The 72,089-nt window shown below is 35.9% G+C and overlaps 3 protein-coding genes and 1 long non-coding RNA gene across 8 annotated transcripts; all 4 read right to left on the bottom strand.

Moving 5' to 3' along the window:
• Positions 1 to 5,963: 5,963 nt before the first annotated feature.
• Positions 5,964 to 9,494, bottom strand: LOC130462746 (uncharacterized). The gene is made up of 2 exons (XR_008923489.1): positions 8,167 to 9,494; positions 5,964 to 8,024 (listed from the first exon to the last, which is right to left on the bottom strand). It is a non-coding gene; the product is annotated as an uncharacterized lncRNA (long non-coding RNA).
• A 3,814-nt stretch (positions 9,495 to 13,308) lies between these two features.
• Positions 13,309 to 53,502, bottom strand: LOC110799299 (calcium-transporting ATPase 8, plasma membrane-type). Of its 5 annotated transcripts, XM_022004531.2 has the most exons (33): positions 52,947 to 53,494; positions 51,750 to 51,848; positions 51,601 to 51,640; positions 51,418 to 51,527; positions 50,856 to 50,987; positions 50,652 to 50,741; positions 49,056 to 49,125; positions 42,201 to 42,280; positions 41,727 to 41,810; positions 41,010 to 41,087; positions 40,843 to 40,914; positions 34,713 to 34,796; positions 34,551 to 34,633; positions 34,345 to 34,453; positions 34,199 to 34,254; positions 32,958 to 33,000; positions 32,793 to 32,876; positions 32,522 to 32,659; positions 31,730 to 31,795; positions 31,561 to 31,659; positions 28,995 to 29,105; positions 28,332 to 28,502; positions 27,517 to 27,576; positions 24,525 to 24,689; positions 24,248 to 24,364; positions 24,038 to 24,136; positions 23,608 to 23,745; positions 23,387 to 23,487; positions 14,375 to 14,420; positions 14,119 to 14,253; positions 13,866 to 13,973; positions 13,679 to 13,770; positions 13,309 to 13,606 (listed from the first exon to the last, which is right to left on the bottom strand). In XM_022004531.2, the coding sequence occupies exons 1-33, from the start codon at positions 53,034 to 53,036 to the stop codon at positions 13,480 to 13,482; spliced, it is 3,177 nt and encodes a 1,058-aa protein (XP_021860223.1). In that variant the 5' UTR covers positions 53,037 to 53,494; the 3' UTR covers positions 13,309 to 13,479. The 5 variants fall into 5 exon arrangements, with proteins under 5 accessions (XP_021860223.1, XP_021860222.1, XP_021860224.1 ...); XM_022004530.2 differs by having other exon boundaries at positions 34,199 to 34,453; positions 52,947 to 53,500; XM_022004532.2 differs by lacking the exon at positions 51,750 to 51,848 and having other exon boundaries at positions 34,199 to 34,453; positions 52,947 to 53,502.
• Positions 53,503 to 61,140: 7,638 nt separating this feature from the next.
• LOC110799304 (ankyrin repeat-containing protein NPR4) lies at positions 61,141 to 63,179 on the bottom strand. The gene is made up of 2 exons (XM_022004540.2): positions 62,491 to 63,179; positions 61,141 to 61,938 (listed from the first exon to the last, which is right to left on the bottom strand). The coding sequence occupies exons 1-2, from the start codon at positions 63,034 to 63,036 to the stop codon at positions 61,417 to 61,419; spliced, it is 1,068 nt and encodes a 355-aa protein (XP_021860232.1). The 5' UTR covers positions 63,037 to 63,179; the 3' UTR covers positions 61,141 to 61,416.
• A 5,729-nt stretch (positions 63,180 to 68,908) lies between these two features.
• On the bottom strand, positions 68,909 to 69,715 carry LOC130463142 (secreted RxLR effector protein 161-like). Its single transcript, XM_056832189.1, has 3 exons — positions 69,439 to 69,715; positions 69,130 to 69,324; positions 68,909 to 68,991 (listed from the first exon to the last, which is right to left on the bottom strand). Exons 1-3 carry the CDS (start codon positions 69,713 to 69,715, stop codon positions 68,909 to 68,911), a joined length of 555 nt encoding a protein of 184 aa, XP_056688167.1.
• Between the last annotated feature and the right edge of the window lie 2,374 nt (positions 69,716 to 72,089).

The following is a 72,089-nucleotide window of genomic DNA, read 5'->3' as shown; positions in this document are numbered from 1 at the left end:
ATCGTAGAAGAAGAACCAACCCCGGAAGTATCTCCGCCGGGTGGCCACCTAAGCCCCAACGTCCGAGATGCCGTGCTGGACGAGAATTTGGACTTGCCAGTCTCAGTGGGATCGCTGCGAGAGATTCTAGCAGGATTTCAACAGCAAATGAATCAAACCTTTCGACAACAGATGAGTACCACATTGCAGGACGAAATTCGAAAGAACATGTTGATCTACGGCACTGAAAGGACGGCCCCGCAGAGGCCCCTCAGCCTAGGCGTCAATCGGATAAGCAGAATGCCTCTTACATCCAATGTGTGGAGGGCCGGAGAAAGCTCCCGTCCGCAAGACAGCCGTGGAATCAGTCCAGTGGCCGAGCGCTCAGAGATCGACCGCGGCTTCCAAAACTTTTTGCCTCGAAGGGATCAACTCGCGCGACCGCCGTCTAGGGGAAACCCAACGGCCGTCTTGCGACCCTCCTCGAGACGTCAAGAGCACTATGAAGCTGAATCTGAACTGTCAGACACTAGGTCCACCCTAGTGATGGAAGACCCTCCATTTTACCCCTCTGCTCGAGGACAGACCCAGATGACGCCTAACAGAGTAAGCCTGCGCCCCCGCATGTTTTTCAGCCGCCGTGAACCTACTTACCACATCCAAAAAGGGCTTAATAGTCTGACGCTGAGGCCCTTGAGTACTCCTTTTTCCGAGGACATAATGAACGCCCCGAAAGAACCCAAGGTCAAGACTCCTACCATTGAAGCATATGACGGTACTACTGACCCAGATATGCACGTAGTTGCTTACCATCACCACATGTATGTTCAAGGAACAAATGAAGCCACTTGGTGCAAATACTTCCCTGCCACCCTTAAAGGGGTGGCGTCCAAATGGTTTGAGCGACTACCCCCAGGATCAATTGCCTCCTTCAATGAACTGCAAACCCTGTTCTCCACTAGGTTCATGGCACACAAGGAAGAAAGGAAAACGAGCATGCATTTAGGACGCATTCAACAAGGGAAAGATGAATCATTAAGAAGTTATGTGAAACGATTCAACCTAGAGGCCGGGCAGATCCCAGACCTACCCAACGTCGTCTCTTTTGATAACTTTATCAGAGGACTGAAGAAAGGGTATTTCAAGTTTGATTTAGTTAAGAAGAGTGTGCGGACTATGGCCGAAGTCCTAGACGAGGCTGAAGCATTTATTCACGCAACGGAAATATGCAGCGCGTCCAAGGATGGAAAGACAGGTGAAGCAACAGACTCCTCGGGAAAGAAGGATAAGATAGACCAAAAGGCTCCACGGGTAAATGGCACTTGGGCCCTGTCAAAAGAGCATGATAACTCTCCTGGGCACAAGAGAGAGCGTCCGCAAGAAAGAGAATATTTCGAGTATAACACAGATCTCCTCACAATCCTAAAAGACGTGGGGACACAGTTTGATCTTGAACGACCTTTTCCTATGAAGTCACCTGCTGAGAGTCGAGACCCTAAGCTGTATTGCCAGTTCCACGAGGATGTAGGGCATGACACCAGGAACTGTAGAAGCTTAAAGAGAGCCCTAGACGGCCTCGCCTCTAAAGGACACCTCAAAAATTACTTACAGAGAAATGCTCACAGCTCGGGAAAGAGCCAATACAAGAAGAACAAGTCCCCTGTCTCACCTACAGAGGGAAACCACAGCGAAGGGGGATTTGTAGCCGTCATTTCTGGGGGGCCAGCTTCTGGGGGGCCCACTATGAGGGGACAGAAAGACTACGCCCGCCGCCTAGGACAAGTGATGCTGTCAGGAAAGTCACCTGTAGACCCGTTCCCCCGGATTGAGATATACGAGTTGGATGGCGGACGAGTAGCCACCCCACATGATGATCCTCTGGTGGTCGAAATCAAAATCTCCAATATGAGAGTCAAGCATATCCTGATAGATACCAGGAGTTCGTCCGACATAATGAGCATGGAGTGCCTTAGCCGTCTAGCTCACGATCCAAAGACCATTGAAAGCATACACTACCCCCATCATCGGTTTTGGAGGAAGCATAATACATCCCGTGGGCGTCATCAACTTGCCGGTTCGGATTGGGGATCGAAAAGATGGGCGAAAGATGGGAGTAAACTTTTTAATTGTCAAGGACTTGACAGCATACAATGTCATCTTGGGACGTCTCACCCTGAATAAGATTAAAGCAGTAGTTGTCACCCACCTCATGCTCCTGAAGTTTGTATGTGATGATGGGGAAATAGGAACTATACATGGAGACCAACAGCAAGCAAGAGACTGCTACATACCTCACAACCCTCAACCCGTCATCATGGAAGAAAGATTTGGCCAAAGTGAGGACCAAGAGAAAACTTGAGGAGGAACTACCTGCTGCCAATGAGAATATACCAGCCAAGATAGAAAAAAGTGGCTAAAAATAGAATGTCATTAGAGTAGTATAAATTATGTAACTCGAGCCTACTAAACGGCCTAACAATCGTACCAGAGCCTACAAAACGGCCTGTAATGCCTGCCTACAAAACGGCCAATTTAGTTTTGCTACTTAGTGAAATGATAATCTCTATGAAAATGTTACCTTACCTGATGAACTAATGACTCAATAAAGTCACTCAAAAACTAAGGGGTGAAAACCCTAAAATCTAGGTAATTACTATTTGCTTACTTGAACAAGTTAGGATTTCATTTTTCCCCCCACATTGAACAAACCCTAAAGGGGTGACGTCACTAGTGGCCAAAATAAATGACGGCCTGAAAAGTGACCTGTATTAACAAAGACGTAAAAAGCGCCAAACAAAGCTCAAACAAGAGCAAAAGACACCTTCTCCTTTGAAGGCGTCTCAAAAAGACTAATCGGTTGACGGCCTGAGAAGTGGCCTAGATTAGAGCCCCAAATTAGGCTGATCACCTAAAACACTGGGGTAACCGTCCACACATGGACCAAAAAGCATGTTCCTGAAATATCAGTAATAAACTGAACTGGAATAAAAAGCAAAGTGCACAAGAGGCACTAAATATTCTTACATGCACACAAGGCGCAACAAAACCAAATAAATAATGCCCAAAAGGCATCAATGTTATTACAAGCACTCACGGTGCCACTCAACACCAACTAAAAAATCCCCTATGCGTGAGGAGCTGTGGAGCTCCCGTCCTGGACATCCTGACCTTCCGGGGAATTCACCTCCTCTTCCTCCGCGTCTTCATCCTCCCCCTCGCTAAAGAACTCGGGAGGATCTAGGCCAAGGCGTCTAGCATTCGAGACGGCCATCTGATACGAGATGCGACGTTTAAACCAGGAGAAGTCTTTCCCATCCATTGATTGGTCCCATGCCCGACGAGCATTCTCCAAGATGGACTCTTCCCCAAGCTTGAAAGAGCTAGCGGCTTCCCCCTGCACGGTCTCAATCTCTTCCTAGGTAGCCTTAAGTTTTTTCTCTAAGGCGTCCACTTTGGAGGAGAAGTTGGTTACTCGCTCCAAGACTGAGGAATACCCCTTCCTCAACGCAGCCAACCTCTCCTCATGCTCCATCAACTTTCTCTCATACTCCTGGGCGTCTTCCTCAGCTTTCTTCAGAGCGTCCGTCTCCGACTTGATCTTAATATCCGCATCTTCATTGATCTGTCTAACCTTCTTTCCAGCATACCTCTCATGATTCTCAATCTGGTCCTTGTGCTTCAACATCTCCTTATGCATATCAAAGCGATAATGCCGACTCTCGGCACAACGGATGAAGAGCTGCCATAGCCAAAAATGAACTTAGTCCCACACAAAAAAAAAAAAAAAAAGTAAAGTATATCTTACATCAAGAACGACGGACTGCATGGCCCCAAAATACCCCAAATCAATCCCAGGAAGCGAGCTCACATACTCCTCAGGAATTGCAGCCTAGACGTCCGAAAGGATTTTGTCCTTTTCTTCTGAACTATATCCGCCTGATGAAGGAATGTTCGCCACTTCAGCGCGCCGCATCCGCTTGAACATGTCAACTAAACAAACATCAAAATGTCAAATGTAGTACTAAAACTACCAATCATGACACCTGAAGTACTAGACCACTAACCAATCGAGGGAGCTGGTGGAGGAATGGGGGCGTCCCCGGCAGAAGGACCTTGAGACCCCTTTCCCTCCTCCTCTCTAGATGAGGGCGAAGAAGCCCCTCCAACCTTCGCAGCAGCGCCAGAGGCGGCAACCTGGTCAGCGACCCCTTCGTCCACGACCACTTTGAACGCGGAGTCTTCCTCAGCGGCCACATGGGGAGATGCTTCTTTGTGCTCAGGAGGAGGGCTGGATGCCTGAGGAAGAGAGACTCATTTTTCAGACAGTGGGGCAGACGACTTCACCAGTGACGGTTTCGCTGCAACATCAACAGTGCCCAGTTTCTTGAATAAGGGCGCTTGGGCTTAGGAGTCGCCGTCGAAGACGCAGGACGTTTCCTCGTAGCCGACGAAGTGGGCTCCTATAAAATGCAACAGGTGAACAACCGAACATAGGCCTTAGAGAAATGCAGAAGAATATCAAAGAACAAACAGAACATACCTTGGCAGCGTCACTAGAGGCACCCTCGTCGGACTTCTTCGAAGAGTCCTTCTTCTTAGCCTCCACGTCCTTGAGAATATCATTTGTAAACACTTGGGACAACCAGGTAGGCACGTCCACCAAACCCTTGTCTTCAGGGGACGACAGACGATCCATGGAGGAATCTACACAGAACTAAGAAGGTTAGTGAAAGAAAAGAAAACAAGGTTTTGGTAAAAAGTCTATAAAACTACCTCTACTCAGATAGGACAGAGACCGACGGCCGCGAGAAAAACCATGTTGGTAAATTGACCCACATGGGGAAGCCAAGTATTGGGAACCCACGCGTGACTCTTTGAAGATAGCCGATACATTTCGGCCTGAAATAAAGGTTTTATGAGCCTCCAATCCCTCGACAAAAGACGAGGGTAGGCGTCAACTCTAGACAAATAACGGGGACGACAATTCCACCGGGAAAGACGCCCTGAAAGGGAGTGGTCCTCTATTCGGATAACAGACCACTTCTTCCTCCACCAAACCCAGCTAGAGGTCTTACCCACCACTGTTTTATATCCCCGCCGGCTATGTAGGGTGAACCACCCCTGGGGAGAACGAGAGGAGGGGGAAATATCTACAAGCCTAATGAAAGCAGGAAAAGAAGGAGTGACGCCGCTCAATGCACACTTGGCAATGAACTTAAAGATGTTTGCCCAAGAGTTAGGGGTCAGCTGAGCAAGACCAATGTCATACCCCTCCAAGACGTCCATCACAAAGGGATGCAGAGGAAACCTAAGACCCAATCTAAAAGCAGTTGTGTAGACAGCGACCTCACCCAGAGAGAGTTGGTCTACAGAATGATGGGGACGTGGGCAGCTAAAACTAAATCCTTGAGGCAGGAGTAAGAAGCGCTCGAAGTCACGTCCCTGCTCTCTCAGACATTGATAAGGGGAAAAACTAGGTCGTTTACTAGTCTCTCCTAATCAAACAAATTACCTAAACTAACCACTAAACACAAGTAAAACGGTAAGCAAGGGTCGGAATCCACAAGGACTAAGGTGCGCTAATTTATGCTAATCGAACAACAAGCTAGGTCGAAACGAGTTGGAAAGTCAACTAACCAACTAAAACTAAATCAACTAAACTAAGAAATCAAAAGTAAACGAGATTAGGGAATGGGTCAAACAACAACAAATCATGGATTGAACCTAAGAGAATTGAAAACGGGGAAGATTCACAAGCACTACATTAGGTCGTTTACTCAATGTTGAGTTTTCACCAAACCCTAATCAATAAACTACTCCATAATCATAAAAATATGAAATTTATGGAAATTAACAACTAAAAACATGATTCTAAACAATAATAACAACTAATCTAAACATGAATCATTAAACTAAACAAAAACAATTAAACTAATTAAAATGATAAATAAAGCAATAAATAAGCAATAAATAAGGAGAGAGAGTAGAAAATTCTCATTGATTGATGAATGAATGCTTCAAATCTTCTTGTATTATCCATAATCCTCCATTTTCAATGATTTTTCATCACTTTCTCACTCTTAGAAAATAGAAACTAAACTCAAGAAAAACCCTAAACCCTAAGAGAAAGAAGAACTAAACTAATTATTTACATGGTTTCTTTGACCCAAAAATTGGGTATTTATATCATTCAAGCTAATTAAGAAAAATAGAAAAAGAAAATCAAAAGAAAAAGGATAAAAATCAAAAGAAGTGAAATTAAAAGAAAGAAAGAAAAGAAAAAATAAGAATTAAACAAAAGAAAAAAAAGAAAAAGAGAAAGAGAAATAATTATAAAAAGGAAGAAAGGTAAAAGGAGCCCAATGAATCCATCAGACCCGTGATTTTCTTCGTCTTCACTTTCGCTGCTACTCCAGCCCACAATCATCAGACCCCTCCTCTTTGTCTCTTTCGTGGCTTCGCTGCGCTCCCCTACTTTCATCATCCTCGTCCACCATCATCCCACATCAATCATCAACCGTTCACCATCAGCAGTTGTTATTCATCATCAACGGTCATCACCATCAACGATCATTATCATCTCGACCATCATCAAAATCGCTGCTCAAATCAATCAAAATCGCATCATCCATCGTCCATTACTCGATCAAATCGCAGCCGCTCAATTTCATTAATTCCGTACAACAATTGAGCGCCCAAAAGTTCGGTCGAACTTTAATGGAGGTTCGGGCGAACCCGTTTCTAGTTTGGGCGAACTCAAGGAATGTTCGTCCGGACCCGACCTTGTCAGGAACTCAAAAATTTTGGGTTCCGCCGAACTAATATACGGGTCCGACCGAACCAATAGGCTCTGCTTTTTCTCTGTTTTGCCCTGTTTTATCGATGCAATTAGTTGCAGTTTTGGGCGAATTTTGGCTGTGATTTTGATTGGTTGTGTGTTGTTTAGCTGTTGTAGTTGATGTTGGGTGGCGATGATGGTCGATTCTTGGTTGTGCGAAGTTGGCGCGGATATCGTAGCTATGGTGGCTGCGTGGATGGCGGCAGGTGGTTGACGGTGGTTGAAGGCGAGGGAAGGCAGGTTGGGCTGCGTTGTTTGGTGTTTGAATGGAGGTGAGAAGTTGGACGGAAGGAGATGCGTGGCTGATTGGCGCTGAGTAGGGTGGTGTAGGTGGTGGTGTAGGATAGGAGAGGAGGTGGTGTAGGATAGGAGAGGAATGTTGCACAATTCTTGGCAGCAGTTTGGCCCAAGTTTTGAGGCCCACAAACTACATTGTCCATAATTCAATTCTCTAGTTCTTTGACAAGTTGACCCAATTAACTCGATTGTTGAACTCGTGTCCGACCTCAAAGTACTCGGCCACCTACACACATAAAAACAAACACGAGGGAAAATCACGAAATAAAAATAAACTGAAAATAAATAAATATAAAAAAGTAAATAATAATAACTAAATAGAAATAGATTAGAAAAATAATAACGAAACTATAATTAAACTATAAAATGATAAAACAAATAAAATAACTAAATTGCGAAATTAGACCTAAAAACAAAGAAAAATCACTAATTACGCTAATTAAGCTACACAATATAAAATAAAATAAGTAAAAGCTAAAAATGATAAAATTAGACAAATAAATTATAAAATAACCTAAAAAATACTTAAAAACTACCCCCTAGGAGTGACATAAATGTCACTCATCAGATACCTCAGCCATTTCATGCTGGGAAAGATGTCAGAAGGAAGCAAATCTACATCTTCTTTTCCCTGAACCATAGGAGGAAGGTATTTTGCAAACTCCTCGTCAGAAGAACTAGAGGAGTCATCCTCAAAATCCTCACGAGGAACACGAGGACGGCGAGCCACGCTCTTCCTTCTCCTTGAAGAACGTGCCGCCCTTACAGCCCCGTCTCCCGAATGATGGGAGGAGCTGACTCCACCCCTATTTCCCTGGGACGGGCTCGAAAAAGGAACTATGTTGTCCCTCTCTCGCGACGCTGCCCATGCACCCACGTTGGTTGTTTGCCTAATTCGAGCCATGCCGTCCTGCATAAGGAACATGATGTCTGACTTTAGCAAAAAGAAAGAAAAAGAGTGCCGCAACTAACAGGACGCCTCCCCAAGAAATCGTAAACATAAAGGAAAATCCATAAACATGCAGAAACAAGAAGTCGATAAGAATGCTTACCAAAGAGTGATCAAACTGACAGAAAGGCTGAACAAAATCGTCCACGCTCCAAGAACACTGAATGAAGAATCCAAGAACACCAAATGAAAGCACAACAAACCGCGAATCGTCTCATAAACTCACACACACCTCCAGGTCCAAGGCCCATCAGTAGGTCATGAGACCCATCTGCTCAGGAAGATCCTGATCCGCTATACCCAAAAAGCCCAAATGCTCAAGAGGCCCACCGGGCCTAAACAAAGTCTCCAATATAGCGGACACGTGTCCCAATCTTACAAAGCACCCAATCATGCATCTATGAGGGACCAATTCCTAAGAAACCCTAGCACTATAAATAGTGCAGATCCCTAGGTAGAAGGGCAATCAATTCATTCCCACCTACCTTAAAACTACCTTTGCTCTGCCTTCTCTCTAAAATTACTTCTCTCTCTAGCATATACTTACTTAAGCATCGGAGGGAATATTCCTACGGGAATATTCTTATTTTGCAGGTTGCCAGAAGTTCGTGCCAGCTCATAGTTGATACCTTCGAGGAACGCGTGACACGTCATCACCGTAAAAGATCTCACAACAGTATTGCTCCTACTGTTTATACCACCCTTGAAAGTGGTATGTTAGGTCCTAGGATGAAGGAAGGAGTTTGTAGAAGTGTCTATGGAAGGAGTGTTTGGTGTTTGCGAGATGTGGTTGCTCTTTTTAGGTCTGCAAAGAGGTATATTCTCTTTGGATTCAAAATTTCTTATCCGAAGACTGCTCCCCAAATGTTTTTGGGGGTTCATAGCATGTTCACTCAGTTTGTTATTGAGCTTCTGCTCATAAGGTCGTGTCAACCATTTCGTCATCTTGCCGTCCTTTCGTGTCTTTCTTTGTCCTTTGAATGCTACGGGTTTAAAGGGGTTCTCCATAGTGTTCATTGCCCAAGTTTTGGCCTAAGTGAAAGAAGAATTAGAAGTGTGGACGATGACTTCAACAATCGAGAGCCACATTACAAGACGATTACTATCTCTGTAACTTTAATATTTTTGCGTTGTAAGTGGTTTGTAAGAGCTAGTAGAGCTCATCTTAGCAGCTTTGGATGTGTAAGGGTCTTGATTGTAGACAATGACTTGAATCAAATGTAGCTGAACTTTATTTGGCTGAACTGAACTGAATTGAATTGAACTTAACTGAACTGAATGGAGCTGAACTGAACTGAACTGAACTGAAATTATCTGAACTGAACTGAACTGAATGGAGCTAAACTAAACTGAACTAAACTGAACTGAATAGAGTTGAACTGAACTAAACTGAATGGAACTGAATTAATAGTAAATAGTAAATAATATATAATAAACAGTAAATAATAAATAATAAATAATAAATTTAATAAATAATAAATAATAAATAATAAATAATAAATAATAAATAATAAATAATAAATAATAAATAATAAATAATAAATAATAAATAATAAATAATAAATAATAAATAATAAATAATAATAATAAATAATAAATAATAAATAATAAATAATAAATAATAAATAATAAATAATAAATAATAAATAATAAATAATAAATAATAAATAATAAATAATAAATAATAAATAATAAATAATAAATAATAAATAATAAATAATAAATAATAAATAATAAATAATAAATAATAAATAATAAATAATAAATAATAAATAATAAATAATAAATAATAAATAAATAATAAATAATAAATAATAAATAACAAATAACAAATAACAAATAACAAATAACAAATAACAAATAACAAATAACAAATAACAAATAACAAATAACAAATAACAAATAACAAATAACAAATAACAAATAATAAATAATAAATAATTAATAATAAGTAATTAATAATAAGTAATAAATAATCATAATAAATATAAATAATCATTAATAAATAATAAATATTAAATATTAAAAATTAAAAATTTAATAATAAATAATAACAATAAATAATAAACAATAAATAATTATTAAATAATTAATAATAAAAAATAAAAAATAAAAAATAAAAAATAAACAATAAGTAATAAATAATAACTAATAAGTAATTTTTAAATAATTAATAATTAATTATAAATAATTAATAATTAATTATAAATAATTAATAATTAAGAATTAAGAATTAATGAATAGTAATTAGTAATTAGTAATTAATAATTAATAATAAATAATAAGTAATAAATGATAAATAATAAATAATAAATAATAAATGATAAATAATAAATAATAAATAATAAATAATAAATAATAAGTAAATAGTAAATAATAAATAATAAATAATACTCCGTAAATAATAAATAGTAAATAATAAATAATAAATAATAAATAATAATCAATAAATAATAAATAATACGGAGTAAATAATACTACGTAAATAATAACTAATAAATAATAGATAATTAGTAATTAATAATTAATACTACGTAATAAATAATAAATAATAAATATAATGTTAATATTTTTAAAAATACTCATTATAATAAATAGTAACTACAATAGTGATAATTATTTATTAATAAAAATAATTACATATAATATTAATATTATAGTAACATTTAAGTAATAATAACGATAATAATAATTTTATATATATATATATATATATATATATAATTAATAATAAATAATAAATAATAAATATAATGTTAATATTTATAACAATACTCATAATAATAAATAATAACTACAATAATCATAATTATTTATTAATAACAATAATTACATATAATATTAAAATGATAATAGTAATATTTAAGTGAGACAATACGGTAGCCCATCACATTGCTAGATGGGATACTCGTGGTAGTTCAGAATTAATTTGTATGAATTCTTTTCCCCAAAGTGTCTCTACTTTGGTCGATTTTGATCTGAAATAATATGCCTAGCTTAACTTTTCCCTCAAAAAAAGAAGAAGTAATAATAACGATAATAATAATATATACTTCTTCTGTTCCATAATGTTCCTCACTTTTCCATTATGCGTGATCTTCAATGCACTACTTTGATCGTTAGTAATTTTAATTTCGTATTAGTAAAAATTATAAAAAATTTATATTTAGAAAATTTATATTGAAACGAATCCAATGATATCCCACAAGTTAACATTTATACTCTTAATCATACTATTAATTACGGTCAAAATTTTTAAACTTTGACCATATGAATAGTAAACATGAGGAACATTATGGAACAGAGGGAGTATATATAAGTAAATATTGTCAATTTTAATTGGAATATCAAGAATACAAATAATTACAAAGAAAGATGAATTCGTTCTTTTGAACTGAACTGAATTGAATTGAATGAAGCTGAACTGAACTGAACTGAACCGAACTGAAATGAAATGAACTGAACTGAATTGAATGAAACTGAGCTGAGCTAAACTGAACTGCAATAAAGTCCCAAAAAACAGGGCCTAAGTTTAACCGCTTAATAGAAAACAACACCATCAACACTAAGGAGAAGTTTTCTTTCGACTTTTGCAATTTAAATTTTTTTCTTTTTTTATCGGAACTTTTGCAATTTAATTGTCTTGGCAACAATGCCAACAAACCCTTTTCAATTTCAGAGAAGAAGAAGGATGTAGGAAGTATAAATTAACCACCAAAAAATAGTATTGTACTTTAAGTGATTTATACAAGAATTTAATTGTTCAACTCATAAATGTAACTATTATTTTGTACTATAACTATTTTAATTTTGAAATACTTAAACTTTTACTACCTCCGTTTCACAATACATTATTTCTCATTTGCGCACTATTTATCAATCAACTTTGACAATCTTCCGTTTACCATCATGTATGAAAAAACATAATCAAGAGAAATATATTAAATTCGTATCAATGCGAGGATTCCAAATATCAATTTTTGTAATTTTACTTGTACGCTTTTAGAGATTAATGTCCAAAAACACATGTTAGAATACGTGCAAAAAGAAATGTCGCATGTATTGTGGAACGGAGTATAACTTTTAGTTATTTTACTACGGAGTACTTTAATTAGTGCGGGAAAAAGAATACGTTATAATCGCAAGACAGTCATAAACGCTACTAAAATATTAAGGGGCTAAAATAAGGTGGACTAAACAAGAACCCAAATTTAACTATTTGACCAGAAAGTATAGCTTATTAGTTAAAAGATATAACTAGAGTAAAAACTTTTTTAGTATGCCGTACAAATATAGCGTTAATTCTGTAACACGTACTTCCTCCAATTTTTCGCAACGTTTCTGATATTTAACTATTTATATATTCTACTTTAATCATTATTAGTGATTTATACATAAGATAAAACATAGTCATGTGGGATCTTGTTAAATTCGTCTTAATATGTATTATTAAAATATTAACTTTTTATAATTTTTACTTAAAGAAAATTAAAGATAATAATGATCAAAATTGTGCATTGGAATGCGTAAAAGTGACAAACGTTGCGAGTAAAAATGAACAGAGGAAGTATAATTATTCGACCACAAAAGATAACTTCTTCGTCATTAAAAAATGCTTCATCAGGTTTCTTTTAATTGCATCATTTGAGTTGAACACAAACAATACGAAAGAGATCGAGTAAGTATAACAAGATTTATGTGATAATAGACAAAAGAAAGAGAAAATATGAGGTATACTAGTAAATTCAAAATTGTAAAATAAATATTTGGTGAAAAAGCATACCATAAAAGTAAATTATGCCTATGTCAAAAAAAAAAAGAGAGTAAATTATGCAATTAATATACAACTTATAAATAAGGAAAACAGTTCAATTAAGAAAGAGATGAAGTATCCAATTAAGTAGCATACATAATTCTCGTGAAAGAAAAGAGTACCACGCATAACTACTAAATCACAGGCTGTAACTAAGTACTTCATATACCTATTCAATTTAAAAGTGGAATGATTTTATTAGAAAATGAAACTAAATAAGCATAATTATAAAGTACTCCAAAATCATTCGATCACAAAATCTAACAGATCTAGACTATTCCACCAAAACCTATAACCATTTGATGAGAAAGTGTAACTAAAAGAGCACAAGTATTCAATCATAAAGGGTACTTTTTCACCTACTTCGTTGATCATTCGGGAAAAAGATAGTATTTCTAAGTTAACCATAAAATGACGACTGTTCTGATGAAATACTAGTGATATTCGGCCATTAAGAAAAGATCACAATGGCCACAAAACTTTCCATATATGATACTCTGTTATAATTTTTGATTGTTACATAATTACATCAAGAATATCTTTTGTCATCTAAGTGTTAGATATCTATCATCTATGTTAGAAGTGTAAATTGAATATGTAACCTTACTTATCTGTATACTTTTGCCCGATCAATATGGCTATGACGATGCCGACTAAAACCATAATGACACCCCATGCAACAGGAGTCTTTGGTACAGGTCCCAACTTACCCAAGGCAGCAAGAGGCCAACTAGTTCAACAAAAGGAGGTCAGAAAGAACATAACAAAAGATAATTTAGAGCATACAAAGGAAAATACCTACCTGATGAAACCAATGACAATGCAGACGAGCCACAATTGCGGAGTCAGTTTTACAGTTTTCACCAACTTGCCTAGGAACTCAACTATCATGAACTGTCATATGTGTGAAACAAAAGAAAAATATTATTAAGGTAAAACAACTCCAAACTTGAGACACTTCATACGCGTAGTAATTTTAACACCCTCACCTGAAGTATCAAAGTTAGTGCTATTATTCCAATGAAGAAATAATTTTTAATAATTCCATCAAAAATATTAAGTTGATCAGGCCTACGAGCATTGAACTCATTAAAAATCTGCATATCATTAAATTGAATCAGTGAATCAGTGAATCAGCAGTTTAAGCATGCATTTATCAAAACACCTAAACTGCACTACATTCAAGGGAATGAAAAGACATTCGAAAGCTCACAATCAGTGTTATCCCTCTCAGAGGCTTACCTGACAAAGGACAAATGTATTGAAGATCATTGTGTACTTTACTTCATTAGCAAGTTCAATGGAATCATGCCGCAGAGGCAAGATATTTTGACCAAAAAAGTCGAGTACAAGCACAACAATTAATTGATAAACAGCCTGTGTTCAGAAGAAAGAAAACAAACAAGTTATACTAAATAATGACATTGAACATCAAAGAATTCAATTATAAAGTATCTATAGTTTCTGACTTTCTGAAATAGGAAATGTAGAGGCAGACCTGTATAAATAGATTCCACCACATAACATTTGTTATAAGAGGCTCCCTACAAAAATAAGGTTAAAAATTTAAAGTTGCAGATACTCAAGGACCAAATTTAGATCAATTCAGAAGGGGAGGAAAGAACTAAAGCTAAAGAGTTAAAGAGTTGTTGACTGGTAGAAGCAATATAAATGACAACTTCCAGCTATATAACATCATGCTATCAAAAGTCATTAAAGAGTTTAATAATTATGTAAATAAGTAGTTTATTTTTTAATAGCTTTCTCTCTCGTTCTGCCCGTGCACATTTAGGTTTAGTGCTAAAGTGTACCATTGTCAGAAATGGCTAAACAAGGGCAGCCGAGAATGAATCCGGTGGTTCCGAAATGGCTAAACAAGTGTACCTTCTCTAAGGACTTTTCAGAATCAATCAACACCTTCTCCAGTGGTGGTTCCGATGGATGGTTTCACTTAGTCGAAGTCAACAACCACACGCTCAGCTGCAAAATTGCATACCCCCGAGGTGACTGATTTTATGAGCAATCGTACATCAACGAAAGGTATTCGTCTTTCTTTCGTTCCACCAATTCTGACATTAATTATTTATACAAGGGGTGTTTGATAATCAGATTTGGAAATTAGGTTACTTATGATGTGCCTTATATTTTAGCTAATCATCCTATGATTCTTAAGCCTTCGATTGTTGGTTTTAACTTCAAAATTCCCTTGTGGATTCAACTCTCAAATTTTCCCTCGAATTGTTGGAACCTGATGCATTATTTATTAGAAGGAGGTTACTACTACTAACTATAGTATTAACATTGAACACTAGGGTCATTTAGTTCCTTATGTTACTAGCTAGTATTATTGCCATTTAGTTTTATGTTACTAGCATTAGTTTCCATTAGTTTTATGTTACTAGCATTATGGCCATTAGTTTCCATTAGTTTTATGTTACTAGCATTATGACTATTAGTTTCCATAGGTTACTAGTCTCCTAATACCTTGTATAAATATCTGTTTGTGATTGTTGAGAAACCAAGGAAAATACAAAAAGACTACAACTTCTCAAATACTCTCTACTGCTTTATCATGGTATCACAGCAGGTTGATTAATCAACATATCAAATCAATTTTTTTTTTCCACAATGACTGAAACCAAGGTGATTGATGCATCCTCCCCTTACTATCTCCACCCCGCATCAAACACAAGTATCGTCATCTCGCCGGCAGTCTTGCGTGGGGAAAACTATGAAGAATGGGCTCGATCGATGCGCAATGCTTTTAAAGCAAACAACAAAATTAGGTTCTTTGATGGCACGATTGAACCACCGACGACGGAAGAACCCGATAAAATGGCTCTATGGGTGCAGGTGAATTCCATGCTCGGTGCTTGGATACATAACACACTTGACGCATCCATTCGTTCCTCTATTCCTCTTACTGATAATGTAAAGGACATGTGGGATGATATTCGACAAAGTTTCTCGGCTGGAAACGGACCTCGAATTAATGAATTAAAGAATCAGATTGCCACTTGTGAACAAGGAGGAGACTCGGTGGTCACCTACTATGGCAAACTACGTCTATTATGGCAAGAGCTTGCATCATATTTAACCCCTCCATGCTCTTGTATCTGTTCTTGCGGCTCGAAGGTTGCTTTGGCTAAAGAAAGAGAAGATGCGCATGTGCATCAATTTTTAATTGGGCTCGATTCGGCCATTTATGGTAATGTTCAAACAAATATGTTAATGCAGGATCCCCTCCCATCATTGAGTGTGGTTTTCTCAAAAGCACAAACACAAGAGAGAAACCACATGGTTACTCGTGCCTCGGATCGGAAACCAGAGGCTGTTGGATTTGCATCCCAAGGAGCGGCTCGGGGTCGCTCTTCAATAGCTGCAAAGGGGTCTGACAAACCTCGTGTCAATACCACTTGCTCACATTGTGGTAAGCCTGGCCATGATCAGGAGAATTGCTTTGAATTGCTAGGATACCCAGATTGGTGGTATTCTGAAAATAGGGTAGCATCACGGGGAAGGGGACGCAACAGTCGTGGTGGTCGGGGTAACACCAGTCGTGGGCGTGGTAATGCAATAGCTAATGCTGTTGGTCGCGGCTCAGGCAGTGCGACACACCAGTCTATTAGCGAGGAAGACCGTATACCTTCAGTTTCGGATGAGCAATGGAACAAATTTATTTCGGCTTTTAATTCCAACAACGTCAATTCTTCGACCGCTAAGCTTGACGGTAAGACCCTTGCCACTAGATGGCTCATCGACTCGGGTTGCTCGAATCACATGAGCGGCAATAAGAGTTTATTCAAACTCTTGACAGATACTTCTCCTTCACCAGTGGGTTTACCAAATGGTAAACAAGTAATGGCGACGAAGGAAGGAAGTGTGGTATTGAGCGACACATTAATCTTGAATGATGTGTTATATGTTCCCGAATTAAACTGCAATTTGATTTCTGTCTCACAATTACTTGCAAGTTCACCTTATAATGTCACATTTACCGATAAGCTTTGTGTAATACAGGACCGCAATTTGAGGACCCTGATTAGAGCGGGTGAACAAAGTGACGGGGTCTACTGGTTCAAGCCGATGAAACGTATTCAAGCTCACCATACGACATTGTTGGGAAAACACGAGTTATGGCATCAACGACTCGGACACCCCTCTCGGAAAGTTGTGTCCCTCTTACCTTTTTTTGCAAATAGTGAGAATAAAGCTCAAAGTTTGAATAATGATTTTTGTGCTTGTGAAGTATGTTTACGTGCTCACCAACCTAGAAGTGTTTTCCCTTTAAGTGATAATAAAGCCGACGATATATTTTCCTTAATTCATTGTGATATTTGGGGTGATTATAAGGTTTCTTCGAGTTGTGGTGCATATTACTTCCTCACAATTGTTGATGATTTTTCTCGTGCTGTATGGGTGTATTTAATGTCTACAAAGAGTGAAGTAGGACAAATAATTAAGGATTTTTGTTCTATGGTGCATACTCAATTTGATAAAAGGGTAAAAATCTTGAGGAGTGACAATGGTAGGGAGTTTACTTGTTTAAGTAAATTTTATGCTGAACATGGAATTTTGCATCAAACTTCATGTGTTGATACACCTCAACAAAATGGTAGGATAGAACGTAAACATCAACATATCCTAAATGTGGCACGAGCTTTACGTTTTCAAGCCAATCTTCCTATCATTTTTTGGGATGAATGCGCAATAACGGCGGCATACATTATTAATCGAACTCCTACACCTATGTTACAAAACAAATCTCCCTATGACATTTTATTTGGAAAATCACCAAATTACTCTCTTATGCGTGTCTTTGGGTGTTTATGTTATGCAAATAATCGACCTAGGGTGAAGGACAAATTTGGTCCAAGATCACGAAAATGTGTTTTTGTGGGGTATCCGTTTGGTCAAAAAGGTTGGAGGTTATACGACATAGAGAATAAAGTGTACTTTGTCTCTAGGGATGTATTATTTGTAGAAGCTAAATTCCCTTTTGCTGACCACGTCAATGTTGGTAGTGAGGATGTGCCATTGCGTACTGTCGATAATTCCCACACTTTATTTGAGGATGCTAGTAACCCTAGTGTACAAGACAAGGAAAATGAGCTACAAACTCATCCTAACATTCCCATAAACGACCCACCTATATCACCTATTCCAATAGCCAAAGACACAAACCCTCCTTCACAATTACATGAGCAACAATCTCCACAACCTAGGTGTGTTGTAGATGATTCAGCCACATCACCTACAAATGTGACTTCTTCTTCCCCAGAGATACTCGGTAGAGGACATCGTATTAAGAAGTCATCATCTCTACTCAAAGACTTCGTCACCAACACTATTTATGTCAAAGACCCTGTCACTACTACTTGTTCACCCCCTTCAAAGCGGTCCTCAGGTACCCCATTTCATATTGCTTATTATGTAAATTGTGATGCATTTTCTGTGAGACACAAACAATTTTTGGCAGCTATCACGGCAGGTGACGAGCCCATCTCTTTTAAGGAGGCAAATAAAAGTCAAGAGTGACGGTTAGCTATGAAAGAAGAAATTGATGCTCTAGAACGAAATGGCACATGGACTTTGGAGGACCTACCTCCAGGAAAAACGGCATTAGGATGCAAATGGGTTTATCGAATTAAATTCAAGGATGATGCCTCTGTTGAACGTCTAAAGGGGCGTCTAGTTGTGTTTGGTAATCGTCAAATTGAAGGTATTGATTTCAATGAGACATTTGCTCCAGTGGCTAAGATGGTGACAGTAAGAATGTTTTTAGCAGTTGCGGTTGCTCAAAATTGGGAACTCCATCAAATGGACGTTCACAATGCTTTTCTTCATGGCGATCTTGAAGAAGAAGTATACATGAAACTTCCCCCAAGGTTCAATTGCCCTTATCCAGGTAAGGCATGTCGCCTCAGAAAGTCATTATATGGTCTTCGTCAAGCACCCCGACAATGGTTTGCTAAACTCTCTACGGCTTTGAAGCATTTTGGGTTCAAGCAATCATATGCAGATTATTCGTTATTTTGTTATACGAAGGGTGCAGTCTCATTGCATGTTCTTGTATATGTTGATGATTTAATTATAGCAGGATCGTCTCATGATGAAATATTAAAGTTCAAGGATTATCTTAGTACATGCTTTCATATGAAAGATCTTGGGGCTCTGAAGTATTTTCTTGGTCTTGAAGTTGCTCGAGGCGATGAGGGTTTATTCCTTAATCAACGAAAATATACTCTGGATATTATAAGTGCAGCAGGTTTGTTGGGATCTAAGCCCGCTGCCACTCCTATGGAACAAAATCATCAACTAGCTCGATGTGAGGGGGAGTTATTTTCTGAGCCAGAGAAGTATAGACGACTCGTTGGTCGTTTGATTTACTTGACCATAACTCGTCCGGAACTGTGTTATTCCGTACATATTTTGGCCCAATTTATGGGAGCACCGAAGATTGATCATTGGGAAGCCGCCTTACGAGTCCTCAGGTATCTAAAGGGTTGTCCGGGTCAAGGAATTCTTTTGCGAAGAGATTGTAATTTGCATATATATGGGTTTTGTGACAGTGATTGGGCGAGTTGTCCCGTGACTCGACGGTCTTTGACGGGTTACTTTGTATTGCTTGGCTCTTCCCCAATTTCTTGGAAGACTAAGAAACAACCAACCGTGTCTCGCTCTTCTGCTGAAGCAGAGTATCGCTCGATGGCTACTACTACGTGTGAACTAAAATGGTTAAAGTCGATCCTTTTCTGCTTAGGTGTTCGACATAATCGTCCGATGAGGTTGTATTGTGACAGTCAGGCTGCATTACATATCGCGGCGAATCCCGTTTTTCATGAACGGACGAAGCATATTGAGATGGATTGTCACTTTGTTCGAGATGAGATATTATTTGGGAATATTGTGACATCCCACATTCGTACGGGAAATCAATTAGCGGACATTTTTACCAAGGCTCTTGGTAAACCACAGTTTATGACACTACTTCGCAAGTTGGGCATTGGAGATCTTCACGCTCCAACTTGAGGGGGAGTATTAGAAGGAGGTTACTACTACTAACTATAGTATTAACATTGAACACTAGGGTCATTTAGTTCCTTATGTTACTAGCTAGTATTATTGCCATTTAGTTTTATGTTACTAGCATTAGTTTCCATTAGTTTTATGTTACTAGCATTATGGCCATTAGTTTCCATTAGTTTTATGTTACTAGCATTATGACTATTAGTTTCCATAGGTTACTAGTCTCCTAATACCTTGTATAAATATCTGTTTGTGATTGTTGAGAAACCAAGGAAAATACAAAAAGACTACAACTTCTCAAATACTCTCTACTGCTTTATCATTATTTGGAAACGTAATCGGGAAACCTCTATTTGTGGATGAATGTACATAAAAACAATCTAGATTCTTTTGCCAGGGTGTTAGTGGATGTTACCAGACCTAAAGTGGATTGTGTTGAAATAGAAGGCAAAGTGTTTGAGCAGAAAGTCTTGGTTGATTGGTTCCCTCATTTTGCAAGGCCTGCATACACCCAGGACATGATTGTGGAAAACCAGAAAGGTGAAGCACATGGGAAACAGATACAAGAAACAATGGGTTCCTAAACAACTGTCTGTGCAGCAAAATACACAGCCAATATCCCAACTTGATGTATTCTCCTATTGCGAATGAGCAGCCAGTTTAGGAGTTTTGGTGTTGCTAATTATCTAGAGTTGATATCGGAAAGGGAATTTCTACTCGCTCTTGTAGAGTTTTATTGTTGGATGACGATGAGATGGAAGAGGACATTAATTGGTGGAGATGGAGATTATTTCAGAGATGATTATTGGCGGATCGGAAACAGGGGGCATGGGGAGCTGCCACCCCTAAATCAACTTAAAATCTGCATTCTTATGCCTGAAATGCTTTCTTGGCTCAGTGCTACATAGGAGTTGTTTTCCTTCAATTTTGGTGGCAGGGAAGTCGTGGGCTCGAGGATGCCTTTCTCAACTTCCTTACAGTTCTATGATTAGAAGTACCGTTCCCTATTTGATCCCTTTGAATTCCGTATTCGAATATATGACCGGATCTATTTATTGAAAAACATATACTAATACATAATTTGAATTTTTTTAAATGGAGCTAAATAATATCATAATTTTACCATACTATTATCATAATTTTACCCTAAACCCTAAATACAACACAAAACATAATATCGTAATTTTACCATGCATACTATTATCTCTGTTCTTTGAAGATCTATCCACATTACACTTTGGCCCGTTCCTTGAAGATTTATCTATCTGTAATCTTTCATTCATGTGTAGTGATTGGGTACATTTTCAATTGATTTTCTTGATGTGTAGCTTCAAAATATCATAATGCGTATTTAAAGATATTTATGCTTACATTTGTGCCATGTAAATTGTGCAAAAAGTGAAACATAAACAACTTTATGAAACGCATGGATGCGTATTTAAAGATATTTATGCTTACATATGTAAATTGTGCAAAAGTGAAACATAAACAACTTTATGAAACGATGGAGTTATAATTTTGTAAAACTTATCTTCTCAACAACTAAAATAAGGTGCAGTGTGTGTCATATCTTCTAGGCACCTATACCTTTAGTTAAGTCTAATTTTATATTTTTATGTAATCCAAAACGTAAAGTCTCACAATAATAATCTTGACCTTCAACTATTTTTCACCGAAGGCGATATCTTTTATCATAATGTATGCCAATTAAATTGGAATTAGCATATTAGATATTACAACATTCATATACTAACGTAAGTTACACAAAATATACTATACTATTGTTATCTGTGTCGGTTTAAAAGTGTCATTGTTATAAATTGTGGAAAACTTTTAACCAAGGAGCGACATATGTCAATTTTGGTTGTAGGGACCTCTGATTTGTATACTCCTCCGTCCCACATTACTCGTTTTATTCACCGTTTCACAAAGTTTAGGTGATAAGTGGTTGTTTGGTTATCGATTATTATTTATTGAAAAAATAGATGTGATAAAAGTTAATGGATATTTTTTTAATTGAACGAGAGAGGGTGTGCACCAATTTTTTGTTAGTGGGAAAAGAGAGACAATATAATAATTGCGGGTCATTCTTAATAAAGAAGTTAACAAGTAATGTGAGACGGATGAAAAAATAAAGTCTAACAAGTAATGCGGGACAATTGAAAAAGGAAAGTCATGTGGGACGGGGGGAAGTATATGTTTAATATTAAGTTAATTTTATTTGTTTCTTATGCGAACATATTTAATACTTGTTTTCAATTAATGACATGATAAATAAGATATCAATGAGGTCTTGGCGTAGTGGTTAACACTATGATAGGTCTCAGGTTCGAATAACTCGCCCTGATTGTAATTTATATTGCCTTTGTGGATCATCCGCACCAAACATAATAATAAATAACACAGTGTTGTCATAAATAAATAAAAAATTACATGACTCAATCCATTTAGTCAAGGGAAGTAAAAAGAGCGGGAAAATATTCATTGTGAGAGCGACATGTATCATCTTAAATTTTAGGGACCTCATGGTTTTGTTACAACTTCAAAAGTGTCATTATTTCAATATTTCAAGTATTTATAGAATATAACACTAAATATCCCCCAACACACACGCACCCCTCAAAGTGAAACTTCTAGCTCCTCCATTGGGGATGATGATGAGTATGATAATGATGGCATAGAGATGAAGAGATCTAGTGTTGTACGGGACCATCTAGCAACCTTGAAAAACTACTATTCTGCAATTTATTTGTGTTAATGGGAATACATAAACCTAGATGTTTTTAATCTTGATTTTATTCCTATAATTTTGTTTGCATTAGTTAGAATTAGTTTAATTCAACATCAATTGTGTTAAGATGTCGACAGTTCGTACTTTCTTAGCAGTAGCAGCAGTAAAGTATTGGAAAGTACATCAGATGGATTGTTCTGTCAAAAAAAAAAACATCAATTGTTGAATTTGTTACTTGCTCAGTGTTAATTGAAGTCAATTTAGCTAGTTTTCAATGCCTTAGTGTCTTGGGATTGGAGCCTTGATTGCCCGAATACATAGTTAGAAGGACCAGGTGGGTTTACTTTTGATAGTTACGCAACAGCCTGGTCAGTGGTCAGGTCTAGTGTATGGTGTCTCTATTCTTTCTGCTCACTCAGTCAACGGACTTGTTTGTTTATGGGCCTTTTACTTAAGCTGTGGGTTTGTTTGTCAAATGCTTCCCCGTTTACTAGATGTTAAGAATCATCGGTTCCCGTTCCACCTAGATATCTAGACAAAACTCGTTGATTGAAAGGGTCGCTTTAAGAGTATCAACTGATATATCAGAATACTCCGTATTTTAAGTGGATAGTATTTGCAGACTATCAGGAACCTTCACAATGCTAACATGAGAAGCAAGTATATAGAAGGACAGTATATTTCATACACTTACACAAATTAGATTGAGCCCAATAAATGAATTTTAGAGAGTAAGCTTCCAGTACAAACCTTCGACCAATAGGAGGTCTGTGCATAAGGTGATCTGTAGGTGGTTCTTTAGCCAATGCAAGTGCTCCTAGAACATCAATTATCAGATTGACCCAGAGAAGCTGCATAGCACAAACACGACATTACTGAAGACAGTCATCTGACAAATGTTATACAACTCAAGACTAGTAAAATTTCACTTGAAAGGATAGAAGGAACAGGTGACTAGGTGAGACAACTACCTGTACAGCATTTAGTGGGACATCACCAGTGGAAATTGCAACAACAACATTGATTATGAGGGCAGCCACATTTACTGTGAGTTGGAATTGAATGAATTTCTGAATGTTTGCATATACAGATCTACCCCATCGAATAACCTGAACGAGTTATAAAAAAAATGTTCCTTAATCAGTTGATCATATACTTCAAATAGTAGTATGAAGAGCAGGAAAGAAGACCTGCACTTAAAGAATCTACAGAGTCCCAGTAGATGAATTTAATGTAAAAAGAAAAAAAGTTTCGTCAAGCTTTTAACAAAAATACAGCAAGGGTGAGTTTATTGGCATCCACACTATCATTTTATGTCTCCAGAGATTCTTATGCATCATGACAACTAAGTGAAATGAGACGCAGTGCTTTCCATCAACTGATTAACTGGGACCAACCTACCTTAACAACTGAATGAAAATTATCATCCAAGATGATGATATCTGAGCTTTCTTTTGCCACTTCGGTGCCAGCAATACCCATTGCAAGACCAATGTCTCCCTAAAGCCAACAAAAGCAGAATTAAAGTTTTAACAATATAGAACAAAGTTAGACTGCTGATAAAAAATAAAAATAAAAAACGGGATGGAGAGAGATCCATTCACAACATACCTCATTTAACGCTGGAGCATCATTGGTTCCATGACCAGTGACAGCTACAACTTGACCCTTCCTCTTCAAAGCTTGGACAAGCAAAAACTTGTCATTTGGTGAAGACCTTCCCATAACCTGTACATCAACCAACATAGTTACTTCTGTCAGTCGATGTTACATGTCATTTTGTTATTTAAGCACTTCATACAAAGATTAATTGTTCGATTCTTTCTAGAGTAATAAAGCAAAGGACATAATGCTAACTGAAAACAGTAAATAAAGTAAAAGTGTGTACTGATATCTTTTCTGCAATGTTTTCTCTCTCAGCTTCCGACTTGCTACGAAATGATTTTCCCTCAATCAAGTTTGGTTCGTTACAATCTGCATCTGAAGCTAGGATGCCACACTCCACAGCTATTGCTTTAGCAGTCTGAAGATTGTCACCAGTGACCATGCATATCTAAAGCAATGAAATCCACTTATTCATTTGCAAGATACATAATTGTGAAAAACAATCGATCATGCAGCAAAAGTAAACAAGCATGATATAATGTTCAGTACAAACAATAGAATAAGCCTGAATCTATTCATAAGAAATGCCTTAGTATCATGGAAAAACAGGTGTATGTGTGCAAGTGCAACTCACAAAGAACATGGATACAAATGATCTGCCTATTGGATGAAAGATGACAATTAATCTGTATGTACTTATTTGCATCACTGCAACATCCAAATCACACTTGCAGGAATTTCACGTGAATACAGCATATTAATTATTAAATCACCGCATCATCTGATAGCCACATCAGATAAGGGATACAAGTGGGCCCAAGTGGCGTTCCAATTCTAATCAAGTACACAAAGCACGATATAAATCCTTGGAAATTCACAAGAGAAATTCCATCAAAAAACAAGAAAGTTTGCATACCTTAAACATGAAATGTCAATAAATATACTTCCTCTGTTCTCTTTTAGTTGCAACAAGGTTTTAGGAGCCCATATGATAAAGAGAAGTAGAGAGATAAATAAAGGGGACCATGTCAGGAAGAGAGAGATCACATAAAAAGTTGGAAGATCGTTGCAACTTATATGTACAACCAGAAAAGGGAAGTGTTGCAACTAAAAGTGAACGGAGTAAGTAGCTAGTAAACACTAAAAATTCCGGCATGCAGCCACAAGCTAAAACATGTAAATGTTTACAACTTTCTCCAAAACCCTATCCTTTATATCCTTCAGTCTACACATAAAACCCAGATAACAAAGTACTCTCTTCACTACAGCTCTACGCGTTTACACTTTATTGCATAGGGATTCAAGGATTCAAAGGTTTTGCCCTCGTGAACAGAAGAAGCACACCAGCAAAAGTATTTATCGGTCCTTACAAAAGTTAAACGAGAGAGCTATGACAATAAGATAAATAGACTGAGCACTGAAACCCCATTTCTGCTGTAAATACTAAAGCCTTAAACTGTACTCTCTTATAGATATCCATTTGTTCAGCCACGAACCCTGGCCTAGACAAAAGGTGCCAAAACTAACCACCCCAAGCTAGACTGGATCCCTACTCCAATTCAAAAACCAAACCTACCCTCACCTACGCCTGTTACAAAGCATTCAGAAGTTCTTTCCATAACCCCAATCACGCTAACGGCACCCCTAAAAACCAACATAAGTCATAGTTCTTATACTCTGATCGGACCAACTACCCGAAACTTTAAGTAACAAAATCCACAGATATAATTATAATAGGTTAATGGATGTGAGTAGCCGCGGGCATTTCTAGTGTTACTTGGGTCTTGGACTTGCGTTGATTTTAGCAGAAGGGCTTGTGTGGACCTTTAGAAATAAGAAACATAACTCACCTTTAGCATATTTCCTTAGTGGATTATGAGCTTTAGAGGGACAAGTGAAGAAACGATCTCAACCTCCTCAAAAATTAAAAAAAGAAGTAAAAACCATAATATATTTAGTGGTGAGAACTAATGTATCCAATTCCATAACAGAATCAGGATGGTGAGAACCCCACTCTAAAATGAGAACTAAGAACCAATTTGAGCCCTTAGATCATCAAAATCGGATGGTCCAAATGATTCTCGTGTCATTAGTGGCATTTTTGTAATTACGTAACTTTTCAAACTGGTTCCAGTTTCATTACATTTAAAGAAATTTCATTTACTATTTGACCAATTTCATTTACTTTTACTAGTTTTTCATTTGATCTTTATACTTAAAAGTAACGTAAACTTAACCAAAACCATATTTTAATAAAATAGATTGAAATGTAAGATGTCAATGATGATGCTTTATGGTTATTAATGGGTTTTCTTCCTTAAAAGTTAAAAACTACTACCTCTGTTTCTGGAATTTCTTTACGCCTTGAAATATGTGTCCAAATTATGAAATTTTGATAGTAAATTCTCACTATTATACACAACAAAACGTTATCATGTAAGATCTTGTTAGATTGGTCTTGGTATATACTCCCTCTGTATTTATTTAAGAGATACACTTGTCATTTCCGGCCGTATTTATTTAAGAGATACACTTGCCATTTTTAGTAACCTATCAACCGCACCATCTAATTAAATAATCTATCTACAACCCACCCCCACCCCCCATCCCCTAAAATGACATGGTCCCCACTTGTTTTACTTATTAAAATATCTACCCAACCCTACTTGTTTTATTACTTTATTTCATTCAATTCTTCTTCTTAATACCCGTGCCCGGCCAAGTGTATCTCTTAAATATATACGAAGGGAGTATCTTCATAATATCAACTTTTTATAAATTTTTTAACATATGGAATTGGATATATTAGTGGTTAAATATTGCATTGGAGTCCGTGCAAAAAGTAAAATGTAAAGAACTTTAAAGAACAAAGGTAGTATAACTATAAGAAGTCACATATTTGGTTATTTACTTTCGAGTCAATTCGATTTACTTTAATGTCTATTTGCTTTACTTTTAAGGGGCGAAATTGGTTATTCTCATTATAGACTTGGTTCTCATTATATTAACTTTGCTTCTGCATGCCGGTGAAATTTGATATTGGGCCTCATGCAAGAGTTGAATAGTGGGCTAGTTTCTCTAGTTTAGAAACCATAGCATGGAAAACAAGAAACCAAGCAGATGCGCTGGCAAGGGTCAACGTTATCAAGCAACTTTACATAATTTGAATGGAATTCTACTAACTCAACAACTTAGATAATGCAAACTTACGGGGCAAAAAAAAGCATCATTAACTTTGCAATACCACAAAACTGATTGCATCTTAAGAAACATACCTTCACACCAGCAGCCTCGCATAAGTCCACTGAACCTCTGACTCCAGGCCGACAAGGATCCTACAAATTAAAATTCAGAGACATCTTAGAATCTGGTAAAGCACGATATTCGACCCCATCATCGCCAACACGAAACATAAACATGAAAGGCACAAAAACTAGTACCACTAGTACTAAAACAAGGGGAAAAAACATAAACAAAATAATTGACTGGCTAAATAAGAAGCAAAATGTAAGGATTTGGTGAAGCTAACCTCTCCTATAAATGTTACACCAGATACCACCCCTATTTCTGATCAACTTTTTAAATGACAATTTTTTTTTTTGGTGTAGAGAGAGCCGCAAATGATGTAGACAAAATTCGATCTTGAGTCATGTATACCACCCCCAATAAATTTAACCAACTAAGATAGTTGATGTCAAGTTATCAACCCTTTTGATATGACATAGTTTTAGGAATATAGGGTGCATGATAATTGTCCAACACACAGATGCAGCTGGTTGAAGTGTTCACAACAGTTTTAAATTGTTTATGACTTGTCCAAATTTAATATCTTGTTCCACTATCACAATTTCAAACTAAGATAGACTTCAATGACATAGATCCAGTTTTCAGAAACTGGACTTTGGAAAAAATCAAAGCTAGTGCTAAGAAGATTTAAGACTTGCAAAAGCAAAAGTCAGTGATTCTACATAACCCATCCTTTAACAATGACAAAAACTGTGATAACGTAAACTATCTTTTGACATTGAAAAGAACCCGAGATTCATATTATCGGATGATCAGTAAATCCATGATCTTAAAGCCCAAGTACCTTAATACCAACAATTGCCAGCAAAACCAACTCATCGTCTGGCATCGCCCACTGACGTAGTTGCTCTTCGTCAGACGACACTTTATCCAGCTTGATAGATCTATACGCAATGGCAACGCAACGGAGACTTTTCTCAGCCATACCTTTAATAGCCTTCCTATAAAATGCCAACTGCAGCATATAGATCCAGTTAAAACCAAAAATCATGAAATGAATATATACAAGTGAATGCACCAAAGCAGCCTACACCAAATGCTTATCTTATGAATAATAACAAATTTATTTCAAACTTGCCAAGAAATTCGGTCCTTTACATAATCCCAGAATATTGTACAATCGAGAAGCACGAGACGAACAAATTTTTTTATTATTAATCTCAAGCAAAACACAGAGCTTTAATGGTTACCTAATTACACAGTGTTGTAAATTTCTGTGAAGAGTAGAAAGTTGAAAGACATAAAAAATAAAAAATAAAAAAATTAACAGAAGGGAAAAACTAATAAAATATTGCGGCCCAAAATTGCTTCTACTTGCATACAAGATCAGAAGAGAGGAAGCGAAAGAGGAGCTATGTCCTCAAGATTGAAATAAACATACAGAATGAACAAATAGGATTAGGTGAAAAACAACACATATTCTAAGGCACCACATTTTCTTCTTCACCTTATCCTCATCCAGTGACATGACAGAGTCATTTTCATCCAGAAAACTGGTGCATGAGGCCAATACTATTTCAGCTGCTCCCTTCCAATGTACACGGACTTCAGAACTAGGCTGCACATAACATTAGATAGAAAATATTATAAAAAAAAAAACAATAAGTTGATAGTAGAAAATAGATATCTGATCAAGTGCCAACTCTCCATAAATTTCACATAAAACTGTTTTAAATGACAGCTAGTACAACACAGGTCTTATAAACCAATCAAAAAAAATTAAACCAATTTATTCTCCAAACCCTCCCGCCACCCCACCCCCCCCCCCACCCCCAACCCTACTTTTGTAATAAAGCAGCTTGGAACATGTCGACATAAATCTTCTAAACCATTACACTAATCATTTGCTCGTGTGGTAGCAAGAGTGCGAAATTGTAGCGTTGTTGCTTTTTGATACTTACATCCCCATTTCTGAATAGATGCATCGCTTTGACTTTTCAGAGAATTCATATACTAATTCTGACCACGTTTATTAACAATTACGTTATAATTTTAACTGTTGTTATCTCAATATATATTTTCTAAATATCAACTTTTTATAATTTTTTCTTCTACTACCTCCATTGACCATTCCTAAATGTTCTTCCCATTTTCCTTCACATTTGCCAATGCACCTTTGTATCTTTAATATCCCTAATTACATGTTAGCAAAACGCATAAGATTTTGATATTGTTAAAGTACTTATTGAGACGAATGAAATAATGACTATATTTTTTTACACTAAAAATAATTTGAAATATTTTCTTCAATTACAAATAGTGTCACTTTTCCAAATGGAAAGAACTTTCAGAGGAGTAATATATACAATCAAAGATATTTATGGTCAAAGTTAGTATGTAAATAGAGTGAAAAGTCAAAGCGACATCTAAGGGTGTAAACGAGCCGAGTTGAGTACTATCATATTCATGTTCAATTAATTTAGGCGAGTTTGAACCAAGCTTTCAACCGAGCTCAAAATTTTCTTCAACCCCGACTCCTGTTCCTTATGGAGATTTTGTGTTCGTGCACAGTTCATGAACTACTCAAGACCTCAAGTACTCATTGTTAATCTAGCAGAGTGCATAATCCATTTTTCCATAAACGAGATTTGAGATTCTTACATTTGAAAATCTCAATAATCAAATACGAAGTATGTTATTTTGATTCTACACTTGTTTTCTTGTAAGGTTAAAGCCAAATATGTGACTTTTATTTATAACTAGTTGTTGGATCGTGCCCCCCAAGATATACAAAATTATTTTTGTAAAAATGTTACTTAAAAGCTAGGAACTTACAATTTATGGTAAATGCTAGAAATGAAATGTTAAAGTTAGATGTTGGATTTACATGTAACAGGAAATAGAAACCATATGCGTTTTAATTGATAGTTCGAAGGTACAATATATAGGAAATTATACCCAAGAAAAACAATACATTTTGTATAGCAATGGAAGGGTGAAACGGTAAATGCTCTATTGTTAAGAATAAGACAAAATAAAACAAAGAAGGAAATGAGGGGCATGCACGTAAATGCACTATTGGGTGAATAGTAATCAAAGTATGAAGCTTTATAAGTGTTAGGATAGAAAAATGTATCTTTTCTAAATTGGTGATAATATATAATTAGATTTTTCCAAAATTAAAAATTTGCTAATAACGTAAAATCGACGAGTTTGTTCATGAATCATGAACATAAAAAACGAGCTTTTCAAGAACTTAAATGAACGAGTACATATATGATAATGTTCAAATTATTTATTAAACAAGCTTTATCTGAATCTGAGCTATTTATGGAGAGTCTTTGCTCATTTACACCCTTAGATACACTTATTGAGAAACGGAGTAAGTATTTAATTACTACTCCCTCCATTCCTGAAAGTTCTTCCCGATTCTCGAATAGGTGTTCATTTTTGTTCTTCTCATTTGGAATCTATTCTATCTTTGGAAAATTTTATCCCAAAAATAATTTTTCCCAAACTTAAAAAATCCATCTTATTCCTCTTCAAAAGGTCTTGCGTGCACCCGGTGTACGATGAATTTATTGCCCAAAAATAATTTTTCCCAAACTTAAAATATCCATCTTATTCCTCTTCAAAAGGTCTTGCGTGCACCCGATGTACGATGAATTTATTGTACATCGTGGTAACTTTTCACCACGTATTTGGTAACTTTTAACGTGTTTAAATTAACTTTTTATACTATGTATAATTGTCGATGATAAAGTTTTTTAAAAGGTTACGTGGTTCTTATTTTATGATTTCCCCACCCACTTTCTCTCTTTATTTCCCACCCACCTTATTTTTTGTGCAAGTTAGTGGTCCATTAATTCAAAAGTAGAATCTAATTATTTTAATACCTTCTCTCCTAGAACATTCACTTGCATGTAACTGCTTTAGACATCACTCCAACCCATTTGATTATATTATGGTATAGCATAACATAAAAATGTTGGTCATCCTTTTATGATGGAAGGACCTAAAACTGCAAAAGAACGGGCTACCGGTTGACATAAAATTCTGTCACAGAGACTTACTGTTTTAACTGCGACGCCTCCCCGTTTTTTCTCTGAATTGAATGGGGATGCATGAATAATCGTGGACTCCGCTCTTTTAGCAACGAAGTTCAGTCCAAGCTGAAAAGTTAAAGTTAATAATGAAGAAAAAAATTATCAACTTCCACAACCAACATCGTACATTAAGTACCTTAACTCCCCAAGAAAGGATGGCCTTTTCTGTTGGTGACCCAGAAAATTCGACATCCCCCCCACCCTGCATTGACAACAGAAAAGTAGTTCAGGGCCAGGACTTAGTAATTACTCTTTCTAAAGATAATAATTACTACTTAAAATTAATGTCCAATTTCAAAAGCTTTTTTAGCTAAAATGTCGAAATAGATTTAACAGACCAGGGGAAAAAAAACCTAACATACTGAATATTCTTACGGTCTTTTGTTACTTCAGTATTACGAATATCCCTTTTTGTTAAGAAAAAAAGGGCACGATGACAAAGGGTGTAGTCTAGCAAAAACACATACTCCCTCCGTTCTTGAATGTTAGTACGTCCTCTTTCAGTGTTGAACTGTTTTTTTGTTAGTCTTTTTTGGAACTTTCTTATTTGTCTATCATTTATCCTGTTGTACCCTTATATATATCCAAATGGCCCACTTGTTTATTCTCAAGTAAACATTTATCCCATTAAACCCCTTAATTATTTCTCTCCCACCCACACGAGAGGGAGTAAAAAAGATATATTTACAAGTTAGCCCTGCTTCTCCATAGCTCCCCCAATCTATTCTTATACAACAAGAAGCGTTCATATACAAGTATATGTGTCACTTGAAGCTCCTTTGACATACTAGAACATGGCACATCAACTGCTTATTTTTGGGCCTGAATGATCCAATTGTAAATCTTGTAAAAGGGAATTTTCAAAGCTAACAAACATGCTTAAGAATTTAAAGTGACAATTCAAGATGTTATAAATGGTCTAGCTAACCTTGGGTAAACAAACACAGCCAGTGGTATTCTGTGCAATTCCCTCGATGAGTACAGAGGAGAACATAGGAGACAACAATGAACCATCATTTGGTGGATCAAATTTCTTCCCATTCGCATAAGCTTCCACGACAGTCATCTGCAGATTTAGACAGAAATATGAGATGTATGGTAATGCAATCAATAATAAATAGAGTATATGCTAATTCATTCCATAAAAATAAATAAATACAAGAAGGCGCAGCAACAAAATTGTATGAAAAAACCCTTGCCTGATTCAGGGTCAATGTTCCAGTTTTGCCAGTGCATATTGTAGTGACAGAACCCATGGTTTCAATGGCAGAAAGCCTCCGAACCTGTAGTGAAATAAAACTTGATCAAACCACAGCAAACCATTGATTCCACAATTATTCCTTAATAAAGCTTGAGATACAAACCATAGCCTTGTCCGTTATCAATTTTTTCATCAAGGAAGCAAGCCTGCAAAATACATCATACAAACAATCAGAAATGAGAAGGAAAATACAGAAGTATATAATCTATAAACATCCAAAAATACAGCTGTAACAAATGCGATATTGAACATCAAAATTTGCAAGCAAAGTTTGACAACTTAAACACTGAAAATAAAAGAACATCTCTTTCCAATTGATGAATATGTCAAGTCATTTCCCAAATGCACATAATAAATATTGTAATCAAATTTTTCCTTTGTGACATCACATGGATAAATGGAACAGTGCCACAATGGATATCCAAGACATAATCATTCACAATGCAAAAGGAACCCCAGCATGCTGATAGTTATAAGACAAAGTATGACTACACTGCAGCACAATTTTGATATGATGTAATAAACTAATAATGCCCTTTTGGCCTAACCCAGCTCATATTAAATTATTAACACAGATTCCCACTTTTACCAAATATTTCAGGAGCACACAAATGTAACCCTGTAACCCTCTCTGCATAACTTCTTTAAATACCCGTACAAAAGAAAAACCAAAAAAACATGTACCAAAAGAGTCTCTGTATGCTATTTTGAGTATTTTCTCAAGATCAAAAAAGCCTACAGCATAAGTGATGATCTCTTTGAAAACCAACCACCTTGTAATCACAGATGCTCATATGATCATACGAAATATATTGCAGGATTAAGTTACTCCAACTCTAGTACTTGTGTCGGGCATAGGTATGTGCTCAAGTGTTAAAGTTAGACACTTATGGAAAGACTCCATAGTTCTGTTCCAAAATGAAGTGTCGAGTGTTTATACTTATGTCTTTATACCCTTCTGATACTGGTATTTGACAACAGTGTATGACATAAAAAGTAGAGTAGGAGTAGCATAATTTGAGATCCCTTTCCATGAAGTAGAAGATGGTCGTCCCGTTGTTGTCCCGTTATCACTTTTGGGTCAATTGAAAACAACCTCTCTGCAATTGCAGGGGTAAGGTTGCGTACGTCCAACCATCCCTTACCCCACTTCTTGCGGGAGCCCTCTTTGAGGCAATGGGGTAATGATAATCATCAATCAGAAGCAGTCTACGTTAAAAATATGGCAAGAAAATAGTACACACCAAAAGAGCTTAGAACAATTACAAAAAGACAGAGATGTCCAATTATTGGAGGCCACAGAAGGGAAAACCAAATACAATATGAGGAGGATGGTAGACATACATTAAGGTGACAAATAAGGGAAAACCTTCAGGCACCGCAACAACAATAATAGCCACCTGGAAAGTTAAAAGATGTAATACCCACAAGATCGAAAGCATATGTATCAAGAACAAAAAGAATATCCATGAAAGTTGTACAACACATACCGCAACAGTAACAATCTTGATGACTCCTCCTAAAGCATGTATTGCGCTTGTTTTTCCTCTCTCGAACTGTGGAGTTCCATTAACATTTGTTGTATGACCAGTAAAGTACCTAAACCAGGATCCATATATTATTTCAGTCGCAATACTTCTGCGTTGTTTTAGACAAAGAATAGAATGTAAATTTTGTGAACTGACAATCATCTTACCAGATAAGAACCGCAACAAAAAAAATAAAGGGCACTGTTAAACCAGCTAGACCAATAAACGTTGTGAGGCCATTTAGGCGCACCTGAGGCAGATGAAGACATTTAACAAAAGAAAAGAAAAGAGACAACCAGAGAAAGGCATGTACGTTTTAAAGAACGTACCTGCAACGGTGTTTCTTCACAGATGTCTTCTGGGATACTGGACATAATCCTACCCCATTCTGTGTTTACACCCACACTTATGACCTGAAACCAATTGAAAACTAAGACTCATTCTTTCGAACTAAAATCTCATCCAAAAGGTCTGAAACAATTTACAATTACAACAGTTGTGAGCGACAAAAACTGTCATTCAATTCAAGAAGTGTCACCAACTCCTATAAGCCATCTTTTTAATCCATGGCATAAAAAGTGTGTAAGTAGGCTATGCCTACAATGGGCAGGCTGCAGGCATAAACAATTTAATGAAACGAATCCTGGGCCTCCCGTCGATGGTATAGAAGTCTAGTGAAGCTGCAATAACAAAATTGTGTTGGTAATATAGTGTTTTCAAGGCTACACACATAAAAAAAAAGGAAGAAATTTTGCAAGAGTAAACAAGGATTTGGTATTTTGTCCAAATTGGAAACCACTTGAAAATGATAATTCGACGCATCTAGGCTGATCAATAACATTCGCCATTTCATTCTCTAAGGTTATACACCACTCTCACGCCAAGCCACTTTAAGGTGAGACTATGAGAGATTGGTTGGAGCCACATGAACTTAAGCCCAATAAGAATAATGAGTATAAGGAGAGTGTTACAAAATAAAACCATTTAGATCAAACTTATCTTGATGTTGTGATTAACGAATAAACCAATTGATGCACCGTGGAACCACTGTCCTAAAAGATAATTTTGCGCTATCCCGGTACAGTAGAACGCTTGCGCTGGCCCTCTGGGATTAACACGGCATCAAGACTTGTACGCACTCATAAAGCTCGATTGGAGACTATGAATATTTGCCCAAAAACGGAAGAGTATTTTATAGAAAAATGAATTGTTTCACTGAGATGATATTTTGGAAGAATGGAAGAAAATATAATATAATCAGACCTTGGGAATTACAACAGTCGCATAAAGGGGGTTACGAGGAAAGAATAATGGGAGCATTAAGTAGTAAATCAATTCCATCAAGCATATAATTAATCCCATAACTCCTATAAGATTCACCATAACAATGAATAATCAAACGGTTGGGTACCAAAAAGATATACGGGTCACGACCCATCCAAACATCGCATTCCCCAAGATCCCGAGGCCCGAGCCCGACTTGACCCGATCCGGTCAGCCGGCGCGTGTGTGTGTAACCTTTACTATATAAAGTAAGACAACTCTTTGTTTTCTTTCCATGTCGGAGAAAACCCTCCTCTCTTTTCTCATTCTTTTTTGGTGGACTACTTGAACATAAAGAACTTCCAACATAAACCTTAGGAAAACGTATGTAGATAATTATTGTATATCTCACTCAGGAAAATATCCGGAATATTAGGAGAAAGAACAAGGTTGTAACAACTAGGAAGATTACCAAAGGTCATAAGAGACCAGTGTCATTAAGAGAGAATAATGAAGTGTTAAACCAAGAAAATAAAAAGGTAGTAACCCCAATATGAATAAGGAGTCAACTTCATTATACTTGTCAATAGATAAAAAAAAAAATTAATCTCATTTAAGAGCATTAAATTGGTTGTTGCAAGGGAATCACGAAATAAGTAAAGCTAAGGCCATCGGGCACTGGGCAAGCAACATTTTCTTCCTTTTACAAACTTTTACTCCAACAAGTTGTATTGCTGAAATTCGCATTATGTAAACATTTAAACAGCCAATGTCAGGAACCCTCATATGGTCAATCTTTGAAAACAAATAATATGTACTCCCTCCGTATTTTAATATGAGTTAAACTTTCTAAAACCGGATGCATTTTAATAGTTACACTTTCTATTTTTTATTTTTTTTGTATGTTTTTCTATTACTTTAATATTTCTTCTATACCTCGTGGTCTCCACTCCCAATATATTAATATTTTTTTCCCTCCCATTGTCCCCACACTTACTTTCATCCTCTTTTTCCCACAATAAATAATGCACCCACTATCAATTTCTTACAATAAATAATATACCAACTACCCCACTTGCAATTAGTTTTTTTTATTATATTCAACACAAACCTCCTAAAACTATTTGCCGGCTAAAGTGTAACTCATATTAAAATAGGGAGGGAGTAGTGAATCTTCCAAAGCCTCCGGTAGCCAGATATATGCAAGACGAAAGCAACAGAGCACTATGGAAAATGCAGCCTAGTGTGTCAAAACATTCACTTCTTAGTTTTTAAAAGCGGGACTTGGCGCGCTTTAGCACGGGACCTGGGGAACAAGCTAAAACGCTTCACACTGTCGAAGCGTAGGCCAGTACAATACGCGTATTGAACACGCTTTTATTCGCGCGCTTTTATGAGCTTTGTCCTGAGGCGCTTGGCGACAGAAGCATGTTAGTGTACTATTTTTTTCTAACGAGAGAGATTATGTGAAATGTTTGAAAGAAAAAGGTGAAAGTGACTAGACCCACCACATCCCTATTACCCAAGCAAAAGGAGATTAAAAGGTATTTTTTTTATCCTACTGTAGTACTATCCATAACGTTATACTAAAACCGACACTAGGAATGACACATGTCACTCCCTGGTACAAACCTTTCTCGCCAAAAACTCTTTTCCTAAGAAAAACATCTCTACTTTTTTTTATACTTTATTTTCTAACAATTTTTGCAAAATGTGTAAAATGTTATTATGGAATATTGATTAATAGATTATGACACTAATAAATATCACGTAATAATAATTTGCTAAATGATTTTTTGGTACACCGCGATATTTAGTTAAATCGGTATATTAATAATAAAATATATTTACTCAATATTTTGGTGAAATTAACGTATTAACCATATAAAATATGTGACATATAGTAGACAGAAAATGCATATTAGATGATTAAATGAGTACTTTCAAGATTTATTAAGTATGCAGTAGTTTTAGGAGGAGAAATATTTCAGTTAAATATTTTTTTTAAAATGGTCAAATAATAAGTTTAGAATCCGTGCCAATGCGGGATCTAATCTAGTATTTTAATATTTCCTTTATTTGTGTCAGTGAACACGTGTTAGGCTATGTTAACTTTTCCCCCTTTTCCTCTTTTTTTTAATCTAGTTTAGACTGCCAGTGTTCTTTTTACTGTTTTCCATCACACACTTACACGCATGTGGACACTCTATATAGTATAGTGGTTGCTTTATTTCCTTTCAGCATTAGTATTGATGTAAAATTAAGCATATTGGTACATTTATTATACTAGTTTTTTGCCCGTGCGACGCACGGGTTACGTGTATTTTACAATTATGTTCATATGGATTTGGTATTCGGAAACCAATTCATTTAACACTTGTCTGAAAGAATAATAATTAATAAAATGGCAGCTCTACCTTCCCCTCAAAAAGAATCTGAAAGAGTAACAAAAATGTTGATGGAAAGTTGAAAATGAAGAAGAGAGGTTATGAATACAAAGAGTTTTCAAATTAAAATTTAAGAAGAGACATTTATTATCTTTATTTTAAATAAATAGAGTTTTTAAAAGATGACATATAAGTTTGTGTGTTTTAAAATATTAGTATAGCAATAATGTTTTATTATTAGAATATTTTTAAGAAACGAACAAGTGCGCCTAGCCTACAAAGAGAAGCGTGCGCTTTGGTGCGCCCAACGCCTTTTAAAACTAAGATTCAGTTTGAAGATGCCTTAGGCATGAAGTTGGGAATATTCAGTGAAGTTGTGGAGAGTTTGTTGCGGTGGAAGTATAAATAGAAATGAGTTGTGAGAAATAATTACTTCATTTTGTGATATTTTTCTCTTTCTTCTTGAGTTTCCAGCATGGAATTAAAACTCGGCCGTTCCGTTACGTAACGGCCGTTATGTAACCTATTTTGGATTTGCCGTTACGCGAAAACTCGTTACGTTACGGTTTGACAAAAATCACGTCTTTCTCCCCGCGTCGTCCGTTACGTAACAGTGATTCGCCGCTAGGGGTGTGCAGTTTCGGATATCGGATCCGATCCGATCCGAAATTTCGGATATCCGAAATTTTCGGATCAGGAAATTCTAATCCGAATCCGATCCGATAATTTCGGATATCCGAAATTTTCGGATCGGATATTTCGGATCGGATATCCGAAATATCCGAATCCGATTCGAAATTCAAAAATCAAAATAATCGCCTATAAAACATAATTGTATTTTCCACTTTCAATGCATTTTCTCATCTGGATTCTTGCTAAATAATTGTTACCAAATTCGACATCAAAATCAAAACTGAGTACCGTGCATCAACATCAATTTATACTCCATCAAAATGCAAATCGAAATGAAATTAAACACAAGAGCAATACACAAATTATTTAATTCATTGAATTAAAATAGAGAAAATCGTGACTCCATCTTGTCGCCGGTCGGTGAGAGTGGGATGGTGAATTGGTGACTGTTGCGCCGAGCGGAGCCGTGAGTCCGCGAGAGTGCGAGGGATCGACAGTGAGAGACTTGAGACTCGAGAGTGACTGGTATGTAGCGTCGCGGTGGGTGGGTGCCACTGCCTGCGGCTGCTGTGGCTGTGGGTGAGTAGGTGGTGGGTGCTTGGGCGGCTGAGGGAAATTAGGGTAAGAGCAGGGTAGAGGAAGAGAGTTGTGTGCGAGAAAGAAAGAAAATGGAGTTCAAAATTCAAACTGAAGCCCACCGCCCAAAAGAAATTAACATTTTCTTTTAAGTTTTAAAATATTGCGGATATTTCGGATATCCGATAAGGGAAAAAGCTTGATCCGTATCCGATCCGAAAATCCGATATTTTTTTCGGATATCCAATCCGAAATATCCGAAACCTTAAATTCGGATCGGATATCCAAAATTTCGGATCGGATAACGGATTTTCGGATCGGATATTTCGGATCGGATATTTTTGCACACCCCTACTCGCCGCATTAGACGTTTTTTTCTCCGTTACACCGTTCTTTTACATAAATTGACCAAAAATTTTTATGTAATTAGTTATGTAGTTTATAAAAAATGATATTTCGAGTGCTTATTTGTTCACAGAAAATAATACTCACTCATATTAAGATAGATTTGGTTATATTGTGTTGATATAATGCTTTTTAGACCAAAAATATAATAATAAGGCTTAGACATGTTAATGGGGTTTTTTTCAAAAAATTCACACCGCGTCATCCGCGATCCGTTCTATTCTTCCTTACAAGCGGTTTCCGCGACAACGCGACCGTTACCGTGAACGCGACCGCATCCGCGTTTTTTTTCTATGGTTTCCAGCGACTATGAGGTGTGAGGCATGGGTTCTCAATTGATGATTTAATTGCATCAATAATACAACACTATCAGTCCCCTATTTTCTTATCTGTTTCTCAATTAAAACTTATAAAGATACATTTGCAGGCTTATTCTATAGCATAACACTATGAGTCCTCTCACATTACAGATCACAACTTGTCAAGGATACCACTACTCAAGGATTGAACTAAAGTAATTTTTGGCCTGAGATAACAGCAACACATATTGGAATACAAGACATGAAATCAAGCTGCAGACTTGCAGCACCAATCCAAGGAAAATAATGCCGGAAGCATACAATGCCAATGTAGAGAATAGATAGTAATGGACTTGATTGGGATTCTCAGGAAAAGAAATAGTGTTCCTACTTATCCCTATATTAGAAGCATCCTCTATCTGCACTCACAATTTTAAAGCTATTCATTAATATAAAGAAATACTCCCTCTGTTCCATATTGTACCAGTCATCTTTCAGGAATAAGCAGCCCATCGTAAAAGAAAACTCGCACAGTCATGAGCAAATTACAGAGAGCGATAGTAGATACTCAAGGTAGTTCGTTAACGATAAACTAAATAGTCCTAGAAACTACAACAATCGCTTTGAACGAAATTCATCTTTTCTTTTCTTTGTATCATAGAGACACCCGTCCCCCAAAAAAGAAAAGGAGAAAAGGATAAGAGTAATTTTGAGTTCACCACATCAACACAGTTCAAATGTCAGGATTATAGGGTAAAATGCATCATGAAAGCTAGCATAATGGGGAAAAAAAACATTCATAATTTAAACATAAGGCTGTTATCCAAAAAGAATCACAGTGCAGTTTTTGAACTACACCTGCTGAGCTTACATACAAATAAGAGTTCAAAATTTACCAGCATAGTACCGAACCCATCAGCTACTTTGCAACCAGACGTTAGGAAGGGTGTCTTTGAACCCATGGTAATCTACAAAATAAACCAGTTCACGAGGTTCGTAAATTGGAATGAGGTTTAGCACTTTCATGTCATGTATCAAGGACTAGCAATAGGAAGAAGCTTACAATTTTAGCCACTCCGGTGATACTCGACTCATCAATTGCAAGAGAATAACCAGATATTAGCACTCCATCAGCAGGCACCTAAACATAATCAAGGCCAATAAGCATACACGTGAAACACAGAGGCAAACATGATGTTAGAATAGTCCTGACGAACTGTCCAGCACACGGTCTCGCTGTTTAGGCCTGTTCTGTACGACTTCGAATTCTATTGTATTTGTTACTAGTGTTTATGCATGCACGTAATATTTTATATGAGAACTGTAATTTTATAAAACAAAGGTCATACGGAGGATTTAGTTTCTTAGATAAAAGGAAATAAGCTATATTTTTGACAAAATAACTTCTTTTTTTATATAGAAATAGACGAATAATTTATATATTTTTCATTTAAACAAATTTAACACTTTAGTAAGAGTTAATAGATATTTCATAGGGGGCCACCAAAAAGTCAAAGATTGCAGAGTCCTTTATAGAATAGAGATTATGGGTTTTGCCTATTTTCTTGGACTTTTTCCGCATTTGTTTTGGCAGTGTTATATAAAATTTCTATGTCATAACCTAGCCTTATACCGTAATCTGTAATTCTTCAAGAGCAATAAAAAATTTCACTCCTTGAACATAAACTAGCGCATGTTCTTTGTTCTTTATCTTTGTTCTTCGTTATCTTTATTGCATCCATCATAACAAACGAAGATTAAAAAAAAAAAACACATTCACCTGATCACCAACTTTAAGATGTATAACATCTCCAACAATAATGTCAAAGATTGAAGACATCACCCTTCTACCCCCTCGGGTAATCTGCGCGCGCACATATAAGACATGGTTAACAGCAACCTCAAGGCAATTATTTTCCTAACATACAACAGTCTAGTGAAAAGGGGAAAAATACAATGAGGATACTCTTAAGCTTGAGTTGCTTGGTGTTACTCCTTGTAATTATTTTTGTTCCTGCTATTTGAAATCATTTCACTATTCACAATTAAAGATAATCATCTAACTTCTTTTCAGTATATAAGAAGATCTTTTTGATACATCTTAATGATTACTTTAATAATGTAAAAACTTTTTAATTTAAACTAACATGTAATTAATGATATAAACATGCATTGGAAAACGTCCCAAAAAGGAAATGGCAAGAACTTTAAGAGAAGTGATATTTAGGAAAAAAAAATACAAACATTTAAATACCTCATAATGTATATTCCTTTCCTGACCATTCAGATTCCGTAGATCCCGTAACTGGAGATATTGTTGGTAATCACTGATGGCTACAAGATAGGGGAAAGAAATAAAATTCACATTTTCATTATTTGAAAAAATAATACTCCCTCCGTCCCAGATTACTTGTTACACTTTCTTTTTTCGTCCGTCTCAAATTAGTTGTTACACTTCTAAATTAAGAATGACCCCACAATTATTATAATCTCTCTCTTCCCACTAAATTTTTTCTTGTCCCCACACCCTCTCTCATTCAATTTAGAAAAATATCCCACTAACTCCTATCACATTTACTTTTTCAATAAAATAACAATTGATAACCAAAAATACCACTTATCACCTAAAACTTTGTGCAAAAGTGTGTGTAACGAGTAATTTGGGACGGAGGGAGTAATAACACCCAACAAATAACCATTTAAAAAAAAAAAAAAAAAAAAAAAAACGATTAGCTTAATATAATTTGGGTCATATTCAAGCTCCAATGAGTGACAGTACCGAAACCGATTTCGGTACTCCCTCCATCAATCAATATATCCATCTACTATATATCTGTTAAAAAAATTAATTATAAGATATTTTTATACTATGTTTTATGGAGCATGAAGAACTTATAATAATGTTTCCAGCGGGAAAAGCTGTGAGTTGTTGATTAATTGGGCGCCAATATTAAGTATTCCCTCCGTTCTTTTTTATGTTCTCATTTACTGTAGACTCTTGTTTCGAGGAGTATTGGAAGTGGTGGATAGAAGTATGCTTAAGAGGGAAGCTATGGTTGAAGAGTTGAAATTTCAGCTGACTAGATCTCAGTCAAGGATAAAGGTACAGGCGATAAACGCAAATCAGAAAGGTCATTCAAAGTAGGTGACTGGGTCTGGTTGAAACTACGACCATATCAGCAGCGGTCAGTTCAGAAGAGGGTCAATCAAAAGCTAGCTTGGAAGAACTTTGGACCATTTCAAGTGCTCAATAGAACTGGCAAAGTCGGCTTGCTAATGATGTAGGACTATGTGCATCCCGCATTTATGGTCCGACTCTCCCAAAACACAGCTCTAAGGTATGGTTACCTCCCCCTCTTGATTTTGTTAAACTCAACTGTGGTGCCTATCTTGGAGAGCATGGCTGGATTGGATTGGGAGTAGTAGCTAGGAACTACAAAGGAGAGGTGATGTTCTCGGCTTCAAGAAGAGTTAGAGGTCATTGGACGGCTGTTATTGCGTTGGAAGTGTTAAAAATAAAAGAGCATCCTTAATCTCTCTAAATTAAGAATTTATATTTAGATATTACTAAATTATTATTGATTTCATTTTAATATCATTCATTTTTAAGTTAGTTATTTAAGGTGTTTACATAATTACAACACCTATATAAGCATTGTAAAAATAAGAGTTAATCATATCAAAAATTATATAAAAGAATAATATATTCGTTTATTATATATTATTTATGCACAATTAGCACTATATCCTAACAGTGGTATCAGAGCTATAACGATCAAGAAGGCTAGAGCACGATTTCCGCATGATAATAATATAAAATAAAAATATTATTTTCACAAAAAAAATAAAAAATATGGCATTTTCTAGCACAAACCAACAACAGGTTGTTCCATTATTCAATGGTGACAATTATGAATATTGGAGCATTCGAATGAAGGCTGTTTTACGTGCTTTTGGAATATGGGAAGTTGTTGAAACCGGCATACCGGAAACACAACAAACAGAAGGAGAAACAGTTGTAGGAGCAATTGATTGGCCGAAAAAAGATGCAGAAGCATTAGCCAAAATTCATCTAGCTACCACGGACTCAGTATTCCCTCGAATAATGAATGCTACATCAGCAAAACAAGCATGGGATACCTTGAAAAACGAATTTCAAAGAACCGAGTAAATGAAGGCGGTCAAATTACAATCGCTTCAGCTTGAGTTTGATCATTTAAAAATGGGAAAAGATGAAAGCATAAAAGATTACTCTTCAAGAGTAATAGAGCTCGTTAATCAATTAACAGCCATGGGTGAAAACATAACTAATCAACGAGTGGTGCAGAAAATGTTATTAACCTTGTCAAAAAGGTTCAACACAGTTGTACAAATAATTGAAGAGGCAAAAGATCTCACAACATTATCTCTCGTGGACTTTCTTGGTTCTCTACGAAGTCATGAACAAAAAATGACTATTAGGGATAATGAAACATCACAAGAGGATCCAGAAGGAGCCTTTCAATCAAGACATAGACCCTCGTCTTCAAAATCTCACAACTCAAGAGGAAATTTCAAGCAAAATAATTCATACAACAATAAGGAGAGAGATCGAAAAGGTAAATTTCCTCCTTGTAAAATTTGCAAAAATACAAATCATGAAGAAAAGAATTGTTGGCACAAGGGAAAACCTCAATGCAATTATTGCAAGAAATTTGGTCATACAGAAAACGAATGCAGGTTTAAAAAGCAACAAGCGAGTGTGTCAGAGACAATTGATGAAGAAGGATATCTCTTTTATGCTAATCAAAACGATAGTAATAAAAGAGATGATTGGCTAATAGATAGTGGATGCACAAATCATATGACCAAGCGATCTGATATTTTTACCTACATTGACACATCCGTTAAAATCCCTATCAAAATGGGTAACGGTGCAATGGTGAAATCCGAAGGCAAAGGTACAATCGCAGTTAAGACAAAGCTAGGAACAAAATTGATAAAAGATGTTCTTTATGTCCCTAGTTTAAATCAAAATTTGCTTAGTGTTCCTCAGATGATTCAGAATGGATATTCCGTCCATTTTAAGGATGAATCATGTGCAATATTGGACCCGCAAAGAAATCAAGTTGCTAATGTTAAAATGCAACAAAAATGTTTTCCTTTGAATTGGCAATATGCAGGAACGAAAAGGTATTACAAGCACAAGGAGATGAAGTTACATGGCTATGGCACAAGCGTTTTGGTCATAGTAATTTCCAAAATCTAAAACTTCTTTCACAGAAAAATATGGTGAAAGGTATACCAACTATCTCAAATATAAATGTTGTCTGCAATGGTTGTCAATTAGGAAAAATGACAAGGCAACCATTTCCAAAGGGACTTGCACGAAGAGCAACAAAGAAATTGGAGCTCGTGCATACAGATGTATGTGGTCCAATGAGAACTCTTTCTTTGGATGATAGCAAATATTTCATCTTGTTCATTGATGATTTTTCTCGAATGACATGGGTATACTTCATGAAAGATCGTTCTGAAGTTTTTAAAATATTTAATAAATTCAAGAACTATGTCGAGCAAGAAAATTCTTTACAAATAATGAATCTTAGAAGCGACAATGGAAAGGAATATACCTCATTAGAGTTCAAAAAATTTTGTGATGAGGAAGGTATACATCATCAACTTACCGTTCCGTATACACCGCAACAAAATGGTGTAACCAAAAGAAAGAATAGAACTGTAATGGAGATGGCAAGATCAATGCTCAAGGATAAGGAAATGCCTAACAAGTTTTGGGCAGAAGCAGTCTGTACATCTTCAAAATCGACTCTTAACAAAAGCAATAGAAGGTCGAACGCCAATTGAAGCATGGACTGGATATCAACCATCAGTAAGTCATTTAAGGGTGTTTGGATGCGTATGTTATACTCATATCCCTGAGCAAAAACGTCATAAACTTGATGATAAAGCCGAAAAAGGTATTTTCCTCGGCTATAGCTCTCAGTCTAAAGGATATAGGGTATATAATCCATATACCCATAAAGTTCAAGTTAGTAGAGACGTAGTCTTTAGTGAAAATGCTACATGGAATTGGGAGCAAAATGACATTGAAAGAAGGTACGTTACAACACCAACATTCCAACAAGATCGTCCTACACCACAGATACCAACTCCGAATGACCAGACAAGTCAACATTCGCAGGAGGAGACCGGTAATAATTCAAATGAACCCGACTCTCACATACATGAGTATGATACTTCTGCAGAATCACCTCCTAGAAGGACTCGAAGAATTTCAGACATATATGACACTACTGAAAGAATTCCAGATCTTGATCTAGAACAATGTGAGTTTTGTTGTCACGTTACACATGAACCAGTTAATTATGAGCAAGCCTCTCAACTTGAACAATGGAGAGCTGCTATGAAAGAAGAAATTCGCATGATTGAGAAAAACCAAACATGGGAATTGCAAAATAAGCCACCTAACAAAGATGTCATTGGTGTAAAATGGATATACAAAACAAAACTCAATCCAGATGGTTCAATTCAAAAGCACAAAGCCAGACTGGTAGCTAAAGGATATTCACAACAATTTGGCATTGATTATAATGAAACATTTGCTCCAGTATCAAGACAAGATACAGTTAGAGTAATTCTTGCTTTAGCTTCACAGCGAAAATGGAAAATTTATCAACTAGATGTTAAATCTGCCTTTCTAAATGGATTTCTTCAAGAAGAGATCTATGTTGAACAACCTCTTGGTTTTGTCGTGGAAGGAAAAGAAGATAAAGTATTGAGATTGAAGAAAGCTCTATACGGGCTCAAGCAAGCTCCGCGAGCTTGGTATAGTAGAATTGATGGTTACTTTACTCAACAAGGTTTCAAGAAGAGTCCTAATGAAGCAACCTTATACATAAAGAAAGATGGGTCACGCATTATCATCTTATCTCTTTATGTGGATGACCTAATCATTACTGGGAATGATTTATCTATGATAGAAGCGTTTAAGCAAGAAATGATGAATCAATTTGAAATGACTGATCTTGGCTTAATGAACTATTTTCTGGGCATGGAGATTAAGCAAACAGAAGAAGGGATCTTCATAAGTCAAAAGAAATATGCACAAAACATCTTAAGAAAGTTTAAGATGGAAAATAGCAAACCAGCATCCACTCCTTTAGCTCAAAATGAGAAGTTGAGCAAAGAAGATGATTCAGAAGATGCTGATCTTAAACAATTAAACAATACAGAAGCATAATTGGAAGCTTATTATACCTAACTGCTACAAGACCAGATATGATGTACGCGGTAAGCATGTTAGCAAGATTTATGCAGAAACCAAGTCAAATACATTTGCAAGCAATTAAGAGAGTTCTTCGCTATCTAAAAGGAACCTCGGATTATGGAATATGGTATACGCCAAATAAAAATTCGAAGCTAATTGGATATTCGGACAGTGATTGGGCTGGATCTATCGATGATATGAAAAGTACATCGGGATACGTGTTTTCACTAGGAAATGGCGTATTTTCTTGGCTTAGCCAAAAGCAAGATACTGTGGCTCAATCTACGGCAGAAGCTGAATATATTGCAGTATGTGCAGCCGCAAATCAGACAATATGGCTTAGAAGAATTTTAGCTGAAATGGGTGAAGTTCAAAAACAACCCACAACGATATTCTGCGATAGTAAATCTGCTATTGCTATAGCTAAGAATCCAGTTCTTCACCGAAAAACAAAACATATCAAAATAAAATATCACTTTGTCCGAGAAGTTGAAAGTGAAGGAAAGATCAGCCTTGTCCATTGTACTTCTGAAGAACAAATTGCTGACATATTTACAAAAGCACTTCCGAAAGCAAGCTTTGAGCGATTAAGAGAAAAACTTGGCATTCAAAGGAAGCTCTTCAAGGAGGAGTGTTAAAAATAAAAGAGCATCCTTAATCTCTCTAAATTAAGAATTTATATTTAGATATTACTAAATTATTATTGATTTCATTTTAATATCATTCATTTTTAAGTTAGTTATTTAAGGTGTTTACATAATTACAACACCTATATAAGCATTGTAAAAATAAGAGTTAATCATATCAAAAATTATATAAAAGAATAATATATTCGTTTATTATATATTATTTATGCACAATTAGCACTATATCCTAACAGGAAGTGCTAGTTTTTATTTTAGTAATTGGTCACGTATTAAAAGGGATGGGAACTTTGTCCCCCACCACCTTGCTAGATTAGTGCCTTTTGGTGTTGAACAAGTTTGGGATAACCACTGCCCTGTAGAAGTTGCTCCGTGTGTTTATCAGACAATTTGTCCCATGATTAATAAATGACACTAAATTTCCCCACAAAAAAATTAAAAAATAAAAAAACGGGTAAAGTTGCATAAGTTGAAACTTCCAGCTGACTCTACGATTCATGATGTATTTCATGTTTCATTGTGCAAGAAATTCTATGGGGTCTTGCCTATTGCAGCTCAAGTTCCACCTTGGTTTCATGGAAAAGATGTTTCAGTGGTTCTACAGCCTGCTGCCGTTCTGGAAAGAAGAACAGTCAAGCAGCAGAATAGGGCTGTTGTTCAATATTTAGTTCTATGGCATGGCAGGGCTATGCTGAGTATGAGGCTACCTGGGAGAATGCTGAAGTTTTCGAAATTAAGTACCCTAGTTTTGTTGTTGAGCAGACTTGAGGACAAGTCTTTTAGAAAGGGGGAAAGTGTGTTATAGGAAGAAATAATGTTTTTGGTGGAAAAAGTTTGAGTTGTTGATTAGTTGTGCGCAAATATTAAGTAGTTGTCTGTTAGTTTAGTTTCAGGATTCTGTTGTTAACTCTGTTATAGAGTCAGCACTATATAGCTAGCTACAGTCTAAATATAATCATAATCTCCAACATTCTACTTCTCTAATTCCTCTCTGTCTTCTTCTATCTTCTTCTATATTCTGAGCTCTCTCTCTACCTTCTACATTCTGTTTTCTCTCTCTTCTATTCTTCCACTGCATGTAAGCTTTTAGCTTACATCATTAGTATGTCCTTAATTTTTATTATTTTCTCTTATTTTCCCAACAGAAAATGATAGGCATAGGCATATTCTTGATCTTTGACAAGAAAACAAACAGTACCTGTAACAACAATGACAAGGAAAACAGCAAAGATAACGCTTCCACCGTCATACCATCCTTGTTTAATTCCCTGTGACAGATCAAAACCAATATATAGTTATATATATAATATTACGTTACTTGACTCTTCATGTCTGATCCTCGACACTTCGACAGTGACGTGGACAACAATTCATTTTGGGCAAAAGTCATTGAATTTTTTCACACTCGAGTTGGACTTGGACACAAATATGTGTCCGACATGAGTACCCAGGTCCAAATGACATAACTTATATACCCAAACGATAAAATTTCAAATTTCAAATTTCACAATGTCAAGGAAAAAGTAAAAATAAAGCAGCTAAAATTAACATAAAGTTTAAAAAGAAATTTCAAATAATGTCAAAGGTGTGTTGAGCTCTACATTATATAGATCAAATAGTAAACAAATAAATCATTTCATTATATTACGGAAATTTTGTGAAGGACCTACTGAAAACAACTACCTAACAACTCCTGTTATCAAAAAAAAAGTTAGTTTACTTCGTATGTATTTTTAGAGAAGATACCTATTTGAATTTTTTATTTGAGCAGCTGGAATAGATGTCAGAATTGTTTAGAATCAACTAATTCAGCCACAAAAGTTTGTGGTAGTTGTTCGGCTTTTTAGGTTGGGGTTTTGAATTGGGATAAATTGTTCAATTAGTCCATGTTGAAAAATTACATCAGTATGTCATCCCAAATCCAAAAATTAATGAGATCGATCGAATATTAAAAGCTCCATGTCTTCAACTCATTACTTTTGGAATCCAACGGAGCATGTACAACAGTTAATAATGATACGCTAACATGTTGAAAACTGCCTAATATAAACTACAAGTGCCTAATATCATATTTTTTTTACTATAATAGCACTCCCAATTAACAAGATTAGCTATTGTAGATAATATTTGGTAATGTAAAACAAGTAAAACTTGATAAAATGTAGTTGCTTTATAAAAAATAAAAAATAAAAATGCTTGCTCTAAAAACTCAGAAACTCATACAAGTAGCATATTTCTACAAATTAATCCTTGTCTTGAGATTATTTATAGCAAACTGCTCTGAGATAGTGCGGTAAGAAAATGGAAATTTATATCAATCTGAAAATTCTTCTTTACCTTCGTTAATGGGTTTCGAATTTCGAAAGCACAGGAAAATGAACCACAACTAAAGAACAAAAACAAAGACAAAAAAAAGATAAAAATTATAACCCCAAAAAGAGATTGCATTGATGAATGATAAGAAACTTTGTCAGTGAAAATTTAAAACAAAGTGCATTATCTTACTGCAGGGACTTGAAAAATTGAAGCACGGTCATTTAGAATTAAGCAATCACAACTTGGAGCTGATCGAGCATTAGAGAACAATTCAGTTCATCAAGCAATTTCTCTTCGAGAATCATAACCACAATATATCCTTAAGGTTAAGGCAGTTTAATCATGAACTGGAAAATACACAATAGCCCAAACACCAATATGTAGTTTATGTGTACTCATTGTGCACCCCATTTTTAAACAAACACATAGTTCAAATAAGTAAAAACATATAGTTTTGCCTCCAAGGTTTGAGACTTACCTCTGATCTGATACCGAGAGCCAAAGATGCCAAAGCAGCTACCACCAATATTAATAAAGTCAAATCTAAACAAGCCTCCCAAAGGAACCGCTAAACCAAGTAAGAAAAATTACAGGACATGTCATATCTCATTATCCTTCATTTGAGAAATAGAAGTACTAAAATTTGTCAAGCAAATCAAAGTTCCTCTGGGAAAAAACTAACCCAAAAAGTTCGCCCCTTCTTTTGAGCATAAGTGTTTGTTCCAAATACATTTTTCCTTTGCAAAATATCTTCATCATTCCCTGGGATCCCCTGCTCCACATTGGATTTAAGCTTTTCTGCTAACCCAGTTACCTAATATTCAAATACATGTAATGCATATTAAATTAAAAAATGAAAAACAAATTATAAGTTTTTACAAAGCCAGAGTGCAGGAATAATTATTAGCTAAGTCTTAAATAATGCCTTATGATTCACAGATTACTTTTATCTGCATCACCTTCTAAGCACCTTTATGCAGAAGGCCCTCAAAACCCATAATACAAACAGACTATAATCTTAGCTAAGGTATATAAATTGGTAGTGAGAAGTAGCCTCAAACAATCATTAGTTGTTCAGTTTCTTTATATTGCATAGAGCTTTTCCCATTCTGGATATCATGCATTTTTTTATCATTAGTAAATCTTTAAGATGAATTTAAGAAATAGTTCAAAATCTGTCAAGAGTTCTGTTTGACAACAAATTTTATATCTTACAGAACATTCCAAAGTACTAAATAACTTACCCCACCGAATTTCTGTAGTTCGGACAAATCATGGTTTTTTGACATATCAGCAAGTACCTCTGGCGTAACTCCATATCCACCATGTGGAAGATCGGGATACTCTATTGTAACTATAAAAAAAAACATAGGATGAGAGAATGAACAAAACATAAAATCCTGGACATAGTAGGAGTAACATATTACACATAACTGCCTCTGTAGCTCCGTTGAAAAGATTTGCAGCCTGAAAGTTTAAATTGTAGACATAGAGTTATAGACAAATAAAAATAAAAAATTGGGTGGCCAAATAGGAGGGGGGGAAAGGCCGAAGGGGTTCAAAAACATATTCGTACAGCTTGTACATGCGCTCTGATGTGCTTTTCATTCTCTTCTTTCTTCAAGTTCAAGGTATAACGGAATCTCCGACTAGCATTTAAAACAAGTGCTGCTTGCTGTAGCGTAAAAAAAATAATCAGCTCAAACTGTTTTCTATGGTCAATCAATATTTTTCTTGCAACAAGTAGTGACTGCTTGGTTCTTGCGTCACTAAGTTGACGAGTGCCTCAACTCAACCACAATCCAGCTTTTGGTCATAATTAATTCTATACGTCCCTCTTAGATTCCATTTGGTTTAATGGAAACATTTTTAGTGAAAAGAAATTGCCATGGATAACATTTTTCAAGGGAAAATACAGTTTAAACTAGTTTTCCTTTGTTTAGTTTCTTACAAGAACGTTCATAGAAGAAAAGAAAAATGAGAGTGGATGGGTGAGGATTGATGAGAAGAGAATGGTTTCCGCCTTATTTTCTACCCCTTAACGAAACAAACAATAGAAGATGAATGAAAAAAGAAAATTCATTTTTCTCGAAAACATTTTACACCAAACTAAGCATTCCCTTAAATCTTAAGCTTCTAAAGCATATTCAGCTAATCAGCTCAACTAGCTGAACCCAACAAATCCAACCAAGACAAAACACAAGTGTCAGACTTGAACATATATCCAAATATAAGACTCAGTCATGGGAAAATGCTTAAAATTTGATGGATATGCTGGAACAAAGACACTTCTCTTTGTTAAATAGGGAGTACGTCCTAGTATATACTTGTATTAAATAGGAAAGTAATAAATTTTCCCTTTTGGAGACAAAATTGAAGTGTTCAAGTCATAAGTATCTATACCAAATTTGGGTATCTAGCTAAAAGTCCGATCATCATAGCACACAAGAATATTCACGAATTAGGGAATCTACGAAAAGCAGTCAAGCATTAAATGCAGTTACAATGCCTCAACTTAACCAAAACTTGAGCTATCCAGTTATCAAGCATCAATCTTTTTTTCCTTGATAATTAAACCTCTAAAAACATAATCCTACCAATTATCTTAGCTTAACACAAAAAATCCAACTAAATTTTGAATATGGTCATAGATCTAATGTAACTGTAAACTGTGAGCATTTAAGATATATGTACTAGAATATGCTATAATCTTCAATTAAACTTTTTTAAAAAAATATATAAAGAAGAAGAAGAAAATGGAAGAAAGAGTTACCCTCCAGCGCTTGAGGCGTTCAGGTGGAGCACTTCCTGTGTTAGTAATATTGAATGGACTAAAACCACCGTCGTTGGCGGCGTCTGTCATTGTACGTGTTCAAGTCCACAGAGAGATTGCAACCAAATTTCTTCCCGTTCCACTGTATTACTACTAATTTACCCACATCTCAAACAATAATGGAAATTAAACCAACTGCTAGACGGAGCTCTCTGATCGAAACCAACTTCTGTCACTGTTCTGTTCGTCTTTCAACAGTGGTGTTCCGAGTTTCCGACCTTCCCTTCCTTTCTTGACACTAGATGACTATATTACACGACCACCTTTCCCCCAGTTAAAAAAGAAAGAAAAAGTAAAAATAAAAAATAAAAAATAAAAAATAAAAAATAAAAAATAAAACAAAAAGAAAAAGAAAAAACCTTCGACCACCTTTTCCCCAGTCAAAAAAGAAAGAAAAAATAAAAATAAACATAAAACAAAGTGGAAAAACCTTACACGGAAGTTGGGTAATGCCGTAATGGTCGAAGGGGGAAAAAAAGGAGGACAAACCCCGATTTCCATTTCACACCACTTTTTAGACTTACAAAAACAAAATTATTGCCCCACCAAAAAAGAAAATTACACCCTCTTCTGTCCTCATGAGGGGTTACTTACTTACTTCGTAGCAGCTGCCAGACCATTGGGGGTTTTGGGTGGTCAAGAACCCACATCTTTTTACTCTCTTTTTTCTTTATTAGTTGGGCCAACTTGGTTAATCAATGGTTCAAGTTGCTTCTCTAAGGAATAGTTGATACTCCCTTCATCCCTTAATACTCGCACCGTTTTTACTGGACATGTTTGCCAATGCACATCTTTGACCACCAATATCTTAAACTACATATTATAAAAATGTAATTTTTTTTCAATATTATGAAAATATATATTAAGATGAAGCCAACAATATATTATATACTATTATTTGTTTTCATATATTAGAAATAAAATAGGGTCAAAGTGAATTATGTGAATAGTGCAAAAACTCAAAACGGTGCGAGTATTAAGGGACAGAGGGAGTAGATATTATTGCTCTATATGTACGTATATTATCTCAAAAATAATAGCAAAAAAACATAAAGGAGTTATCGATCAAAAGGTAATGTTAAATATAACTTTAGTTAAAATATCCTTAAAAATGTTTATTGACTTGTCCTTTAATCGTCATTTAATTTCATGAAAATTAACGATTAATATTTGTTTACTCACAAATCTATACCTAGTATTTAAAAAGCAAAACCATAAATCTATATATGACATGTGGCATCTCCTTTTTTCATGCATCATTTTTTGACATGTGGGCATCCCTTTTTTAATTCATCATTTTAACTCTAGCACCTTTTCCACTTCATATTCTCCATTCAACATCTATTTACCATTTTAATTCATATATCATTATTCAATCTTTTCCAATTCATCTCTTTCTTTAACACTTAATATTAATTTCATCATTTAATTTAATTTTATGAAGTATATTATTTTAACCTTCAAATTTCTCACCTCTTTTAAATCATATATTCCTACTCAAATACAAGCTAGCCCTCCAAAAAAATTAAATTTTAAAAGACAATTTAACAACCATAAATTGCCCGTTCTTAAAACGGGTTTAAGAGCTAGTTAATGATAATAACAGTCAACCTGGTTGATAATAGATACATTATCAATGGTACGTTGTCTGTTTATTTGCCTACTACTAAGATAAACTACTTTTTTTATAATAGATATATTACTAAGTTGGACTATTATATATACATAAATAACATTATTTTATTAGAAATTGTAGATACAGAAAAAATATGTGCAATATTGTGGTTTTTTATTTTAAGTACAAACATTTACATATTATATGTAAAAAGAAGATGTTCTACAACTTAAGTTTTGTAAAATTGTTTGACATTTGTTGTAATAGTTGTTGATGGTTATGTTCTTCTAATTTTAGTGGGTAGTAGTTATAATCTTCAACGTTTATGTTGTTTGTTTGTTGAAGGAACTTAATTGCTTGTCTTGCAGCATTTTGTTGTGGAGGGTCAAGTCGTGTTGTAGATGTTTCTATAAATCGTTGATCCAATGGTATTTGGAATTTCGTGTAGATCTATATATGCTTTCATATCGTCATTGGTGATTGCGTGGATTCCAAATTCTGCTCGAGGTTATTAATCCTAGTTGCATCAAAACATCGTACAATATTAGTTTGATATGTACCTCTATTACTCACGTGATTCCGCCATTAGCTAGGTGTGAAAGAAAAACTATATGAATAAAGGTTGTAATAATTTAATGTTATTATGATTTTGTGCTTTCGATAGTACGTGGGTGGTAGCATAGTATTTTTTATCTTTGTATTTATAGGCTCTAGTAAGAGATATAATAACGATTAGTAAAAAAATAAAAAAAATAATGTGTAAGATTCATATCTATATATATACCTAGTATTTAAAAAGGATAACCATACATGATTAGATAACACGTGTCACCTCCTTCTTTCAACCATGGATTTTTAATTTTTTTTGTTAAATGATACGTGTCACCTCCTTCTTTCATCCATGGATTTTTAATTTTTTAATTTTTTTTTTTAATTTTTTATGTTGTTTTTTGTTATACGAAGCATTTCACAACTTCAACACATCTTCCACTTCATCTTCCTCATCCAACATCAATTCACCATTGAATTCATATTAACCTCAACTACTTCATCTCCTTTTTTAACACTTAATATTAATTCACCATATAATTTATATATTTTATCAACTTAGAAATTTGACCACCTCTATATAAATCATATACTATAACTAAAATCACAAGCCCTCAATAAAATTAACACTTTAAAAAACGGCTTAACAAACACTATATAATTGCCCGTTCTTTGAACGGGCTCCAAAGCTAGTTGTCCTTGATATGTTCTCTTACACGTGTTTAAAAGTAGAATAAGTGTCTTCAGTACTGGTCTCATGTGGTGACATGCAATATTATCTGATAACTCTAAAAGTAACGTATGATTGTAATAGTTACCTTATTATGGTGCAGTGTGGTTCATTTTTTGTACCATGAGTTTTCCATGTGGCGTGCATACTGTTGTCGGTGTTTTTTGTACGTGGCTTTTAAAATAGAATGTAATAGTTCTATAAAAATTTAAGTTTTTCATATGATGGAACAACTTCTCTTTTAAAAGGAGGAAAACTATTTTATTGCAAAAGTAAATATGTACAAGCTATTACTTATTAAAGGAAAATTTGGTAATATTAATCCAACCTTTGGCCGATTTTCTTTTATTAAGCCCACCTACGACATATTTTTTTAATAATCCCATATTTACTACCCAACGACTTTTATTGGGCCTAACAGGTCATAAACCTGTTGTAGGCGATAATATGTCCCTACGTGGCAGTACTCTCTCTCGATATATTCAATCATCATCATCAATTCATCACCACCTCGTTGACTTTTTCACCGGTTATCGGTCACTTAAACCCAACATGTAACTATCTTGTGCCATAGGCAAACTTAATGCTTATGCTTCAAACAAACGGAACTATTATCGAAGATAATATTTAGATACCTGCTTTAAAATGATCGAGTGGTGTCGCTCTTCAGTCATCCTTTGTTGGGGAAAGACAATCGAAATATTGCGTCTACATTAATTGTGACTTCATTATCTATCTATTTATAGACACTTTTAAATTAAATTTGGATAAGGATTATTAAAGTGTCAATTAACTACATGCTACATGTACTTTTCTTGGAAGTGATAAATCCAAGGTAAATTTTACTTATTCCAAGGAAATCCATATTTTTTTTAAGTTAATTTCCTTGGAAGGAGTGAAATTATTCCTTTGATTTATCATTTTCCTTCTTTTCATAGTGTCCATGCTGATTTACTCCTTGAATTGATTTCAGTAATTGTTTAAGAAATACTTCATCCGTTTCTTTTAACTTGAACAATTATCGATAAGTAAAAGTTTCAAAAAATGCTTATTGAAAAATATACATTAAGACAAAACTAACGAGAGCTTACATTAATAATTTTTTTTCTTAAGTTATAGATGGTCAAAATAAAACAAAATGAAATACGGAGTATGCGTAGGCAGCGTAGTATAAAAAAAGTGTTGCAAGTAAACATTTTACGGATTTGTTGCCTGCCATCTGCTGGGGTGTCCAGTGTAAACGTAAATATCAAGTTTGATCAATATAAGTCACTATAATTTTATAAAAGAAGAGAAAAAAAAATATAGTGTTCAAATTAGTAAACGTTAAAAAAAAAAAATTCAAACTTCTATTAATACGTACTTCGTAGTATATACTAAAATAGGCCACAGAAATGTCACATGTTATTTTCTGGTGCAATTTTTTCACGCAAAAAACATATTCCTAAAATTTATTACGTATCTTATTTATTTATTTTCATGCATTTCTTATAACCGGTTTATGTATCCTAAAAAATATATCTTATTTACTTTCTTAAATTTCTTATAAACGGTTTATGTACGAAAAAAAACATATCGAATTCTAGAATATGACAATAATAAATAGCACATAATAATCATTTATTTAAAATTATTTTTGAAATATTTTAGTCAAATTGGTATATCATTAATGGAAAATGTACTTGCTAAATATTTTGATCAAATTAGCATATTAAACGTATTAAATATGTAATGCGTGGTAGGAAGAAAATTTTATATTAGATAATTAAATGGGTGTATTCAAGATTTGTTAATTATGCATGAGCTTAAGGGGAAAATAATTAATAAAAAAATATGATTAAATAATAATTTTAGAATGACCGTGCACAATATAATCTAGTAGTAAAAATAATACCATGCTAAACAACGATATCTTATTTTTGATCTTTAAGTGACAAACTACTCCATATATTACAATATATAAGAGATGGAGTATTTAATTTTCTTCTACTCCATTTCGCTCTAAAAATAGGAAGACAGTGAAAGATAATTAGACACCTAAGAAAATGGCTAGCCAAGAGCTTGTCTAGCCTTACCAAATTACGTAGTACTCCCTATGTCCCTTAATGTTCGTACAGTTTTGACTTTTTGCACTATTCACATAATTCACTTTGACTCTATTTTATTTCTAGTATATGAAAACAAATGTTAGTATATAATATATTGTTGGCTTAATCTTAATATATATATTCAAATTATTAATATTCTTATAAGTTTTTATAATATGTAGTTAAAGATATTGGTAGTCAAAGTTATGCATTGACAAGCGTGTCCAATCAAAACAGTGTCAGTATTAAGAAACGGAGGAAGTAGTAGTAAAATCAATTGGTAATCAGTGGGGTCACCACTTTTTTGTTTTTTTTAAAAGTGTAATATTTTTCTAACCCGTTTTCGAAAAAAGTATGTAAATTAGTAATTTAATATTCCTTAATAAGTATAAACAAACTTAGGATTTGATTACTTTATTAAATAGTGACCAAAATAGCAGTAATTAAAGTATAACCATAATTAGATGAGCCTAATCCATGGAACACCCCAGCAGATAGCAAGCAACTTAATCGTTATATAGAATTCGAAGGCTGCAAAACAAAAAGTAAACAATGCCATCAATGATGACACATGTCCAAAAAAAGGAGGAACTAAAATAGGAAAGGGGTTGGGGTGGGGTGGGCCGTGGGTACTACAGAACTACCTACCCAGACGTAATTATACGGAGTATCATACAAGAGAAAAAAAAAAAGGCCAATTTGTTAAAAAGGACCTTTTATAACTCAAATTTTGCGAGAAATGACCTTATATAATTTTTTTTGTGAAATCACACCTTAACGTAAATTTTTTTGCGAGAAAGGACCTTATATAATTTTTTTTTTGTGAAATCACACCTTAATGTAATTTTTTTTTGCGAAAGACAACCAAAAGTAAATTTCCGGCATTGACTGAGCTTTTTCGGCCATTGACTTGCACGTGTGACTTTATTTTGCTAATCACACCCAATTTTCCTCCAAAATTCTAAGCTTTAAAACCTAAAGTTGAAAAAAAAAATCGAAATAAAGTCAAGTTTGAAAATTCAAGACTCGGGAAAATCTATGTCTTTAGCCAACGTAAGCCACACGTGCTGCTCACGTGCAAGTCAATGACCGGAAAAGCTCAATCAATGCCGGAAACTTCCCTTAGGTCATTTCTCGCAAAAAATAATAATTTAAGGTGTGTTTTCACAAAAAAAATTATATAAGGTCCTTTCTCGCAAAATTTGAGTTGTAAAAGGTCCTTTTTGGCAAATTTGCCAAAAAAAAATTAAAATAATGGTGGAAGGGAAAGAAGACAACTGGAGGGACATGAAAGGAAATTTTGGAAAAGAGAGCACTATTTAAATGGGTTTTAGGCTCAAATCATATATTCTCTTTTATATGTAGTTACGGCTCGTTTGTTGGGCTGCGTTGGTGATCGCCTACCCTTACGCCCCTTGCTCCGTAATTACTGCTGTAGTTTTTTTTTTTTTTTTAGTCATGTTTTGACCGGTATAAATATTAAGAAAGTTCGGTTAAATTTAATATAATAATATTATAGGTGGGGTAGTTAAAAATAAAGAAATACTCTCGATTTAACCGGCACAGAATTTAATGTAACGTAATTGACTTATTATTTAATTACTCTGTAGATGATAGTTGATAGTGAGGTACCTTTTTTTATTATAGATAGTGGAAAATGTGTCAACTTTTTAAAAAGTTAGTGGAAAATGACTCACTTTTTAATTTTTTTTTTAAGGATGTAGAGATATAGGTGGGTCCATAGATAAGTACTCGTATAATATTAATTTAAATTTGTCATTTATAGAAACGGTCCTAGTTGGGACGACTTTATAAGGAAAGTGGTGCAAGTATTCCGGGACGGAGGGAGTACTAAAAAAACAGGTGGGGTGTAAAAGTTACTAAAAAATGAAATGTGACTTTTAAGAAAAATACGACCAGAATTAGTACTTGTGACTCCTAAAAAAATACAGAGGGAGTCTTTGTGGAGTGGTGACTGGTGAGTACTTCCTCCGTTTCAAAATGGTTGCAATACTTTATTTTTTGCATTATTCACATAATATCCTTTGTTTATTTTTGATGATATATATATACTTCGTATACATTATAAAAAACTTATTCACGTAAAAATTTGTTACATTCGCCTTAATATTTTGTGGATAACAATTTTTATAATTTTTACTTATCAATTATTAAAAATATTAATTATTCAAGTTATAAATTGACAAACATAAAAAATAAAGTATTACAAGTAAAAGAAACGGATTATATATTACATACGAAGTTAGCATCATATCAAAAGGTTTACATCCTATATATATGCTGGCGAATGTTGGAATTATGTGATGGTAAGATGATCATAATGTCCAACATATATTTGGTGTGTTAAGTCAAAGTAACATTAATTACCTTAATGGACCTATTTGGTACTTCAATTTCTCACCAAAATTGACATTATACAGCTATAATAGATAGAGAAACATCAGGCATTCACACCATAAAAAATGGGTATTTGTATTCGACGCCCTGTTCCGTTAATAACGCCCTAAGTTATTACGTGAAAGTACGATTCTGCTCTTTAAAATAAAATTCACCCCCCTCCCTCATCACCCTTCTCCTCCTCTGCTCTCTCCATCCCTTCCTCCTGCCGGCACCCCTCCCTCAACGCCGCCGCCAATCTCAGCCCAACTCCGGTCGGCCATCTCATCCCATCTCCGCCGCCATCACAATAACATCACAACAAGATTTGCACCGTACACATGGTAGTGGCGCACAGATTTTGCACCGTGCACATGGAAGTGGCGCAAATTCTGTGCGCCATTTCCATGTCACTGACGCACAGATTTTGCGCCACTTCCATGTGCACGGTGCAAAATTTGTACGCCACTACCATGTGTACGGTGCAAATCTTGTGCGCCAGAAATGAATAAAATAAATAAATAAAAACACCATTTTTACCTCCTCCATTATATTGAAGCTTACGATCAGATTTTTCGGGAGCCGATTTTCCGGGACAAGGGGGGGTTGAGAGAGAGGTGAGGGAAAGGTGAGGTGAGAAGGGTAAAATAAATAAAAGGGAGGGGTAAATTTATGTAAGGGTAGTTCTGTACTTTCGCTATAAATAATAGGGTGATTTTAGTGTGGGCGGGCGTCGAATAGCGATACACTAAAAAATCAGAGTAAGAATAGTACTCGTATTTCGTATATTTCATAAATTGCAAAAGATTAAAAATACATACATACCTTACTTTTTTTTGTGGGTAATATACATACCTTACTTTATGACTTAAGGGAAAAAGTACATGTTCCATATGTCAAAAGTAAATCTAATACTAGTTAAGTAGGGAGTTGTAAATGAACACATCCATGGGGATCGACCCTCTGCAGTTCTAGCGATGGTCTTGATTTTAGTACACTTTTGTAGTGACGAAGTTTGGCATTCTCCAAGCATTAGCCTTGTGCATATCTTTTAATTTCCTTGAAAAACTTTCTTACTGTTTTAGAATAAACTAACAAGCTGAAGATCACACTGGGTACAACCAATGGTACTGCTGTGACAAGTAGATCATGTACAGCGACCTTGTTCATCAAAGATATCAGAACACAAACGTAACTGGCAGCAGTCCAAACAAGGGAAGATGAGACCCAGAAAAGTATCATTGTTGGATCCTCTCTTAAAGAAACATAAATGCCAAAGCAACTAGCAAAAAAACTTATGGAGTTGCAGGCCATGAAGAAGATAGAAGACTTCCCATGTATCCGACCATCCTTCATTGTCGAGTCTGGAGGGCTCATCAGTGCCTGAAAACTCAATGTTGCTATTAGTATCCCTACAATGAGCATCACCTCCTTCCCAATCTTCTTCTTCTGTTCATATCTTGTCTTATCTTGAGATTTCTCCTGAACGTTAGTGCCAGTGTCAACATGACTTTGGCCTAAATTTTGATAGTACGCTTGAAGCACTCCAGGTGCCTGCGTATAACGGTAACAAGAAATGCAGATTATGCCTTGTTGAATTACACACCAAAGAAGAAATACCATTGTCTAATTTAACCTCCTTACACTTTGTTCGGATAACAAGAAATGGATTTGAAATCAATCCCTCCAAAATCGAAGACATTTGGAGGTGTACCTGGTGTTATTCCTTTCCTTTCTACTGTTTTATCCAAACACATCGTTCATCCATGACTTAACTCGAGTCAAAACATCAGTCACATTTTACAGCAATTTAAGAAGAGAATTCAACAAGGCAAAGTATGAGAAATATGGTCACTATTTGGATATCATTGCAAGGATGAGATGAGACATGAGTATCAGTGCTTCAAATTGGTTGAATATCCACGAGGATCAGTTGAATTTTTTCATTCCGTTTACCTATTAATAACCGAATTTATATGTTTGTTTGGTCGAAAATAAAGGGCCTGATTTGCAATTTCAAAAAGTAGATCTTCAAATAAAAATCACACTTTAGTAAATTTTGATTAGATCGAAAGCTTATACATAAGTCTAACGAAAGTCATATACCTGGATTTTAGTTTCAACTAGTAATTGAACCGAATCATCGTCGCAAAATCCAACCTTCTTTTCATCGAACACCTTCAGTACATCAAGTTGACTGCTCTTAACAGCGATTTGAAGAGGAGTTTCACCCTTTGAGTTGAAATCATTAACGAGTTCAGGACGGCTAGACAGTAATAATCGCACAACATCAACCCTTCCATAGAAGGCAGCATAATGAAGGGGTGTTGAGCCTTCAGTATCACCGCTGAGGACAAGCTTATGGTCGAAATCTAAAAGTACCTTGGCAACCTCAGTATGACCTTCAGCTGCGGCCATATGGAGTGCGTTCAGCCCATTTTCACGGTTGTTTTGCTGTTTTACCAACCCAGATGCACGCTTCAGCAGCTCCTTAACAAAATCTGCTTTTCCGTAGTAGGCAGCTACATGGAGCGGAGTTTTAGTGAAGGGAGGCATATACTTGTCAAGTAACATCGGATTTTCTTCCATCAATTCCTGCAATTTGGGGATATCCCCCTCACTTGCTGCCTTAAACAGAGCCATCTCTTCCATACGGAGCTCTTTTTCTTTTTTTTTTTTAATTTAACTGATAAAGCATTGAACAAAATGATAATGGCGGACATATGAGAGTAACAAAATGACCTAATTATCTACTCCGTTTTTCCAAATAAACATAAAGTAATTCTAAAGTAAATGCAATACGGAGTACTATGCTATTATTTTCTGAGAAAATTCAACTGAAACTTGGGCCTTCTGCATTGAAAAGTTGCTAAAGGTAGGCCCATAAACTTTTTCTTTTTGACCTTGTGAATAAATCTAACACCTTACCGCGTACAGATTACTCTCTCTTTTACTGTCCTTACTCCTTACGACCTTACGGAGACATTAGCTGTCAAATCTCAACCCGAACCGTTGAACCCGTTGGGTTAATCCGATTCGTTAAGAACCCGAAACGTTAATAACCCGTTAGTTGGAACCTGAAAACTAACCGAACCGATAACATTCAACCCGAACCCGAACCGTCTCGAAAATATTAAATCGATTAAGACCCGATACCCGATAACAAACCGTCCGCGTCAACCCGAAACCGTTTCTACCCGAACCGAATGGACCCGAAAACCGTTAATGACCCGATTTATTTCAACCCGGGGAAAACCCGTTCACAACCCGAACCGTTTTACAACCCGAACCGTTTCAACCCGGACCGTTTCAACCCGGACCGTTTATAACCCGGAATGTTTCAACCCGAACCGTTTACAACCCGAACCGTTTACAACCCCTAACCCGTTTATACCCCGTTTAATTCAAACCGTTCATAACCCGCCTCAAAAATAAGTTTTTACTTGAAATATTTTCCGTCAAACCAAACAGAGCCGAAATGCTAAGATATCAAATGATATACTCCGTAATTCGTAAGTAAGTGTACTTCTTAAACCTTTATAAATCAAAGATATAATTCAATGGGCGTTGTTCAACTGAGTATTCGAACTGTTGTTTATCAACCGACTAAGTAACTAAACATGTTATCATTTAACATATTGTTCTGTATTAGATGTATTTCCAATATAGATTATTATTGTATAGTTATAGTCTTGTAGAATTGAATGTGCACTATTTTATTGACTCGTATTCAACTGACAAATTGTCTAATCGATCATTAAACTAAATTGATCTAATTCAATACCTTATAAGCTTATAAGCTTTTAACCTAAGAACTAATCGAAAAACTATGCTATTTTAATTGAATCGACTTAATTCATTAACAATTGAACTTGTTTGTCTCGTTTCGTTAATGAACATGTTAGTCTCGTTGTTGTTTAAACCAATATGAATATATGACAAACTTGTATTTACAAACTTTACAAATTCATTACGTATTAATTCATCATTATCGATTATTAATTACTACGTTATTAGTATTTAGTTCATCAATACATGTTTCATAATACTCTGGCATGGTGGGGGAGGGCATAGATGATTTTGATTCCATTTGTATCATTTGATTGATAAATATTACATGACATAATAAAAGACATTGACTGACTTTTCTTAATTAAGTTTATGAAATTAATTGGATAGTGAACATTAATACATTAGTTGTTCGTCAAAAAAAAAAATAACATTAGTTATAAATCATGTAATCAAATTATATGGCCTCTTTTACGTGTCACTTTGCTTTAATAATGTAGATATTATAGTATAAACGTATTGGAAATTGTGATTTTAGTAATATCTCGACATTGTTTGTAATTTGTATCCGAATTGATCTAACTAAACATGAAACCGACCCGATATGAAACCGACCCGATATGAACCCGACCCGATTACAATCCTACTAAACCCGTTAACAAACCGACCCGAATTGACCCGACCCGGTATGAACCCGACCCGATATGAACCCGACCCCATATGAACCCGACCCGGTATGAACCCGACCCGATATGAACATGAACCGATATGAACCCGACCCGGTATGAACCCGACCCCATATGAACCCGACCCGATATGAACATGAACCGATATGAACCCGACTTAACCCGGTTATGACCCGACCAAATATGAACCGACCCGATATGAACCCGACCGATACGAACCCGGCCCGTTATGAACCCGACCCGATATGAACCCGACCCGATATGAACCCGTAACACATAACCCGAACCGAACTATTAAAATTTCAACCCGACCCGAACCGAACCGATAGCAAAATGAACTGGTTTCAACCGAACCGATGAACCCGAACCGAAATCGAACCGATGACCCGATTTGACACCCCTACTTCCTCCGTATTTCTTTAAGAGGCACACTATTTTTCTGGTGTATCCCTATTTAATGTTCACGTACGTTAAAATCGCCCGTATTTTTTATATGAAAAGACGGTTTTGTACTTGTAAAAATAATAATAATAATGGAGGGGGCGTTTAATTAGGGGATATGGCGGTTATGGTTAGGGCTCAAGTGTCGGTGGTCGGAGGTTAAGCGGTTTGCAAGACATGCTGGGTTAGGGGGACGGAGGTTCTGGTTGTTGGTTGCGGTTGTTGGTTGCGGAGGTTCTGATCGTTGATTATGGTCGTTGGTTGCGGTGGCTCTGGTCGTTGGTTCTGGTGTCGAGGGTCTGTTGGTTACATCAGTACAAAGATTTTTTACAAAAAATTCTTGTTGCTGCTCAAAAATGGCGGCCCATGCCATGGTGTGCCGCTAGGAAATGGCGGAAACAACCATGGCATAGCCGCACAAGATTTGTGGTTGTTCCATGGTCGTGGCCGGCATTTCATGGCGGCACACCATGGCTATGGCCCGACATTTCATGGCGGCACACCATGCCTATGGGCCGCCATTTTCTGGCGGCAAACCAATAAAAACCCCCTTTTTCTATCCCAACTTCTAATTATTTAATATATCCAATTTCCTGAGGACCATCACGATAATATTCTCTCTACTTTAATTAAAAATTGTTTCCACCATTTTTTTCCTATTTGTTTATTAGTCCCTCCCCACTTGTTTTTTTGTTTTTTACTAGTCTTATATGCACGCGATGCGTGCGAAATTATACACAAACTAAAATTATAGATGGAAATATTAGAGAGACAGACACTTTTATGATCCAGTTTATTGAGCATGACCTTCTATTTCCTTATTGAATAACTTGTTGAACGATCAAGGACTTTTCTATGTGTGGATGCAGTTCCCAAAGGCTTTGTTTAAGGAGCCGGTTCTCGTTTTCTTCGACCACTATTTTAGTCAAGGTGGAGGCCTGCTAGAGTAGGAAATTTGACGCATCAGGATGACCTTGGTCTAGATGATTTATATTTACACTAATATAAACTTGGTCCACGCTAACTTAGCGTGGACCAGGGCAATAGAGTAATTTAGTTGGGCAACATGTGTAACTGTCTGTGAGGGGGTAGAAAAACACGACGGGGCGCCTCTAGAAGAGTATACGGCCCACGCGACTTTCCCCTCTGGATGTGGCAAGCATATTAAGTAAATATGAACTAATTGTAGGCGTTAGCCTCTCTTTACTAGTCTTTAGGAGTCGCCATTCAGTTTACGAAAACTGACAAAATCCGATTATCGTCATATGCCTGGAGTAGAAACATATTTGACTCACAACGGCCATATGTTCCCTTGTGATCCTTGGTGTGGAGATCCCTCAACGTACATCCAACGGAGCAGAGAATGAGAATTCGGGGGACGTTTATTAATATGGGGAGTGCCCAGCATTAGCCCACGCGGCGCGGTCCTTACTAGTTCAATTGTGACGACGATGGGACATGCGTTATGCTACATTACTACTGTGGATTGATTTTAATGCACAAGTATTACTAAACAGATGTCAAAACACTGATTTAGATTGATTTAAGGTGCTTAGCAATAAACCGGTTTGTCCAAGTATTATCTGATTTAGGCGTGAGCAATATAACAAATTAAAGTTAGCAGATGTATATGGTGAGGAAAGCAGTAAAATATAGATTCAGGTTACAGCAAAGCGTAGGCTTTACTGCGGTTCTCAAGAACACCTACCACTTGACTTTACTAGCTTTCCGTTTGGCTTTAGAGCTTTCTGATGACTGACTGACTGCGGGACGAGATTCTTCCAGATTTTTTGTGTGTTTTAGGCTTAGGAATTGAGTTGGAATTTCAGCAGCACTTCGACAATATTCAGACTAATTTGGGTGATCGTGCGGGCAAGGTCTGCTTAACAGAGTGTTAAATGCGGCAGACACACGAATTCGGGACAGATAAAAGCTTCGGTCAATACTCAAGCTTAGGGTTTAGGGTTAGGAATGTGTCTTATTTTCCGTATTTTAGAGGCCTTATTTATAGTAAAATAGGCCAGAATAAGATAAATCTTCGAAATGAGAGTTTTTCAACTGAGATCTGTTCAGCGCTAGAAAATTCCAACGCTTGGATCAAGAGTGCTGGTTATTTCTAGCGCTTGAAATCTCAGCGATAAATTTGTCCTGGTGACAGCTGGATTAACTATATCTTTGCGTGATTGTGTGAGAAAGAAACTGCAGCGGCAGAATAAAATGGCGCTTAGGTTTGGTGTGCTGGAAATTAATGGCGCTTAGAATGCCAGCGCTTTTTCTAGCGCTGGTGTTTTACTTCATTTTTCCAGTCTTATCGGTTTTTACCCGAATCTCACTCACGGTTTCTATCCTTAGGAATACGAGTTGGGATGCAACTCTTACCCTTTATCCGACAATAAATCGTAATACGACTTAAAACTCTTGGATATTTTATCTTATACAGCTGCTATTCCGAGCAGCGTTCTGGCATAGCAATTACTATAAATAGTAGTTTCTAAAAATGAAAATATGGTTTACGGGATTATTAGCCAGTCATCGATCGTTCGTAGTATATTTAGGAAATCTTAGTCAAGCAGTGTTTGATTTCATCATCGAACACACCGTATCGGGCTTAGGGACAAATGTAGGCGTTTACAGTTAGCCCCCACTTTGATTGAGTCTGAGCAAGACGACAATCAAAGTATTGGTGAGTGCGTCTGGGACCTAGCTTGGTTGAGACCAAGTCCGAACGAGGGTCTCACGAGCCCCCGAGTGACAACATTTTAACTGAAGGTTCATCACTGGGATTGTCAATAGCTCCCTCACGAGTCATTAGGAATCTACCGACTTGAACTGATTTCTCACAAAGTCATTGAAGACGTTCAATTGGTGGAACAGAGTTTTTTGAAAACAGAGACTTAACATTAATAAATGGAATACATAATACAAAATGACAACGGAATACAGACCATAGAATACATAATACGAGATACAGAATTTGGAACATAAAATACGGAACACAGAATACGGAATACGAAATACAAAATGACATCATACGGAATATGTATTGACGGAATACAAAATATAGAATACAGAATAACGGAATACAGAATACGTATTGACGGAGTGCGGAATATGGAATACGGACAGACGGAATACGAAATACGGAATACGAAATGACGGAATCATGGCATTTTATTAACGAGGAATGAATAAACCTCGAAATAAAATACGAAATGCGGGATAAAGAATACGAAATACGGAATACGGAATTTTTCAGAATACATTATTTTCAAGAATACAAGATACTATTATATAAGTAGAGAGAAAGGGAGGAAGAGGAAGAGAGAAACTGTATGTCGGTTATGTATTATTCATCCATATCCATAGACATATATATAATATATACACATACATATATTATATAGGGGTAAGGGTATAATGGGCATCCATCCTAATATATATTTTATAACATTCCCCCTTGGATGTCCATTATCCAAAACAATACAATGCCTTATAATGCGCATGAAATGCTGCCTCGTTAAAAACCTTACCAGGAAAACCCAGTGGGAAAACCATGGTTAAGGGAAAAAGAGTGCAGCGCGCATTTACTCCCCCTAATGACAGCATCACTAAAGATCTTTGAGACGGCGCAAACCAATGAGGTGAATCAACTTTTTAAATGTAGTAGTAGGAAGCGCCTTAGTAAACAAATCTGTCAAATTTTCACTTGAACGAATCTGCAAGACATTTATATCGCCATTCTTCTGAAGTTCATGAGTGAAAAAGAATTTTGGTGATATGTGCTTTGTTCTATCACCTTTGATGTATCCTTCCTTGAGCTATGCAATACATGCTGCATTATCTTCATATAAAATTGTTGGTGCCTCTTTCTCGGAGGATAAACCACAATCTTCTCTTATATCTTGAATCACAGACCGTAGCCATACACATTCATGGCTAGACTCATGAATTGCTAATATCTCAGAATGGTTAGATGAAGTAGCTGCAATAGTTTGTTTCATAGAACGCCAAGAAATGGCAGTACCTCCACATGTGAACAGATATCCAGTTTGTGATCGGCCATTATGAGGGTCAGATAAATATCATGCATCTGCAAAACTAACTAAACCTTCTTTTGATAAATTAGGAAAGAACAAACCCATATCTTTTGTACCTTGTAGATAACGAAGTACATGTTTAATCCCATTCCAATGCCTACGGGTTGAGCATGAGCTAAACCTTGCTAACAAATTCACAGAAAATGATATGTCAGGTCTTGTATGACTAGCAAGATACATCAATGCTCCAATTGCACTTAAGTATGGTACTTCAGGACCAAGAATTTCTTCATCATTTTTCCGAGGATGGAAAGGGTCCTTATCCACTTCAAGTGATCTTACAACCATAGGGCTACTCAATGGATGTGCTTGATTCATAGAGAACCTTTTTAGCACCTTTTATGTATATGTTGTTTGATGCACAAGGATTCCATTCTTTAGGTGCTCAATTTCTAACCCCAAACAAAATTTTGTCTTTCCAAGATCTTTCATTTCAAATTCTTTCTTTAAACATTCCACGGTCATGGAAATCTCTTCAGGAGTTCCAACAATGTTTAGATCATCAACATACACTGCAATTATAACAAATCCTGATCCAAATCTCTTTATAAAAATGCATGGGCTAATAGGATCATTCTTATAGCCTTCTTTCAATAAGTACTCACTAAGGCGATTATACCACATACGCCTAGATTGTTTCAATCCATATAGAGATCTATTCAATTTGATAGAGAAATGTTCTCGAGAACTTGATTTTGTTGCTTCTGGCAACTTAAATCCTTCTGGGAGTTTCATATAGATATCATTATCCAGTGGGCCATACAAATAAGCTGTGACTACATCCATTAAGCGTAAGTCAAGTCCCTCTCTCATTGCCAGACTAATTATATATCTAAAAGTTGTTGCATCCACCACAGGAGAATATGTCTCCTCATAATCAATACCAGGTCTTTGTGAGAATTCTTGTGCAACTAATCTTGCTTTATATCTTTTAATATCACCATTTTCATTTTTCTTTCGCACAAAGACCCATTTATGTCCCACTGGCTTTACATCTTCAGGTGTACGGACTACAGGTCCAAGTACTTCTCTTTTTGCAAGAGATTTCAATTCTGATTCAATTGCTTCCTTCCACTTTGGCCAATCATCTCTATGTCTACATTCTTCAATAGACTTTGGTTCATGATCCTCATCATCATCCACAACATTTAATGCTACATTGCATGCAAAAACATTATCGACGTCGATTTGATTTCGGTTCCATGTAATTCCAGACATGATATAATTTATTGAAATTTCTTCATTATCAGGTACCTGAATTTCATCTTCTATCATGTCTAAAGTCTCTTCTGGAGATCCTTTAAAATTGATCGTATCCTCTATTGGACCATCATTAACCATTGCTCCTTTCCTTTTTCGAGGATTCTTGTCTTTGGAACCTATTGGTCTTCCACGCTTCTGGCGTGCCTTAGACTCATTAGCAACTTCATTTTGTCCTTCTGGGACCTCAATCTTAATTGGAGCATTCACAGCTGGTATATGTGACTTAGTCACTCTCTTTGGGTCAGTAAAAGCGTCTGGCAACTGATTTGCTAAACTTTGTAAATGAATTATCTTTTGAACTTCTAGTTCACATTGCTTAGTACGAGGATCAAAATGAGATAATGATAATTCATTCCAACTAATTTCTTTATCCAGCTGTTTGTTTTCTCCCCCTAAACCTGGGAAAACTGACTCATTAAAATGACAATCAGCAAAACGAGCCTTAAATAAATCCCCTGTAGTTGGCTCAAGATATTTGATTATTGATGGGGAATCAAATCCAACATATATTCCCAACCTCCTTTGAGGACCCATCTTGGAGCGATGTGGTGGAGCTATAGGGACATAAACTGCACATCCAAAAATTTTAAGATGGGATATATTTGGTTCCTGACCAAAAACCAATTGTGATGGGGAGAATTTATGATAATTTGTTGGCCTGATGCGAATTAATGCTGCTGCATGTAATATAGCATGTCCCCAAGAAGTAATTGGGAGTTTAGACTTCATTAGCAATGGTCTAACAATCAACTGAATGTGTTTAATTAATGATTCAGCAAGACCGTTTTGTGCATGAACATGTGCTACAGGATGTTCAACATTTATCCCAATGGACATGCAATAATCATTGAAAGATTGTGAAGTAAATTCACCAGCATTATCAAGACGAATAGACTTAATAGGAGTATCTGGAAAATGTGCTCTTAATTTAATCAATTGAGCAAGTAATCTCGCAAACGCCAGGTTGCGAGATGATAACAAACATACATGTGACCATCTAGTCGATGCATCGATTAAAACCATAAAGTATCTAAATGGTCCATATGGGGGATGTATTGGCCCACAAATATCCCCTTGTATACGTTCCAGAAAATTGATTGATTCAAAATTTATCTTAGCTGGTGATGGTCGAATTATCAACTTTCCTTGTGAGCAAGCAACACATGAAAAATTATTAGAGAGAATCTGCCGGCTCTTTAATGAATTCCCACAAGAATTTTCAATGATTTTTCGCATCATGATTGAACCGGGATGGCCTAACCGGTCATGCCAAATTATGAAGCTATCAGTAAACTTCTGGTTTACTATAGCATGTGTTTCAATAGTATTAATTCTCGTGTAGTACAAACCACTGGAGAATGTAGGTAATTTCTTCAAGACAGTCTTTGTGCCATTAGTTATGCTCGTGATTTGAAGGAATTCATCATTT

Source organism: Spinacia oleracea, chromosome 6 (assembly GCF_020520425.1).
Source record: "Spinacia oleracea cultivar Varoflay chromosome 6, BTI_SOV_V1, whole genome shotgun sequence".
NCBI classification, from domain to species: Eukaryota; Viridiplantae; Streptophyta; class Magnoliopsida; order Caryophyllales; family Amaranthaceae; genus Spinacia; species Spinacia oleracea.
This window is presented reverse-complemented; position numbering and strand designations above follow the sequence as displayed.

Excerpts from the sequence above, each read along its gene's own strand:
- LOC110799299 (XM_022004530.2), bottom strand. The coding sequence starts at position 53,036 with ATGACAGACGCCGCCAACGACGGTGGTTTTAGTCCATTCAATATTACT. Across the intron at positions 51,641-51,749 it reads TCAGAGCGCATGTACAAGCT|GCTGCAAATCTTTTCAACGG; the intron begins GTACGAATATGT and ends TTAAACTTTCAG. Across the intron at positions 27,577-28,331 it reads TGGCAATTGTTGGTATTAAG|GATCCTTGTCGGCCTGGAGT; the intron begins GTACTTGGGCTT and ends TTTAATTTGTAG.
- LOC110799304 (XM_022004540.2), bottom strand. The coding sequence starts at position 63,036 with ATGGAAGAGATGGCTCTGTTTAAGGCAGCAAGTGAGGGGGATATCCCC. Across the intron at positions 61,939-62,490 it reads TAGTTGAAACTAAAATCCAG|GCACCTGGAGTGCTTCAAGC; the intron begins GTATATGACTTT and ends CGTTATACGCAG.
- LOC130463142 (XM_056832189.1), bottom strand. The coding sequence starts at position 69,715 with ATGAATCAAGCACATCCATTGAGTAGCCCTATGGTTGTAAGATCACTT. Across the intron at positions 69,325-69,438 it reads ACAAGGTACAAAAGATATGG|GTACTGCCATTTCTTGGCGT; the intron begins GTTTGTTCTTTC and ends TCACATGTGGAG. Across the intron at positions 68,992-69,129 it reads ATATGAAGATAATGCAGCAT|ATTTGTTTACTAAGGCGCTT; the intron begins GTATTGCATAGC and ends AAAATTTGACAG.